The sequence below is a fragment of the Xyrauchen texanus genome, chromosome 31 (genome assembly GCF_025860055.1).
Source record: "Xyrauchen texanus isolate HMW12.3.18 chromosome 31, RBS_HiC_50CHRs, whole genome shotgun sequence".
NCBI lineage: Eukaryota > Metazoa > Chordata > Actinopteri > Cypriniformes > Catostomidae > Xyrauchen > Xyrauchen texanus.
This window is the reverse complement of record NC_068306.1, coordinates 15,735,834-15,807,922: the sequence shown is the minus strand read 5'-3', so window position 1 is coordinate 15,807,922 and position 72,089 is coordinate 15,735,834. Positions and strand designations below refer to the sequence as shown.

The 72,089-nt window shown below is 38.4% G+C and overlaps 4 protein-coding genes across 4 annotated transcripts in view; 1 reads left to right on the top strand and 3 right to left on the bottom strand.

Annotated features, from left to right (window-relative positions):
* Nucleotides 1–1,853, bottom strand: part of LOC127624573 (neurofilament light polypeptide-like) — a 3,240-nt gene extending 1,387 nt beyond the window's left edge. Inside the window, exons 1-2 of the mRNA XM_052099356.1 lie at nucleotides 756–1,853; nucleotides 473–597 (exon numbers count right to left, since the gene is read on the bottom strand). Coding sequence (XP_051955316.1) covers nucleotides 473–597; nucleotides 756–1,799 — 1,169 coding nt within the window. The 5' untranslated portion in view covers nucleotides 1,800–1,853. The remainder of the gene's footprint in view (nucleotides 1–472; nucleotides 598–755) is intronic.
* A 13,743-nt stretch (nucleotides 1,854–15,596) lies between these two features.
* On the bottom strand, nucleotides 15,597–35,010 carry crkl (v-crk avian sarcoma virus CT10 oncogene homolog-like). The gene is made up of 3 exons (XM_052099358.1): nucleotides 33,890–35,010; nucleotides 31,212–31,674; nucleotides 15,597–17,315 (listed from the first exon to the last, which is right to left on the bottom strand). The coding sequence occupies exons 1-3, from the start codon at nucleotides 34,198–34,200 to the stop codon at nucleotides 17,181–17,183; spliced, it is 909 nt and encodes a 302-aa protein (XP_051955318.1). The 5' UTR covers nucleotides 34,201–35,010; the 3' UTR covers nucleotides 15,597–17,180.
* Nucleotides 35,011–42,745: 7,735 nt separating this feature from the next.
* On the top strand, nucleotides 42,746–65,606 carry med15 (mediator complex subunit 15). Its single transcript, XM_052099354.1, is given in 19 exon segments — nucleotides 42,746–42,900; nucleotides 43,454–43,541; nucleotides 43,673–43,724; nucleotides 43,819–43,842; nucleotides 44,242–44,409; nucleotides 44,515–44,774; nucleotides 46,590–47,054; nucleotides 47,431–47,556; nucleotides 50,041–50,148; nucleotides 61,574–61,667; nucleotides 61,670–61,691; nucleotides 61,888–62,021; nucleotides 63,532–63,666; nucleotides 63,746–63,809; nucleotides 63,902–63,968; nucleotides 64,088–64,248; nucleotides 64,407–64,573; nucleotides 65,031–65,129; nucleotides 65,283–65,606. Coding segments are annotated over 19 exon segments (2,439 nt in total). The 5' UTR covers nucleotides 42,746–42,832; the 3' UTR covers nucleotides 65,420–65,606.
* Nucleotides 65,607–65,614: 8 nt separating this feature from the next.
* si:ch211-222n4.2 (uncharacterized protein LOC101885505 homolog) lies at nucleotides 65,615–71,718 on the bottom strand. Its single transcript, XM_052099820.1, is given in 9 exon segments — nucleotides 65,615–65,864; nucleotides 65,973–66,029; nucleotides 66,368–66,468; nucleotides 67,058–67,264; nucleotides 68,142–68,263; nucleotides 68,368–68,395; nucleotides 68,397–68,416; nucleotides 70,357–70,417; nucleotides 71,686–71,718. Coding segments are annotated over 9 exon segments (765 nt in total). The 3' UTR covers nucleotides 65,615–65,728.
* Nucleotides 71,719–72,089: the final 371 nt, after the last annotated feature.

The window sequence follows — 72,089 nt, the reverse complement described above, 5'->3', positions numbered from 1 at the left end:
CTGGGGCAAACATGCCACAAATGTTTTCCTCATTAGGTTTTACATGCAAATGAGCTTTGCACCAAATTCGTCATTGCTCCCACAGATTTCCCATACAAGTGTTTGCCAGTAGTGGCAAATTGCTTAAGATTTGCTGCAGGTTACCCATTCTAGCAATGAAGGCAATAGGGTTGCCACCACTACCGTATTAGCTGGGATGTCACATATTTTGGCCAAATTGAAGATGTCCCATGCGGGACGCCTATTATCCCATAATTAAGTGGCGAAACTGGGAACCGAAACAACCTGTTCTGAAGTGCTAAAAATGTAACTGTGAAGGGGAGTACCAGCATGGATATCTTTCCCTCTTCGAGCACTGACATTTTCTACTTTGTCTCTCATAAACAATTTCTGCCATTTTTTAAATGTTTGATATTGTTATTGATATATTTATTCAAATTATTCAGCATTTATAATACTGTTGTGTTAGTACCTGTATGCTGCTATCTCAATATCAAGGGCCATCTTGACATTAAGAAGATCCTGGTACTCTTTCAGATATCTTGCCATCTCACCCTTCGTGGCTCTAAGTTCATCCTCAAGTTCGCTGATTGAATCCTGCGGGGATGAATTAATGTTAAATAGTGCTAGATATGTCATAGAACTGTAACTTATTGCCACAATATGTTCCATCATTTCTGAGGACATAATATTCTAAGTATGGGGCAAAAGATTCATTCACCAAATCTCAGAATGTACAGTATAAACCTACTAACCTGCATGGCAGAAATCTCAGCACTCTGCCTGTCCTCCACATCTCTCAGCTGTTTCTCCAGAGACTCATTCAGGCCCTTGCAGGCATCAATCTCGAGGACGCATGCCTGAAGCTGACGACGATACTCTCCAGCTTCATCCTTCGAATACTTCACTGCATCAGTGTGGTGGGCTACACTCTCGGTCAGATTGCCCATCTTCCCGCGGAACCATTCTTCGGCTGACTGGATGTTCTTGGCTGCCAGCTTCTCATATTGGGCTCTGATGTCCCGAAGGGCACTGGACAGATCAGGTTTAGTGGCCTCTGCCTCAACAGCGATCTGGGCACCAAATTGAACCTGGGCCTGCAGCTCTGAGATCTCACCCTCATGGACCTTCTTCAGGAAAGCCAGCTCATTCAGCAATATATCAACCTTTTTCTCCAGCTCCACCTGGACCAGAGTGGTGTCATCTGCCGCCTTGCGGGCCTCAAGAAGCCTGCTTTCTGTGTCCTCGCGGGCAACCACCTCTTTCTCATAGCTGGCCTGCAGGGCCCGCAAAGTATCTTCCATGGTCTCCCTGTGGCTCAATGTAGCCTGCCTCTCCATACAGGCCTCCTCCACAGCAGCTCTCAGGGTACGGACTTCCTGCTCGTACAAAGTCCTCACACGGGAAGGCTCCATATGCCTTTGCCTCAGCAGGAGTAGCTCAGCCTCCAGAGCACGATTCTGCTGCTCTAGTTCATGGACGCGCTCGATGTAACCAGCAAAGCGGTCATTCAGATCTTGCAGCTGGGCTTTCTCCTGAGTTCGGACTGCTCGGGACTCATAGCTTACCTGGGCGGCATGGCTGAGGTCCATGTCCATTGCACGTCCTGAGCTGCTCAGCAGCAGAGAGGTAGAGGTCCGGCTGGGGGAGGCATAGTGGAGTCGAGCCGAGGAGAGAGAGGGTGGGTGGGCAGAGAACGTGGTGCGTGATCGCCCACGCTGAGGTACCCGGGGGCTGCTCTCCACATACCAACGCTTGTAGGATGAGGAAAAGTATGGGTCGAACCCGACGGCACTCATGGCTCCAAGGACAAATGCTCTGAGCCGTGGTACCACAGTAAGCTTGATCAGCCTGCTACCGACTGATCTGCTGCTCCCACTGCAGTCAGTTTAGCTTATATAGCCAGAAAGGAGCTCTGACGCAAGTGATTTTCTGAACTCTGCATACAATGCAGTATCAATAGTAGAGAGGGAGAGAAAGAGTAGATCTGTGTGCAATGTGCAAGTCAAGGAGTATAACACAATTGTGTAAAGATAGAAATAATGATACTTTTGATCATAATACAAAATGCCAATAATATATTATGCTTTGGTTCTCCCCATTATAATCTTTTTGACAGCCACAAAGGTCATCTGTGCATAAGAAGCTGCAGTTAAACAGAGGATCATTTGTATACATGCAGCTTACAGAATTTAGCATGTCAGTAAATAAGGTACCAATATTCTTACAGTATATCTAAAAATATACACATATAGTGGATAGTTTCCACTGCAGATATAGTGACGAGAGCTGGAGGAGCGAAAGGAGGGAGGTGGTGGGGTGCTTAGAAAAAGAAGTGAACAATGCTTGTAGCTCTAGTTTCTGTGCTTTACCTGGGGAAATACAATATTGCCTCTGCTGGATATGAGAGGTAGCAACAAAATGTATTACCATAGGTAACACTTTAGAGTACTGTTTCATACAACCCCTTACACCCTCAAGTCATTCTGGCAGGGTTTCCACTAAAATGGCATACACAAAAGAGCTTTTAACAAACAAAAAAATGGCATGCCATAAATTTTTTAGAAAACCTTTCACAATGTAAGAAAGTATATTTAGATCCCGCTAAGAGACTCTTATGCTACAATACCACAGACAAAACACACAAAATGCTAAAACATAAAACTTTGACTTTTCAGTTATTATTTAGTTTGACATTATATGCTTTAGACAGGAAGTATGGATGGTCAAAAAATGTATTTGAGTGTAAATGTAAAATAGGACAAAAAAATCCAAAGTTATAGAATACTGAGCAATGGTTTCCAAAGTGGCTTTTTATTTACCAACGTGTCCAAAAAATCTCTCCAACCCATAATTCATGTGTTTTATTGAACATTAAGACAGGACAACTGAGAACTATGAATGCCATAATCTAAAATAATATATATAATATAAAAACACTTAAAATTACATCAGCTAGGTCTTCGTATGAAACATTTCTCCTCACTTTAGCCCTTAATTCCATCACTCCAAAATTGTGCGTTAGCGCCCTCTTCTGCGCACTCAAGTGTGATCTGGTTCTATTTTTGACCCCCAAACTGAAAACAGACTCAGTGAAAACGATCTGACACATCTATAACGTGAAGAATCATGTTTCAATGAGATGCTCCCAGAAAACAGCGTTGCTAGATCGCCATTAACGCTAACCACGGTAGCTCTCAGGACACTCTTTTTGGGCTTTTCCACTGCATGGTACAGCTCGACTCGACTCTGCTCGCTTTTAAGTAGGCCTAATATATCTGGATTTTCAAATTGTATGACGTCGAGTTATGGCTTGTTTGATTCAGGATCACCTGCTTTAAGTTGCGATAGGTAATGTTTTATATGATGTGTATTTTTCATGAAATAATAAACCAAAATGTGATGGAAAGGCTATTTAACTTTTTTTTCACATGCTAATGCTCACTTTAGTTTGGTCTATGACTGAAACAAATTTGCTCATTATTTTCTACTAATCATGACCTTTCCAAAGATATATAACACTTGCTGTGTGATTGTGGCAGCGGGGGCGTGGTCAAGCGCCCGTCCGGGAGAGAAAAGCGGTAAGGGCGCTTGAGCTAAATTATGTCTAACACCTGTCTCTAATTTCAGTGAGCACGGGGAGAGCGGCATAAAAGGGCAGCCAGAGGGCCTCCAGGGAGAGAGGAGATGACAAGCTAACCCAGTGCGCTTGTGTTATATTGTGTAGTATTGTAACGTATTGAAAAGACAACGGGCATTTCTTGTTTCCTGTCCTACTTCCTGTGAGGGGTTCTACAGTGATCTTTTTTACTTTTAAAAAGAAGTTGTAAATAAAATATGTTGAAATAATTCATTTTTATTATTATTTATTTTGTTAGATCTTGTCCATACCAGACAGTGAAGACAATTCACACATTGATTGAAACCACTATTAGAGGTATTTACTAATAAATGCTGAGAAGGTTTACATCATCATACTGGAACGCCACTTGAATCCAAACAAGCAGGATTAACCCAAGTTGTATTGCTTACAAATGGAGTTAGTTAATAGGTAACTATGCAGGAAATAATGCAAGGCAAATGAGTAGTCAACATTGATTTGATTTGACAGCATTATTAATCCCTGTGGGGGAAATTAATTTGCTCAACTCATAATTAAGTTCAACTCATACATGTACAAACAACAAACAATATAGACATTGCATTCACAGATATAAACAAATGAATAAAAAAGCCATAAAATACCAATGAGACATGATTATCAGCTGAAGGTGCTTTAGATATATACCATATCTACAAGTGTTCATTGAAAAGTCTGACCACTGCTGGGACAAAAGACCTTCTAAGTCGTTCAGTAGAGCACTGATGCATCACTAGTCGCTCACTAAATGAGCTTCTAAGTCCATTAAACACACTATGATACAAATCCATTTTTAATTTAGCCCTTGTTCTGTTTTCTACAGTGACCTCAAGTGAGTGCTAGTTCACTGTTAGCTAATCAATAACAAACAAGTGTAACACAATTGTTATTTTTGTTTGGTTCTTGGGTAGTAAGTGTTATTTCCTAATTTCTTATGCCTCAAAAGTATAGAAAATAGCTATTATTCCCCACAAACTTTACTTTTGTGACCAGGACAGTGATATTTTGAAATGTACCTATTTCCAATGAGAAAACGGGTGAATTTGTGTCTTTTCCTTCACATAAAGTCAGAAAGGCTGCATGTAAAATGAGGATGAGTAAGTGATGACAGAATTTCTCATTAATGTGGCTTATACCCCATGACTCTTTACTGTTACGTCACACATGTAAACATTGATGGTGTGATGGCTGCAGATTTGAATGGTGTTCCATGTATATTTGTTACCAGTCAATGTACTAGAAGGGTATGAAAGATGGTTAGCTTCCCATCTGTGAGAGCTTGAATGACAATATTGCTCGTGCCCTACCTTTCAGGAATGAAATTATTGCACCTGAAATCAAGGCTGGCAAAAATGACATAAATGACACAGGGGCGGCTGTCGCTCAGGTTGTTGGTCACTAATCGCAGGGTTGGTGGTTCGATTCCTGGCCCACATGACTCCACATGCCAAAGTGTCCTTGGGCAAGCTGAACCCCAGGTTGCTCCCAATGACAGGCTAGCATCTTGCATGGCAACTCTGCTGTCATTGGTGTGTGCGTGTGAATGGGTGAATGAGACGCAGTGTAAAGTGCTTTGAATACCGCTAAGGTTAAAAAGGCGCTATATAAGTGCAGACCATTTACATTATTGCAGCCTACGGCCACAGTCTCTGTGGTATCGTTAAGCACTTAGAGGGTGAGTATCCCCTCTCCACATTAGTGCCCCTCAGTAAGAAAAATTATATATATACTGGATATATACATATATGAAACAAGAATAAACCAGCAAGGGTCTTAGCTACACACACACACACACACACACACACATATACACATACACACACACATACACACATATATATATATATATATATATATATATATATATATATACATCCCCAAGAGCTAGAGAGAGATACATTGCATGAATTGAAGTTCATAGAGGTCAATGAAAGTATGTGAATCACAGTCACCATTCACCTTCATTGCATCTTTTTCCCATACAATGACAGTGAATGGAGACTGAGGCTTATCATTCTGCCTTTCATCTCCTCTTCTGTTCCATGGAAGAAATACAGTGATACAGGTTTGTGAGGGTGAGTAAATGACACAATTTAAATTTTTGAGTGAACTATCCCTTTAAGAATCTGAACTTTGCAGTATGTATGATAAGCTGATAACCTTCTTCTTCAGGCATGTCAGATTTGGCCATCATGGAGCTGAACCTGCCCACAGGCATTACCATCATCTACGAGCTGGACAAGGACCTGAAGAATGATCAAAGATTTAATGATGAAAGATTTAAATATAGCAAATCCCAACGTGATTGTTTTTATTTGTCCTCTAAAGTCCGCTCTACTGTAGAATCCTCTAGCGTCAGCCACAGAGGTAAAATAAAATTATGCAATTATCAGCATAGATTTTGGCGATAACTGATAGTTCCAATTGCAACTATCTGCACAGGTTAATAGGTATAACCGATATATCGGTCTAGCTCTAAATGATGACAGAATTTTAATTTTTGGGTAAACTATCCCTTTAACTTGATCCCACACCCAGAGTGCTATGACAAGAGTGCACAATTGAATGCAGGCCAAACAACGCATCATTACATAACAAAGCACAGCTCACACTTGATCTGCAGCTCAACCCAGCCAAGACCGAACTCCTTGACTTTCCAGCCAACCCTGCTGTTGAACACAACATCACTGTGCAGCTGGGTTCAACTACAGTATCGCCTTCCAAAACATTCAGAAGTGGTAACCATCGATAACAAGCTAAATTTCACAGACCACATCTCAAAGACTGCAAGATCATGTAGATTTACACTCTACAATATCAGGAAAATAAGACTGTGACAGGGCGGAGAGAAAGGCCAGGTCATGATTATACACACCCGGTCCCTAGGCTAATTAAGCTTCAGAGGGGGATAAAAGCCGATTGCGGGCGGTGGTGCGGGAGAGAGAGATCGTTTATGGACATGTCCGGCATGTGTGAAAATATTATTTGTATCGTCAAGCCGGTTCTCGCCTCCTCCTTTCCATTGAACTACGTTACACTGGTGCCGAAATCCGGGAAGGAGGAGGGATGCCCGTCACGGTGTCCTCGACACTGCTGTCCACCCGGGGGAGAGCCGCTGCCTTCCGCCGGGGTAGGGAGTAGCCCGACCGCCCGGACGCAGCGAACGGCCGCTGTCCGCGAGGCGAGTGGGGACTGGACTCCCCGACCATCTGGAGTGGTAGGGCCGCTGCCAGGGGCGGAGGAGTGTCCCCAGGAGTCGCCGTGAACGTGGAGGGGCGTTCTTTCCGCCGGGGGTCGTGGGTCTGATTCCAGTCCGCCCGGGGAGGAGCAGCTGTCATTCGCCTGAGAGGGTGGAGAAGTGATCGAGGACCATGCGACGGTGTATCAGAGAACCAGCGAGTACGTTTTTTGTTTTTGCATCTCTCTCTCCTCTCTCTCTCTCACTGCCACTCTGCAGATTATACACACCCGGTCCCTTATCGGGCTAATTAAGCCTCTGAGAGTGATAAAGGCCGATTGTGGGCAGTGGTGCGGGAGAGAGAGATCGTTTACGGACATGTCCATCATGTGCGTGTTTGTCTTTTGCTTCAGTTTTATATTAAACTATTATTTATATTATCAAGCCGGTTCTCGCCTCCTCCTTTCCACTGAACTACGTTACAAAGCCCTTTCCTCTCTGAACATGCCACACAACAGCTTGTTCAGTCACTTGTCATAACTAGACTGGACTACTTTAACTCTCTCATTGCAGGCCTTCCTGCATGTGCAATTAGACCTCTGCAAATTATCCAGAATGCAGCAGCACGTCTGGTCTTTAATGAACCAAAGAGAGCGCATGTTACACCACTCTTTGTCTCTCTCCACTGGCTGCCGGTTGATGCACATATTAAATTCAAGGCTCTGGTGCTGGCATACAAAACAGTCACTGGGTCTGCTCCAACATACCTAAAATCATTTATGAAGATCTACACTCCTGCCAGAAGCCTGCGGTCGTCTAAGGAACGTTGCCTTGTTGTACCAACACAAAAAGGCACCAAAACACTTTCAAGGACTCTCAGTTTCATCATACCACATTGGAGCTGACTCACTCTCTGTCTTCAAAAAACTGCTAAAAACACATCTTTTCCAAGAGCAATTAACCAGTCACTAAAAAAAAAATAATAATAATTATTGTTGCATTTCAATCTGTTTTTAATGCTATTCTGATGCTAGTAAAACTTTGTAGTATGGCACATTTCATACAAATGTCTCCTTAAGATGATTCGCTTACGTTTTCCTCTTTTGTAAGTCGCTTTGGATAAAAGCGTCTGCCAAATGAATAAATGTAAATGTAAATATGTAAGCCCCTTTTGTTGGACTGCCCCAATCTGACACAGCAAATAAAAGTGACCATCATTTTGTGTACCTCCTTTTTCACTTGAGTCATTCCTCCCCCTCTTCTCTTCTCTCTGCATTAATTCAGGGATTTCAGCAGAACGGCGCATTGCTGTGTAAACTGACCCAAAGGGCACACCAAAGAGGTTGTTGAGTTCGGTCTGGCAGCTGTCCCGCACTGTGGTGCAGTGGTGGCTCATCTAGCCACAGCTCTCAATACAGCCTGCTGCACAGACAGCCCATAATGGCTATGGAAACCTGCCAGCACCACAATTAGCAGCAGCTCAGGTTTTCTTGCGACAAAAGGACTGGGGTGTGCATATGTGAGGATTTATGATTGGGAAAGGACAAAGTAGGAACCAGACATAACACCAAAACTGTTCAGACACTAATTCATTTTGTAGAAAGACTAATTTAAGCTTATTCATCTTAGGTCAGCCTTCAGCATTAACTGTGTAAAGTAACCAAGTGAGTGCATACATGAACACATACATTGATAACTACCAAAAAATTAGCTCATATAAAAATCTGATAATGCAAGAAAAACGTGTTTTCAAACGATTTTTAAATAAACAGGTTATTATCTGCTTTTGACATCAAATGTGGTTGGATAAACTGGTAGGAAAGCCAGTTGGGTGTTTACATGCAACATTTATTTGGGGTAATGGCAAAAATATGTGTGCGCCAAGCAGTTGTTGCTTGAAGTTTATAACCTTACAACAAAAAAAGGAAAATTGTTTATGGTGTTTAAATGACCACATACGTTGTCAATGTATTACCGTAAAAGAACATGCATGCACTCAAAAAATATTTCTGCCTATTTTTAAGACTTAAAATTGAATTGTGTAATGTATAACAAAATTACATTAATAAAACTTAAAATATTTAGTTGTTTTCATTTTAATTTATTAAAGATTTCTCAGTTCAATTGAAATGGGTAAATAATTATTTTTTTTGGAGAGTGTAAACATGCTTTTGGTCATTTATACAAATCAAAAATTTTACTTGCTAATAATATAATTTGAAACACCACATGAAGTGATTCTCAAACTACATGAAGATTATACTAGATTATGTAGATTATAAAATTATGTGGATTATTCATTTTTTGTTTTGTTTGAGACTGTGTATGAAAAGTCTGCAAGAACGATCTTTTCATTATTAAACTCTTCAGATTCCGTATAAGGGATAGTTCACCCAAAATTAAAACCCTGGTGTAAATAGCATCTGCACCCCAATAGTGTAGTGAATCCAGAGAATAAACAACAAACTAGACAAAAGGTGTAGCTGCAGTGGCGTGGGTACAAGACGGTGTGAACGTGTAAAGAAAATTCTGTCATTATTTACACACTTGCTCATCACAAATTTTGGTCCAAACCTCTTTAACTTAATTTCTTCTTTGGAACACAAAAAAGAGGCTGACTCAGTCACCATTAACTTTCATTGTATGGAAAAAGTAATGAAAGTGGATAGTGACTGAGGCTGTCAGTCTCTAACATTCTGTTACATTCTCCTTTTGTCATCCATGGAAGAAAGAATTATCACTTTAATTTGATTACAGCAGATTATGTATCAATATACAAATAAGATAAAATACCAATCTAGCATCATGATACCAAGTAATTAGCACTATAAAAATGCGAACAAGTAAAAAATGATAGTAACTGTACTATGTTGAGCAATGACGCTGCAATTAAATGATTTGATAATGGGTATCCAAGTGTGCTTTACAAAATCAACACTATACTGCCATCTGACGTTGTACATCAAGTATTGCACAATAATCTGGTCTGACATATAATGTAAAAAAAAAAAAAAAAACAGTTTGTCTAAATCTTGCATGTGAGATCTCATACATTAGTTTCGTTTAATGAAGGTAGCTATGTTCTTTAACCATTTCAGATAAATGTTTCCAACTGACACAGTCTATAAAATAAGTATGGATATTGGGTTATCTGTATATAGTATTATTCTTACACCACAATGCAGTTTCTGCATTCCTGCATTCCACCCCTGTTTCTGGAGGTCCCCCAAAAGAGCACATTTTGAATATCTCTCTTATCTGACACAACCATCGGGTCGTGGAGCCTCTAATGTCAAGCTGATGTGTTGAAGGAATAAAAAACAGGGAGTCAGTTCTTTCTGTTAAATGTTAATAAATGTTTTATGTTAAAACTTTATGTGAAGCCTTGATTTATGGAGACTAGATAGGACCAGTGATGAACTAGAGCCAAAATTAATGACTCCTAATTGGCATGCAATTGCAAAGTGCAGTTCACCCAAATGTCTCCTGTATCCACAATCTTTAATCATCTTGTCTGTGTGTATGGATAAAAGGCTTATGAAACTAGATTTGTGGTACCAAATAATGTTTTGTATTGATTTGTCCCGTGACCCTACTGGCCAGTGTAAATTCAGACAGTGTGCTTAGTGGCTATACTTGGTCTGTCTAAGCAGATGAACAAAGCCAAAAATACTTTTTAGGGCCACTGTATATGACTCAGCATAGTAGGGGCCTTTTTCTATTAAAGGAATAGATTATCCAAAAGTAAAAATTCTCTCATCATTTACTCATCCTCATGACATCCCAGATGTGTATGACTTTCTATCTTCTGCTGAACACAAACAAATATTTTAAGAAGCCTATCTCAGCTCTGCTGGTCCATTCAATGCAAGTAAATGGTGGCCAGAACTTTGAAGCTCCAAAAAGCATATAAATTCAGCATAAATGCAATCCATACTCCAGTGGTTAAATGCATGTCTTCAGAAGTGACAATATACATTTACATTTTCGCATTTGGCAGACGCTTTTATCCAAAGCAACTTACAGTGCACTTATTACTGGGACAATCCCCCCGGAGCAACCTGGAGTTAAGTGCCTTGTTCAAGGACACAATGGTGGTGGCTGTGGGGTTCGAACCAGTGACCTTCTGATTAACAGTTATAGGTGTGGGTGAGAAACATTTTACATCTCCCCTTTCATTTTCACTTCCACTTTATTCTTTTGTTTTTGGCGATTCACATTCTTCACGCATATTGCCACTTACTAAGCAGGGAGGAGAATTTATAGTAAAAAAGGACTTAAATATTATCTCTTTCTCACCAACACCTATATGTTCGCTTCTGAAGACATGGATTTAACCCCTGGAGTTGTATGGATTACTTGTATGCTGCCTTTATGTCTTTTTTGGAGCTTCAAAGTTCTGGCCACCATTCACTTGCATTGCATTACTGTGCCTATAGTCCTGTTCATTGTCAGAAATTTCTTGTACTGTCCCGTACTTTTTGCACATGTTTGCACGTGCACTTTATATGGGTATATATAGATATTTTATATAGGTATTTAATTTAGTTGTGTAGTCTCATGTGGTCCTGTGTTTGTCCTATGTTGTTTTTATGTAGCACCATGGTCCTGGAGGAACATTGTCTCGTTTCGCTGTGTACTGTACTAACTGTATATGGTTGAAACGACAATAAAAACCACTTGACTTGACTTGCATGGACCTACAGAGTTGAGATATTTTTCTAAAAATCTTCATTTGTGTACAGAGGAAGAAAGAAAGTCATTCACATCTGGGATGGCATGGGGGTGAGTAAAGGATGATTTTTATTTTTAGGACTAAAAAAAATAAAACTATCCCTTTAAATGGTTTCTTGGACAGAACTGATCTCACAGTGAAATCGGAAAGAGTACAAACTGTTCTTTCGTTAAAATCGGTACACATTGACCAAAATTTCGAAACACTGCCACCAGTGGCCAAAGTGGTAAGTGTTGTCGGGCATATGGGCCTGTGTGAGCTCCATTTATGTCCAGAAGAGGTCGCCAAAAGCTAATAATGAAGCAAGTTGTTTTCAGCTTTATAGGACGTTATAAAATGAAGAGAAAAGGATATATTTATAGATTCTATCCCCCAAACCTTACGTTAAACATTAGTGGTGTAAAAAAAGTAATGTTAGAGGGAAAAGTGAAACTTCCGAATCATGCTCATTGTTGAGTATTCAAAGTGGTTACTGCCTGGCTTTGAAACCTAGTCTCCCATGAAGCTGATTCAATGCAATGCCAATCGCGCCATGTGGAAAGGTAAACACATTGAAACCACTACGATCATGTCTGATAAGAATGCTGCATGTTAGCATGTCAGCATACAGTCGCCGATCCTATGGTATCGAAACTATTGGAAACATCATGCCGACTTCACATGTGATCATTCTTGGAGTAGGCCTAGTGTTCCTCCTGTGCAACAGTCAATTCTGCCCCAGAATTTCTCTATTCTTAAACGTTTGAGAAATGTACGTTCAAGACAAGAATTCTATCCTCAGGCACAGAATACATTCCAACTTTATTTCATGTTGACTTAAGAAGTAGGGAAATGTTTCTACATGCCATTCTGTTGATGGGTCGATTCTTGTGATATTTCAAATATGTTCAGATATCACAAACAGGACAGAAGATGTCTACTTACTGACTGTGATCCTAAAGTCTCCCTCTTGGGTTCCTCAGGCTTATTTGATTTCACTTTTATGAAATGCTGATGAAGAAACAATGATGTAACCAAATATTCAAGTTTTAAAGAATTTTTCAGGCTCAGTACAAGTTAAGGTCAGTCAACAGCATTTGTGGCATAATGTTGATTAGCACAAAAATAATTTAGACTTTTCCCTGCTTTTCTATAAACAAAGGCACTTACAATGGAAGTGAATGGGGCCAATCCATGAATGTAAAAAATACTCTGTGTTTAAAAGTATATTCACAATACGTAATAATAATAAGTTTAATAACATGGTTTTAGTTATAAAATACTTACGGTGTAAAGTTATATCCAAATTTACAACTTTGTTGCCATCACAACAAGGTGGGACGACCAACGATTTTTGCGGTAATAAACATTTAGCCACAGCTGCTAACACATTTCTACTATTTTGATTTACGAATAGATAAAGATAAATGCTATTTGTAGCCAACAGAGGACAAAGTCTAGCATGTGAGATCTCATTCAGTAGTTGTTTTTCATGAAGGTAGCTATGTTCTTTAACCATTTCAGATACATGTTTCCAATTGAGACAGTCTTTAAAATGAATATAACATAACAAGTCTTTAAATGAATGCATTGTAATAACACTGGGTGGAACATGAAAACTTTTTATAGGATATTGGGTTATCTGTATATCTACATGTTATTCTTACACCACAATGCAGTTTCTGCATTCCTGCATTCCACCCCTGTTCCTGGAGGTCCCCTAATAGAGCACATTTAGAATTTATCTCTTATCTAACATACCCATCGTGTCTTGGAGCCTCTACTGTCAAGCTGATTTGTTGAATGAGGTGTTTAATTAGGTTGAGGCATCCAAAACGTGTAAGCGAACTACTGTCAAGAAGAGAATACACATGCAAAAGATGTTTTATAAAGAATGCAGGATTGACCAGAGATTTAAACTCACTTTAAAGTTCAAGTAAAATATAATTCTCATTTTGGTTTCTTGTTAGGTAAGGCACAAAGGGTAGAGAGAGAAGTAGAGATGAGCGAGCTCTCTGGAGGTGAAATCAAGCCCCGGTTCTGACTCCATATTTGACCCAGATCACACAGAGACCTTGTGGGGAGTCACAATAACTCAACATGGCCTCATTTCCACAGCAGAAGGCAGCACTGCATGACCTGTAAATGTTTAATCGTCAGCTCTCCCAAATGGGGTGTGAAGATTCTGTAAGGACCCAAGATTGATTTAAACAGATACTAAGCCAACCTAACCTATAAGCACCACGCTGTTGATTTTCCCATAAACTGAAAGTGAGTGGAGACTGAGGCTTTCATCTTTATTGGTCAACATGTATAGGACAGTCCACCAGGTTTGGAACAACATGAGGGTGATAATCAAATTTACATAGATAATTTCAAGCTTTACTGTCATTGAAGTAGTTAAGATAATGGTACAGTGAGTATGACAAGCCCTACTTTGATTGTTCCAATAGAAATGCACTTAATTACAATATGTACAGATGTGCCAAAGGTTCATCTGACCAAAACTAATCGAAATACTAAATATAGACACATCAGTGCTTCTGCCTTCCTGCACACAGATAATATTTTGCACTGAAATCTGAGACGAGGTTATCATTGCTCACTGTCTGAATAGATTCAAAGAGAAATAGAGATGTTAGGCAATGTCAGTCTGAGTCACCATTCATTTTCATTGTAAGAAAAAGATGCTATCTCATTTTGGTTTCCACAGAAGAAAGAGTCATACAGGTGTCCAGTAAATTATTTAAATTTTAGGAAAACTATCACTTTAGGCGGATTTATATCTAAAATCTGTTGAGTATGTTTAAAACATTACATACTGTATTTCTAATGTGCTATTTTATCCATTTAGTCTCTACACTTATATTGAGGCCATCACTTTAAGAGCTGGCCAGTCACATAATATGGTAAGTTTCAATCTATGGCAGCAGAATCAGCCTTGGGACAGGCTGGAAATGGGCTAAAATGGGCCTGCATCGACCTCCGCTTCAGTTACCCAATGATGGATTCTAATAAATCTGGAATGTTGGTTTGCATTTTATACCTACAATTTAAAAAAGTAAAAATCTTATAATTGTCTTACTTTCAAACATTGCTATTATTTAATATTAACATACGTCAAATTCTTTTTTTTTTTTTGTATTTCCACCTCAATTAACAAATGTCCTACAATGAGATCTTTAGATGCAACATTGAAAGCAATCGCCACTACATTTCTCCAGCTCACTGTAATACAATATAAAAGGCAAGCAACAACTGCACAATTTGCCTTATTTTAGCCCCACCATTGCAGCGTATGTCAGGCTAAACGCCTATAGTGAGTTTGATGCTGTCGAGCTCATCTTTGATAAATGTATTGAGGAACATTGCTATGTAAAAACTACACAACATTCCCAACATTGTCATTAGTTGCTACACAATGCTCTCAAATAGTTATGGCAAACTGCCATGATGTATCCATGCCAAAAGACAAGGAAACAAGCACAGCCTTGATTCCCTGATTCTCCCTTCAAGACTTGCCAATACTTGTAAAAAAATATATATTTTTTTTACTTCGGTAAGAGGAACAACAAATCACTCTCCAAATCAGTGTAGAGGATAACCTATCCTGTACCAAAACACATTAAATCCATTTTGACATTCTGTATTAAGTGGTATAAAATACACATCAACATCACTTATCAAGGCCAGAGAGCCAAACTGATTAGCTGAATAAATAGCAATGCTTGACCTTCATAACGTTCTCTGGGTTATCATAGCACAGGTTTCTTTTTTTAAAACACTTCATTAAAATTCTTTAATTATCTCCTCTCTCCTGGGCATCGTCACAATCACAAATGGTGCTAATAAAAATTCAAGTGAGATGGAGAAACCAAGCCCCTGTTCCAGATACAGGACATTGTCTCTAAACAGGCTGTGACGTCACCACAATGTCTGCAGAAACAGGGACTTGAAATTGGCCTACTTTGTAACTGTAAGACAAAACATATGATATGGGAGACCAAAGTATCGAGAAAACCGCTGTCAGCATACATGTGAGGTTGGTCATAGACGCACACAGAGAAGTAGACATACATTTTATTTACTCGTTCTGTACATAATGGGTAATACCAGCACGGGTTTTAACCATGAGAAATATTATTAACACATGTAAATGGTGTAAGAAAATAAAAAGGCACAACTTTTCATTTTGAACCTATGAGATTGCATGAATATTGTGTAATGTGAAACAATAACACTGTAATACTGTTATAGCCTTTCCAAAAGAAATAATCTTATGCTTTTGAAACCTTAAGTCATTTGAATGATTCTAAAAGATAAGGGTGTCTATTGCTTTACATGAATGTTTAGCCTTAACTTGATGCTGGGGAAGGAAAACCAGACAACAGATGGACTAATTTCAAAAGGAAATAACAAACAGGAAAAGAAACATGACATGAAGCAGCTTTTGAACTAAGAGGCCGGGAGGTCATGCACAGAGGCCACAAGCAGGTATTTTTTATCCCTTTTTAGAAACATTACCTCTGGTCAAAGTTTTCACACCAGTTTATTCAACACACAGTAAATGCTTGATTCAACAGCTGTCAAAAAAAATACGATACTGGTTACAGATGGTCAAATCCTAAAAGATGTGGAGATACTAAATCATAACTGGGCAAAAACCATCAAAGTTGAATATCTTTATGGCCAAGAACTTGTGATGTGCAGTAACAGTCAAGAAGCAGATATCATTGACTTCACTGACACCAGAATTAAAGGCAATGATGAGTGTAGGGTCAGACACTGAATCCAGTTCTGAAGAGATGAGCTCATAATTGCACAGGCGAAATTTCCAGCTTGTCCAATGGCATTAAATAAATGTTTTCCCCAGACCGAATATCACATCACTAAGGTATCACAACTGGATGCTATGATGCTTCAAAGGCAAGCCCTTCACCATTAAAAGTTAAATCCCCCTCGAGTCTAGCCATAACCATCTAGCTACACTATTACTGCAATTTACAGATTTCAAGTTATTATGGCACAAACAAAAAAGGCTACAGTAGACTTGTCCCACATATTCTACTTGAGGAAAAAGAAAGTGTAACTGGTGAGTCTGTTTCTAAGTGGTGCAGTTGTCTCTAAGTAACTACCACAGCAATGAACTATCAGGACTGTTATTTGGATTGTTTAAATATAACAAAAACAAATAAATTCAATGTGGGAAAACATTTATATTGGACCAAACAAGTAAACAGTTGGCAATCAAGCCAGATGGGTTTAATCCACAGTTCATATTCCCTTTCTTCATACACAAACATATTTAGCTTGCAAAAGTCAATACTAACGGCATAAATCTGGGGCGGCAGTGGCAAGATAGGATAAAGTCACGACAGAGGCCTCATCTCACTTTGGCACAGGTAAAGATGGCCAATCGCATGGAGATATCAGGACATTAAGGGCAGACACAAAAAAACAAAAAATACCGATCCCTCAAGAATTAAGAACCGTTTGATTTCGAAGCTGTAAGCAGTCAGAAGACGCGCAAATGGTTTGCTTGAGAAATGGGCCACGGCTGAGCCCCAAGGCAGACAAGCGTAATACTGGTGGTGACTTGGTGGGGTAGCCAGGGTGTTGAAAGGGTGTTGGACAGAGCAAGGCCCCGGTCATTCATTCTCATCTGGGTTTTGGGGGTCCAATATTTTCACATGGGTGAAGGGGAATAAACCTTTCCGGCCGTTTACCTCCCCTTCCCACTGACCACTGATGTTCATCCTAGTCACTTTCACAATGTCGCCCACCTATGGAAAAACATGATAAATTAGATAAGGTCTGAATTCAAATAATGCACAGATCCATTAAAACTTTTTGGGCACACACATAAACTAGACATGATGTCATTCACTGTAGTATACCAGAAAAACACTACTGGCTTCTAACAATGCTTGTTCGAACAGTCTAGTTAAAAAAATGCCAAATGGAGATTTCATCTATCAGTTAAAATAAGGTAAAGTCAGTCCCACCAGAATTTCGCAGCACTTTTTCCTGATTATTGCGGCCAAAAATGACTGAATTTGCTGCGGCTTTGCTCAAAACTTGCAATACCATTTTCTGCATTTCTTGTTATTTTGCAAAGTGAAACCTCACAAATACTCATAGTATACTTGTGTAATGTGTCTCAATGACTGTACAAATGCAATTGTCTGTAACCATTTTAGAACATAACTGTACATGCAGCTAGCAAGCAAAAACAGAAAATACATTAGAGTTCAATGAAGACCCCTAATTATTTGTATTTAAACTTTTCTGCCTCAGCCAATACAAGTGAATTTGTTAAGGTTTAAATAGTATAACTAAATTAAAGCTGTAAACTTAAAACACATATGAGGTCTTCCACGATTATTACATAACTTGATCATGATCATTTGTTTGAACCATGATTATCTGAGAGAACTGCGATTGTTCAGCACTTGAAATTCTAATCACACCATACTATCCTAATGAGGGATTTTTAAATGATTATAGAAATGCCAATCATGAACAAGTTTCTTTTAAGTTGTTTCTCATTTTCCGGTGCAACAGTGCATTATGTTAGCACTCTAAATGAACCGAGGGCATCACCAACCTGCACTTCAGACCATTTAGAGCAGCTCCTGAAGAGTGTGTGATGAATAAACACTAGCTGTGATGTACAAAGTAAAATAATTATTTAATATCCTGAATTAAAAATCACAAATCGCAAAATGTACATAAAAACAAAAAATGATTTTGCACAGCCCTAAATGTGATTCCCACATTGTTAGGATTAATATTAAAGGAATATTCTATATAGAATATTCAATAGAAGCTCAATCAACAACATTTGTGGCATAATGTTGATTATCACAAAAATATATTTTGAATTGCCCCTCCGCATTTGTTTTTTTTTCTTTAAAAAAACAAATGCAAAAATCTGTGTTACAAAAAGGCACTTACAATGGAAGTGAATGGGGGCTAATTTTTTAATGTTAAAATACACACTTTATTTGTGTGATAAAATCACTTGCTAACCTTTGAGTAAATTTACAGTGGGTACGGAAAGTAGTCAGACCCCCTTAAATTTTTCACTCTTTGTTATATTGCAGCCATTTGCTAAAATCATGTAAGTTCATTTTTGTTCCTCATTATTGTACACACAGCACCCCATATTGACAGAAAAACACAGAATTGTTGACATTTTTGCACATTTATTAAAAAAGAAAAACTGAAATATCACATGGTCCTAAGTATTCAGACCCTTTGTTCAGTATTTAGTAGAAGCACCCTTTTGATCTAATACAGCCATGAGTCTTTTTGGGAAAGATGCAACAAGTCTTTCACATCTGGATTTGGGTATCTTCTGCCATTCCTTCTTGCAGATCCTCTCCAGTTCTGTCAGGTTGGATGGTAAACGTTGGTGGACAGCCATTTTCAGGTCTCTCCAGAGATGCTCAATTGGGTTTAAGTCAGGGCTCTGGCTGGGCCATTCAAGAACAGTCACGGAGTTGATGTGAAGCCACTCCTTCGTTATTTTAGCGGTGTGCTTAGGGTCATTGTCTTGTTGGAAGGTGAACCTTCGGCCCAGTCTGAGGTCCAGAGCACTCTGGAGAAGGTTTTCGTCCAGGATATCCCGGTACTTGGCCGCATTCATCTTTCCCTCGATTGCAACCAGTCGTCCTGTCCCTGCAGCTGAAAAACACTCCCACAGCATGATGCTGCCACCACCATGCTTCACTGTTGAGACTGTATTGGAGAGGTGATGAGCAGTGCCTGGTTTTCTCCACACATACCGCTTAGAATTAAGGCCAAAAAGTTCTATCTTGGTCTCATCAGACCAGAGAATCTTATTTATCACCATCTTGGAGTCCTCCATGTGGGCTTTCATGTGTCTTGTACTGAGGAGAGGCTTCCGTCGGGCCACTCTGCCATAAAGCCCCGACTGGTGGATGGCTGCAGTGATGGTTGACTTACTACAACTTTCTCCCTTCTCCCGACTGCATCTCTGGAGCTCAGCCACAGTGATCTTTGGGTTCTTCTTTACCTCTCTCACCAAGGCTCTTCTCCCCCGATAGCTCAGTTTGGCCGGACGGCCAGCTCTAGGAAGGGTTCTGGTCGTCCCAAACAACTTCCATTTAAGGATTATGGAGGCCACTGTGCTCTTATGAACCTTAAGGGCAGCAGAAGTTTTTTTGTAACCTTGGCCAGATCTGTGCCTTGCCACAATTCTGTCTCTGAGCTCTTCAGGCAGTTCCATTGACCTCATGATTCTCATTTGCTCTGACATGCACTGTGAGCTGTAAGGTCTTATATAGACAGGTGTGTGGCTTTCCTAATCAAGTCCAATCAGTATAATCAAACACAGCTGGACTCAATTGAAGGTGTAGAACCATCTCAAGGATGATCAGAAGAAATGGACAGCACCTGAGTTAAATATATGAGTGTCACAGCAAAGGGTCTGAATACTTAGGACCATGTGATATTTCAGTTTTTCTTTTTTAATAAATGTGCAAAAATGTCAACAATTCTGTGTTTTTCTGTCAATATGGGGTACTGTGTGTACAATAATGAGGAACAAAAATGAACTTACATGATTTTAGCAAATGGCTGCAATATAACAAAGAGTGAAAAATTTAAGGGGGTCTGAATACTTTCCGTACCCACTGTATAGCCAATTTAAAAACCCCATTGCCATGACTGTGTAATATCAACAAACCCTAAAATGACAGTACAAATGACAATTTAAAACAAATTTTCAGCTCAAATAATACATGAGTTTAACAATAGAAATTAAGAGTTTTTATAAAATTATAAGCTTCACATTTTTGCATTTAAGGCCTCCACATCGGCCTTAAAGGCCTTATTGAATATCGATTTTAAGAAAAGGAGGGACATGTTGAAATTAATTTCTGTGTTAAACAACACTATGCCACAAATTATGTTGATTAAGCTTAACCTGTATTCAAATATGCTACAAATGTAATAATTTACTTAGTCGTGAATTTCTCCTGTTTCTTGAAAGTCTGAGCGAGTTATAGAGATCAGTCTTTCACAACTTGAATTTTCTTCCTTACAGAACTGCTTTAGTTCAGCCAAACTGGAGGGGTTTTGAGCATAAACTGCCCATTTAAGGTCATGCCACAGCATCTCAATCGGGTTCAAGTCAGGACTTTGACTAGGCCACTCCAAAACTTTCACTTAGCTTTTTTGAGCCATTCAGACGTGGACCTAATCCTATACTTTGGATCACTGTCTTGCTGCATAATCCAGTTGCGCTTGAGCTTTAACTCATGGACTAACGACTGGAGTTATCCTTTAAGATTTTCTGGTAGAGATCAGAATTCATGTTCCCTTCAATTATTGTAAGTCACTCTGGCCCTGAAGCAGCAAAGCAACCCCACACCATCACACTACCACTACCATGCTTGAACGTAAGTATAATGTTCTTTTTGTGGAATTCAGTGTTTCATTTATTGATTTCCACAAAACTTAGGATAATTAAGGAAAATTTAGCAATGGTTTTCGACTCGCCACTCTTCCTGGATGAGTTGTCACTGTGCTCTTGGAGGAATTTTGGAAGGTTGACCACTTCTGGAAAGGTTCACTACTGTGCCAAGTGTTCTCCATTTGGAAATAATGGCTCACACTGTGGTCCTTTTGAGTCCCAGAGCCTATGAAACAGCTTTGTAACCCTTCCCAGACTGATGTATTTCAATCTGGAATTTCTTTCGATCTTGGCATAGTGTGCTACCGGGCGAGACTTTTTAGCCAACATCATGCTGTTGATTTGATTGAACATGGCTGGCATGTTCATAATCATGCCTGGGTGTGTCTAGTCCAGCTGAACCACATTATGAATGTAGATTCATAGGTTTGGGAATTTCGTAATTAAGGGGGCAAATAATTTACACAGGCCCAGTTGGTATTGGATAACTATTTTGCTTCAATAAATAACATTATCATTTATAAACTGTATATTGTGTTTACTTACACTCCCTTTGCTTTATGTTTGAATTTTTTATGAAAAAAAAAAAAATGCGTATGAGATATACACAAAACCAGAAATCAGGATGAGGTCAAATATTTCTTCACAGCACAGTATATTGATTTCAAACAGTAAACCTCTTTCAAACTACAGTGGTCGACAGATCAGCTGAATGTAATCAATTTCACTGAAACTGAGGTAAGATACAAACAACATTTTCATTTATTCTGAACAAAGTGTTCGTTCAGCGTTACTTGTTATACGAGGCCTCTTGACTGAGCGCACTTTCTCTTTCCCTCTACCACACACATTTTGTCTACTTGAGTACTCAGACTAATTACTCATTGAGTACTCGAGGCAGTGGGGCAGTGGTGGCTCAGTGGTTGAGGCTTAGGGTTACTGACCAGAAGGTCAGGGGTTCAAGCCCCAGAACCACCAAAATGCCACTGTTGGGCCCTTGAGCAAGGCCCTTAACTCCAGGTTGCTCCGGGGGGATTGTCCCTGTAATAAGTGCACTGTAAGTCGCTTTGGATAAAAGCGTCTGCCAAATGCATAAATGTAAATGTAAATGTAAATGTACTCGAGGGGCAATGACATGTACATAACTGTTTATATAATAATATGTATGACAAACTTCTTTGGCTGCTGCGCTGTCTTGTTATTTCAGTGTATCATTTATTCATTATTACAGGCTGTTATAAAATGTACAAAATATAGCATAATCAAAATATAATGCATATTTTTTCATTATATGAAGATTCGTTGTCCAATTGAAATGAAAGAATGTGCACAAAGCGCATCTGTCTGTTCTTCCTTAAGGTTATCATAGTATTTTTAGTAAGCATGCACCAGTTTTTTTTAGTGACTGTCTAAACCAACTCTTTTCAAATCAAGGTTGGCTTAGCAGGAGACGGCATAACCATGGCGTTTTTAAGTTGAAGTTTAGTTTTGAAGACGCTGCATTCTGTTCCATTTAGCTGCGCTCCGTCTAGCTGTTTGAAACACTTGCCTGCTGTTGTGCGCTGCTTCAACACGTAGAGTCTACAGCCACACACCTGGTGTGTGTCTTATGTGTTCTCCCTGGTGGGGAAAGCTGCGATGCTCTGTATTGTTGTTGCTATGATGATTCATGAAGCATTCCATTCAACTCGGGAGAGTACAAATTTCCACCTTTCAACTGGGGAAAGTGCAACGGAATGATACATAATGTTGGATTTCTAACTTGGAAACTTGTGCGGAAATCTTCAACTCCCATATCGTCGAGATGCAGGTGTGCGTTATGTCACGTAAACATTTCAGCACCCAGGGCAGGAAGGTTTACAGTGACATTCACTTTTATTAAATAATATCCAATATCAAATTTCTTACATTAAATGATAATAAAGCCTGTTTAGCACATGTTTTGCAGAGACAGGTGTTCAAAATACAGTTATTACACTCTCTATAATCTCTACAATCAATATAAAATAGGCAAATCCTGGGCATTTAAAGTGATTTAGAGATCCCAGTCTAACTTTTTAAGGATCCTCTAGTGGAAAGGATGTATCGGCACCCTAAAACAAGCAGATATTACAGCTTTCCCTACTTACATTACAACTTGTGGTCAGTTTTGCCACATCCCTAGGTGATTATTGTGCTGCACTGATAAGCGGATAAGCTGCACACCATAATCAGATGGATGCTCTGGCATTGTGATCCACAAATTATCTTCTCCCTCTAAACGAATATGATCTATAACGAGCAAATTAAACTTTAAACATGATTGTCACTAGAGGGCGAAATGCACCAGTCGTATCCGGATATCAAAGATGGTGAAACTGGGACGTTATCAGCCGTCAGTCATTGATGGTCTATGGCCATTTGGGCACACCAAAATGGCCGCTCGAACACTTCCATTGCCGTGACCTCCTGGTGGCAGTTTACCGTTGTGTCAGCGATCCGGTTTTATATATATATATATATTTATTAGGGCTGTCGATTTAACGCGTTAATTCAGTGCGATTCATTTTACAAGAAATAACGCAATAAAAGATTTTACAATCGCAATGCCCCCAGACCATAATAAGGAAGATTCCTGAGAATTGCAAGCTTGTAGTACCACCTGTTTACTCCAGATGGCAGTAAGTGAAATTTCAGCTGTATGAGCAAAGTGCAGTTTATACAGTGAAGAAACACAAACATGCGTTACGTTCTTGCATTCAAAACACTTGGAGCACGAATGCGAACTAAGGGATCTAAAGATGTGTTTTAAATATAGTTTAATACTCAATCTTAACTTTACACAGTGACCTAAACATTTTGTTTATGATGCAGCGCACCCGAGACACTACAAAAGCATGTCTGACGCAGGGTGTGGCTGGATTGAGATGGTGCAAAATTTGGAAATTACCCCATAGATATTTAATCACAAATAAAATCAAATAAATTTCCTTCAAACTTATTTATAAGTACTACCCTACTAATTATTTTCTTGTAGAGAGATTTAATTGTGATGTCGATATATTCTGTACATTTTGTGATCTGCAGACGGAAACATTTTTTCATTTATTTTGGAGTTGTCCCTACTCGACTTGATTTTGGTCTGATTTCTGCAAGATTGTTAGAGATCATATCATTCCCAGCTTTCAACTTTGTTTTAAAAAAATGTTGTTCGTTTTTTTTTTTAGCCATGACATGTCTCTTCATAAGGAATATTATTTGATTAATTTTCTGCTTTTATTGGCAAAGTTTAATATTCATAAATATAAGTATGGTGGTTATAAACCATTAGTTTTAATTGCAGAGGTTCAGCAATACCCAAGAACAATTTCCAATTTGAGTAACAAGAAAGGTGTATAATAAACAATTTTATATTTTTATTTATTTATTTTACTTTTTGTTGTTGTTTGTTTTAATATACCTCTTGGCTCTAGATGTAAAAGTTTTGTAAGCATTAATAATAAAAAAAAAATCCCTCATAATAAATCTCCAACTGATTGACAAATTCACTTGTGAAATGGCTATCTGTGAACTGTATGCTAATTATTGACTTATGTTCAATAATATAGTAGTAAACAAACATTGATAAGACAATACAAAAAGAATACAGAATACAATGATTAACTCTTCTGCTACAAGAATGTAATGCATTTTAATTATTTGAATATTTTTATTATAATATATAAATAATTTTTTTGAATATTTAAAAAATATTCAGTATAATCGGTAGAAATTTGGTAACCAGTATACAGTACGGATTATCGTCTGTATCTCGGTTACGCAAAATCGGCATCAAGTGGCAAGAAATGTACACCTCGTTCCATTTGCTCAACATGTACGCAGTACACATTCTGTCAGAGAATTGAACGAAGACGACAGAGCGGCTTCACGTGAGACTGAGATTACTGAAGAAACAGGGTTTTTCCAGGTAGACAATTTTTTACGACCACCCAATTGAAATTTCAGGCCACCAAAGCAAATTCAATGGCATTTTTTTCTCATGACCTAAATATGATTCTCATATCTCAGATACAGCTGTGTTTCAAGTGATTGGCTCTGAAGAATGAAAGTGCTCAATCCAGTTTCTCTCTATTGAGGCACAAATTTTAAAACTTGCGTGACCCATTTGAATTCTACCAAGTTTAGAATTTTTAACCTTAAAGTGCTATGGAGGAAATCATATATCTCAAACCACTAGAGAGCCAGGCATTCTAACCAACACTGACGAGGAAAACGGCTAAAACAATGTGTCATGCGCCAACAATTACGTCATCTGTCATGCAGATGTTTTAAACTAAACATCACCCAAAGTAAAATTCAGTTCGAATGATGTTAGATATTACAAAACAAACCAGCTTTTCTCTCAGATATTCAAATATTGTCAACAGAGATGACATAAATCATTAAGTGTGTTAAGTTTTGTTTGGGGTGGGGGTAATTTTGTACTTATGGATTAATTCCTTTGATGCACTTCTTTCAGAAGATGTCAAATTTAGCATTGTGGTAAGGTACGATTTATTGACACTTTACTAACTGCACGTTACGGTTCGACTGGCCTCTACTCGCTTTACTTTTCGGAGCTTGCTTTTCCACTGCTGTTTAGTGCCACCTCAACGTGGGTGGGACTATAGGCTGATCGGCATAGTTGCGCCACCTCTACTGCCGTGACATCATCATAAACGCAACAAAACAATAAACAATAACACGACCGATAGCGGTTACCTACTAGCTCATTGTGTTGCACAAAGCAGTTGTTGCATGGTGATTTTAAAGAAGTGTAAAAGTTAAATTGGCCTGGTTGTTTTAGAAGCAAGCTTTCAAGTAACTGATCAACTAAATAAAGTGAGGCTTTCAAGCAGAGTATAGAATTTAACATCCTCCATTGTGGACTCCAGCCGTGGCAGAGTCCAGGGCATTCTCCCTCCCATTGCTCGCCGGTCTAGATAGTGTCAATTTGGTCGAACCACTTCCACTTTTCCTTGATGGTAAAGTCACTTAAGTTTTTTTAACTTTTCCCTTCACTGTTTGTAGGTCCGATGGTAGCCGTGTCTCAGCTGTGCGGCCAACAACTGAGACACTTCATTAAATACTTTTTTTGTTTATCGGTAACGAGAGGAAAGTCTGCACCTCGTTTATTGTCCACTGCGTGGTTTTTGCAGGTTTTTTTTTGTATCACACTTAGTATCGGCTCCGCTCGCTTGGAACCTCGTCGGTACAAAAAAAAAGTACCAGGTACTATCCAGAGTGGAAAACCCCCAAAAAGCGAGCAAAGTCGAGTTGTACCATGCAGTGGAAAAGCCCCATATGTTTGTCAAGCTCCAAATAAAGAGAACATTTTATAAGAGGAAGTAGTTTTCATTGATAAAGCATTTAATTCAATGACTGTATTTTTCAAAAATAGGCATTACAATATGGATGTTTTATATATAATCCAATTTTTATTGATTTAAAAAAAAAAAAAAGTTACTATATTGTGATATATCGTTATTGTGATATAAAAAATGTATTACATTTTTTGTTAAGTTTAATTGATTAAAATTACCCTCCTTGGTTGATTTTGAGACTGATTTTCACTAGACTCTGCATTATAATGCAGATATGCATCCATTTTGTACTCATTCAGTTCATTTTGCTTTAGGCCATAACCTACTCTGAGTCATAATCCTGCTTTCCATAAACAAGCTGCACTCATATGTAAAACAAAGCAGACAATGAGAAAATCTGAAACAAGGCTGAATGAAAAACATAATCTGCATTTGATCCCATTCATAAGTTTCTCTGGTGTTTTTTCTTTCCTTGCTGATTCTACAGACATGTTCTCAGGTTGACTAAGGCATAGATTATGCTTCTTTTAACAAATGGACAAGATCTTACATGTAGAAACAGATGTAAGTGTGCTGGAACATGTCAGGTGGGATGATTTTAAGTGTGGATTTCCACTGTAAACCATGATCAAACAAATTCTGAATTCCACGCAGAATTAGGCTACTCTATGCTCAAGAGTGTCCTCCCAATTCTAAGTGATCTGAAAGGGACAGTAGCTGGAGGGGCAGGAGTCTCTGTGCTTATTATGATGTTGCAGTTATCATTAGGGTCTTAAAAACAGAGTAGCATTTAGTATATTTGAAACAATGTTTCAAATATACTACCACCATCAAGTGGCGGCCAATGCAAATCAATGGATTTCAGTTACCTTGAAGAGTAAACTACCACTTTTTGTAGTTAGTGTCCTTTATTCATCAGAAATCAGTTAATTAATTTACGAACGAATGCGGAGCATATCAAGCTTTTTTCACAAATTAATAAGTTGATAGGTCTGCTCAAAGGAAAGTCCCTGAGAAATGTCCCTAAGAAATGTAGAAAGGAGCAAAAAAGGACATGAGCTGACAAGTGTGTCATCGAGACAAATTATAGTCATTTTTCAATTCCGCACGATCAGCACCATCTGAACACTTTGGGAAAATGTAATGGTTAAAATAATGTGTATTATTTTAAATATATATTTCACTTCATTGGTAAAATACTGTGAACAACAGAAAAATTGCTCCATTAAAGGAATGGTAAACCCAAAACCCTCATCATTTCCTGACCCTCATGTCATCCAAGATGTGTATGAATTTCTTTCTTCTGCTAAACACAAAGATTTTTAGAAGAACATTTTAGCTCTGTTGGTCCTAACAAAATGAATGGGTACCAACATTTTGGCTTCAAAAGCACTTAAAGGCAGCATAAATGTCATGCATCCAACTCCAGTGGTTAACAGATCATTATTTAAGTCCTATTTTCTATCAAACTTCAATTTCACTTCTTTCTTTAGTGATTCACATTCTTAATGAATATCACAACCTACTGGCAGGGAGGAGAATTAATAGTAAAAAGAAGACTTAATTATTGATCTGTTTCTCATTCACACCTATCATATTGCTTCTGATTATATCAATTTAAATCACTGGAGTCTTATAGATTACATTTATGCTGCCTTAATGTGCTATTAGGAGCCAAATAATTTTGGTACCAATTCACTTACATTGAGGACCTACAGAGCTCAAATATTCTTCTAAAAATCTTTGTTTGTGTTCAGCAGGAGAAATACATTTATACACATGTAGGAAGGCATGAGGGTGAGTAAATGATAAAATAATTTAAATTTTTGGTGAATTATACTTTTAAGTGTCTATGGTAGCCTGCACTGCATCTTATATTTGTATAAATCAATGAACAGAATAGATGGCAACAGATTTGTCCTTGTATGCTGCTGACAGAATGCAAATAACTTTTAGTTAATTAGCAAACTGAATTAACTGAAAATATGGTTTGTAACTAGACACAAGGTTGACAATATCATTCCTGGTAAATAAATAAATAAACAAACATTGGAAATGGAAACTATACTCACAGAATAATTTATAAGGAACACCTGTGACGCTACATATTCATGTGGTTATCTAATCAGCCAATCATGTGCCAGCAGTGCAATGCATAAAATCATACAGATACAGGTCAGAAGCTTCAGTTAATATTCACATCAACCATCAGAATGGTGAAAAAAATGTGATTTCAACTGTGGCATGATTGTGTATTTCTGTAACTGTTGATCTCCTGGGATTTTCACGCACAACATTCTCTAAAGTTTACTCAAAATGGTGCCAAAAAACATCCAGTGAGCAGCAGTTCTGCGGACGGAAACACCTTGTTAATGAGAGAGGTCAACGGAGAATGGCCAGACCGAATAACATCTCAGAATGCACAACAGGTCGAATCTTGAAAGGGCTACAACAGCAGAAGACAATTTTGGGCACTTTATTATGACCATAGTGTTACTAATAAAGTGCTCAGTGAGTGCATATCTTGATATCATTCTCATTCATTCATTTGAGCACATCTATGTGCAAATGCATCATTCTTTTGAATGGAATCCATATTTTAATAGGTAGAAAATCAGACTTTAATAGACTGAAAATCAAGTCTAGATTAATCCCTGTTTAAAGGCCTTGAGATCATGTGTATTCATTTCAAACAGATCTTTTCACTGATTTCAAAACTTCTCCAATTACTTTTAAGAACTATTCAACAGTTTATTTTACATGAGCAACCATCACCAATAAGAACGCCATAATGGAATCTATGGAATTTTTGGGGGACATTATCTGCGCTGATGTTGTTGGAAAATCTGCAGAATTCGAATAAATTTGAATAGTAAACATACTGTAGCAAAATCTAAATGTGTTAAACTCAACTGTGAACTTAAGTTTTAATAACTGCTTCATACATTTTCAAATTAGCTCAAATGTTTAATACACAAGCACAGGTGGAACTGGATGTGTGGACATTTGTGAACGATGCGTGTACTAATTCTATGGAAATCAGCGATCAGAGATTTCTGAGAACCTAGATTTTGTACAGACCAGATTTTGTAAGCAAAGAGCGCACTACCCTCAGCTACTACTACAGTGAGGAAAATAAGTATTTGAACACCCTGCTATTTTGCAAGTTCTCCCACTTAGAAATCATGGAGGGGTCTGAAATTGTCATTGTAGGTGCATGTCCACTGTGAGAGACATAATCTAAAAAAAAAATCCAGAAATCACAATGTATGATTTTTTAACTATTTATTTGTATGATACAGCTGCAAATAAGTATTTGAACACCTGAGAAAATCAATGTTAATATTTGGTACAGTAGCCTTTGTTTGCAATTACAGAGGTCAAACGTTTCCTGTAGTTTTTCACCAGGTTTGCACACACTGCAGGAGGGATTTTGGCCCACTCCTCCACACAGATCTTCTCTAGATCAGTCAGGTTTCTGGGCTGTCGCTGAGAAACACGGAGTTTGAGCTCCCTCCAAAGATTCTCTATTGGGTTTAGGTCTGGAGACTGGCTAGGCCACGCCAGAACCTTGATATGCTTCTTACAGAGCCACTCCTTGGTTATCCTGGCTGTGTGCTTCGGGTCATTGTCATGTTGGAAGACCCAGCCTCGACCCATCTTCAATGCTCTAACTGAGGGAAGGAGGTTGTTCCCCAAAATCTCGCAATACATGGCCCCGGTCATCCTCTCCTTAACACAGTGCAGTCAGCCCTGTCCCATGTGCAGAAAAACACCCCCAAAGCATGATGCTACCACCCCCATGCTTCACAGTAGGGATGGTGTTCTTGGGATGGTACTCATCATTCTTCTTCCTCCAAACACGGTTAGTGGAATTATGACCAAAAAGTTCTATTTTGGTCTCATCTGACCACATGACTTTCTCCCATGACTCCTCTGGATCATCCAAATGGTCATTGGCAAACTTAAGACGGGCCTTGACATGTGCTGGTTTAAGCAGGGGAACCTTCTGTGCCATGCATGATTTCAAACCATGACGTCTTAGTGTATTACCAACAGTAACCTTGGAAACGGTGATCCCAGCTCTTTTCAGGTCATTGACCAGCTCCTCCCGTGTAGTTCTGGGCTGATTTCTCACCTTTCTTAGGATCATTGAGACCCCACGAGGTGAGATCTTGCATGGAGCCCCAGTCCGAGGGAGATTGACAGTCATGTTTAGCTTCTTCCATTTTCTAATGATTGCTCCAACAGTGGACCTTTTTTCACCAAGCTGCTTGGCAATTTCCCCATAGCCCTTTCCAGCCTTGTGGAGGTGTACAATTTTGTCTCTAGTGTCTTTGGACAGCTCTTTGGTCTTGGCCATGTTAGTAGTTGGATTCTTACTGATTGTATGGGGTGGACAGGTGTCTTTATGCAGCTAACGACCTCAAACAAGTGCATATAATTTAGGATAATAAATGGAGTGGAGGTGGACATTTTAAAGGCAGACTAACAGGTCTTTGAGGGTCAGAATTCTAGCTGATTGACAGGTGTTCAAATACTTATTTGCAGCTGTATCATACAAATAAATAGTTAAAAAATCATATATTGTGATTTCTGGATTTTTTTTTTAGATTATGTCTCTCACAGTGGACATGCACCTACGATGACAATTTCAGACCCCTCCATGATTTCCAAGTGGGAGAACTTGCAAAATAGCAGGGTGTTCAAATACTTATTTTCCTCACTGTATATCTAGTCTCACCCATCTAGTCTCTACCGAACAGTAGTTAAGAGATATTTTAAATTCTTTGTAGCCATTCTTCTTTATTAAGCACTGTCAAAAAAAACAATGGTCTTTATAACTTATACATGCAATATTTTTCAGTGTCAAAGCCACAAAAGAAAGAACCTACCTCTAGTGCCAAGGCAGTTTTGTCATATGCACAGGGCACTCGCTTCTGGATAGCCTTTGCAATGACAGGCCCATTCTGCATTGAAGGCAGGGGGTTGATGACAGCGCCTGGCGTGACAGGGGGAAGGGGAGATGGAGTCTGAGGCTGGGCATAGGCGTGTGAAGGCTCCGGGATGCCATAGCTATTCGAATTGCGTGAACCATGACCAGGCTGAGGTGAAGGCCTCATCAGCTTTTCTACGTAGGGAACAGGAATCATGCCTACTCGTCCTTCCTTGTTCTTGGCACTCCACCATTGCTCCTCAGGCTTGTCCAGAATAATCAGGATTTCGCCCTTCTTGAAAGGAAGGTCTTCTGCATCGCTACCAGTGAAGTCATAAAGAGTTCGAACATACTCCTGGTTCTCATCTCCGTGTCCCCCGGCTGGCTGAATGGGACCGGTGGTTAGAGGGGTACTGGGGTACCTATAGTTGAAGAAACCAGGCATAAGGATTTTAAACATTTGAGGCTTCAGAATCATATGCAACACAAATTAATGAGATTTAGATTTTTATCAGCAACAGCCTAAGGAGAAATGGTTGAATCCACTTTTTACTAGATAACTGCTATAATGTAATTTTCAATCCACTACTTAAAGGAACAGTTATCCCAATTTATTTACTCACCCTCATGCATCCCAGAAGTGTATGAATTTCTTTCTTCTGCTAAACACGTATGAAGATTTTTAGATTAATATCTCTGCACTGTTGGGGCATTCAATGCAAGTGAATGGTGACCAGAGCATTGAAACTCCAAAATGCACATAAAAGGCAGCATATAAAAGTAATCCATACAAATTCAGTGGTTAAATCCATCTCATCAGAAGTGATGTGTTAGGTGTGGGTGAGAAACAGTAGGGCTGTAACGATCCATCGATCCGGATAGATGCATCGTTCCAATGACCAACGATCCAATGCGTAAATATCGATATAGATATTTTTTTAACGATTTTTTTATTTGAATACTCTCATGTCAGCCACGTCTGTACGCATTTCAGTCAGGCAATGAAGCAAATTTATTACATTAATTTGACTGAGCACTAAATATGCTTTTCATGTGGGACACAGATGTGCGCAGGGTCTTTGAAGCCAAATTGTGCTCTGCTATCCATGCAGCGCGCGTACGCATCAAATGGGCTTCCCACGAAATGCGAGATCCATTGACAGGATTCGTGCAACACATCAACTAATCACTCCTTAAAATGTGACAAATCGTGACAAATGCAGAGCGGCTCACATGCGCGATCAATTCGGGCTTCCATCGATTTCATTGCACATGTGACCCATATTCATTTTACAAGAGAATTTGCTATTTTAAAGTACCATGGAGCAGTTCAACCATGTGAAACATCTTGACAACGCTGACATTCTGAACAGCACTAATGAGGGGAAAGCGAAACACCTGCTCAGCACCAGCATCAGTTATAAGACTTTACACATTACACATCAACACCCTTACTAAAATGTATCTCAGTTATCTGTAACAGAATTTTCCATTACAACTATGGAAGTTGTAGCCAAGAAAACCGCCAATAGCACAGATAGTAGGAAACAAGTCATGGGTATGCAAGTACTTTGAAATGGACTAAACGAAAAATTTGCTGTCATCAAACGAGTGACGTTCATTTTTTCATATTATTTATCTGTAAAGCATTTTTCAACATCTGACTTACCTTATTTTGTTGTGGATGTCCCTATGTGTAAACAGAGTGTTGAATAAAATTATCAAATTATATTTTTGTTGCATTTGAGGGAAAAATAATAATAAATATATATATATATATATATATATATATATATATATATATATATATATATATATATATAAAAATTGTGTAAAATAGGCACATAATATCAGAATATCGATCGTAGGCCCCTGAATTGAATCGGATCACATCGCAAACTTCAAAGTACAGGCAAATATCTGATCGATTCAACATTGTATCGTGATGAACACCCCTAAGAAAACAGATCAAGATTTAAGTCCTTTTTTACTATAGATTCTCCTCCATGCCCAGTAGGTGGCAATATGCACAAAGAAAGAAAATCATCAAAAACAAAAAAACTCTTAGGAGAGAAGAAAGCACTTAGGAGGGCTGGCGAAAGTGGACATTGTTTTAACTACTGGTGGCTCAGCGGTTAAGGCTCAGAGTTACTGAGTTTAAGCCCCAGCACTGCAAGGCCCTTAACCCTATCTGCTCCAGAGGCGCTGTTTCATGGCTGACCCTGCCCTCTGACCCCAGCTAAGTTGGGATATGCGAAAACAACTGCATTTAATTGGCTCGGGACAATGACAATAAAGTTTAATCTTTTACACTGCCTTTATGTGGGTTCCGATCTCTATTCACTTGCACTGAATGGACCAACAGAGCTGAGATATTTTTCTAAAAAATGTTGTTTGCGTTCTGCAGAAGTTTTACACATCTATGATGGCATAAGGGTGAGTAAATGATCAGTACATTATCATTTTGGGGTGAACTATTTCTTTAACGTGCACTTTCACAAGTACAGTTCACTTCCTGATATCGTTCATGGAAATGACTGAATATCTCTGTATTGCGCGACTAAATTAGAATAGGGGAAGTACACAAGAAGGTTGGATTGATGTGCCAATGCGAAGACGACAAAAAGAAGTGCTTACCTTGGTGCAGGCTCTATCAAGGTGGTCGTATCCAGATAATGTATTTTATAAAACTCCAAAAGGGCAGGTAGATTATCAAACTCTTGGTCGCCTATCTTGAATCTCTTGTTTGGCAAAGAATTGATGATATAGTGAGACAGTTTAGAGTTTTCGGACACTGACAGTACATAGTCACCGGGACAAGTGGACGAATCTCGCACCAAAAACATCCCGTGTCTCTGTCCCTGTAACCTATTCTGCGCCTCCTGTCTCGAGACCTGCCCGAAATACCAGCTGGCTCTGTCCAAGGAGTCGAATCGTGCAGACGACATGTTTGCTCGTCAATAAATACACCTGCACACCTCTGAAAACGAATAAGCGATCAACTAAAAAGGCAATTTTCGATTCTTATGTAAGCTAGTAGTGGTTTCGTGAGCTGCTGTCAAACCCAAGGCAAGCCAAATTGACAGTCCTACTGAACCGCAACCTGACGTTTGACCAGACAGGCTGCGACTGGCGTCAACCAACTTTGATGCATTGCTAAAATTTTCCAGCAACACAAGAATCGCGGCGGGCTCAGAACAGGTTAAAAACAACCGAATAAAGTTAGCAACGAACCCCCAAAACACGTAATTGGAATTGAAGTTCCCCTTTCCGCTCTCTCTTCCGTGAAAGCAGCAGAATATTATGAAACAATATAACCCATTAGCCAGCTAACGGTCTTCAGCCGCCGTCCGCTCAAGATGAGGGAAATATTGCCGTATTATGTTAGTAAATCGCTATGCATGACGGTTTTAGGCGACATTAGGTAGCTGCGTCCAAAAACGAGTCCTCGTTCGTGTATTAGACCAAAGTGCAGCCGAGTTGTGTCTCTTATTTCGACTCCCAGTAGACTTCAAAGCCTGTAACAAAAATGGCGGCCCGCAACACGTCTCACACGAAACGAATTCACAAGTAAAGTGAATTCTGAAAAGTTTCCCGCCTCATGCGCTGCTCCCTTTTAGGACGCACGACTTTACCACCCGACCGAAAATATATTTAGTTTGTTCCTTGTGTATTCTGTTCTTTCCCAGCGTTATCGAACACACCGTCCGAGAAATGGCGTCTGGAGGGCGGATCTGCGCGCGCTCCCGCCCGGTCTGTCTGATCACCCGTCACGAACGCGTTGAGCGGCTGTTACTTAAAGGAAGAATAAAAGTGTGTTGTAAGTGTGGCTTGCCGAGACGCGGCATTTCAAATCCTGTGCACCGAGATAATGACGCAAATAACTCAACTACCGATCGAAGGAATATGTTGGGCCAGTGTGCGCAATAACGTAAATTAATGTGAAAGTTTCAATGTGTTGTAGTTGTGGGCGCATTCCTCTCTCCGTGGATGAGTTGTTTTTCTTTTGTTTTTGGGATGGCAAAGTTCACTCACCTTATTTACATCTGGAGAGCTGTTTGTTGTTGACATAGGCTATTAAATTCCATAGCCTAAAGCGCTAACCCAAGTATGCATGAATGAGCACAAAAGTAAAGGCAGCATGATAGAGGACACTCAGGGCATAAAATCATACATTGTCATTCAGAAATGTAAAAACAAAAAGAAGGGCCTTTGCAAGTCATAATCCGTCCCTGAAATCAGTCTAAATCTAGGTTATGATTTTCACACTGAAATTTCACAAGACAACTGGCTGTCAAATACTTCTTGAGCTACACATAACACAAAAGCTACACAAATGTATTTTCTAATAAGATAAACTTTGTGTCACTACTTCAAAGTGGGAATTATGGCCTATGGATACAAAGTCTTTTTGCCTGAGTGCACACAGAGAGTAAATGTTCATGTTTTTCCCTAATGGATAAAAAGTAGGTCAGATGGCCTAGTCAAAAAAAACATTTGTGCACTGTTGACTGTCAGAACTGTCTAATCAAGCAAAGCCAAAAATGAAATTCCTTTGAAAATCAGAGGATATTGAATCATCAAAAGACAGACTCTGAAAATGTCACAAAGCTTTATTACATCATATCCTTTGCAAAGATTTGCTCATTGTTCATACAAAGAAAACCTGAATGCATCAACAGTACGATATTGCTATCATATAATCCATTCTGACCTCATCTATCCCCTTGCAATTGTATGCCACAAATGCTCACTTAAAGCAGCTGCAGTTTATCAATTAAGTGTTGGACCATAAGAATAAAAGTCATAATCTGACACACAACTGAGTGGTATAATTCATTAAGCCTGCATTTCATAATACACAAAGTTCACCAAAGTTACAAGGACAGACCCCTGGAGCAAGTGTGCTTTGGTCAAGTCACAATAGTAATAGAGGATCATCTCTTGTTCAATATAAACCAACAACCTTTCAGTTTCAAGATGAGGTCACAACACCAACCCCGTGCAAACAAAGGCCTGCCCTGGGTGAGGATCAACAAGATTATGAGTCAATAGCCTACCATGAACATCTAGCATTATTGAATATGGCTACCAAACCACATGAAAAAATAAAATTTATGGAAAATATAGTGAATAATAAAAATTATTTCAGTTTTGGCAGGAAGCCAACATTTACTCTGCATAACCAATGTGTGAAACAGACGGAAGGAAGTTTTTCTTAGACATGTCACTCATGGCTTCTCTGTATGTGCTGTTGCCCAATAACCACACCCCATCTGGTGCTACACTAGCACATGTCTGAAAATGAAAGTCATCATGCAAAGATAACTTGCTCTCTAAACGGAACTTGTATTGAATTTATGGTCGAATTGATTAACAAGTAAAGAATATGGAGAATAAATTATCTGGCACCAAAACCACAAGCAATAGGACACATTTCTGTCAATAGAGAAATTATGTTTATGATAGGCACCATTATATAAACTACCAAACTATATAGACCTCACCTTATTCAGAGTAGCACCATAGGCTACATCTATTTTGATGTTAAGAAAACAAATCTGTATGGACTTACATACAGTTTCTTCTATGATATGCATTGTATAAAAAGCTGTATAAAGGTCATAGATCCAATCAAACGTTCATAGCTAATGTTTTTAGACTACTCCAGAATCTTTTTTTTTTTTTTTTTTGGAATGATGTTTTTTCCATTGGTTCCTCAGCTGAACGATAAACACCATTTTAAACAACAGTACAACCCAATTAAGTTTTCATTTTTGTCAAAAATGAATTACTCTGAGTAAGGTTTAACTGAGCCCTGTTAAATAAATGTTCTGGGTTCAATACAAATTAAACTCAGCCAACAAAATTTGTAGCATAATGTTGTTTGACTGGTCAGCCCTTTGCTTAAAAAATGTTACAGTGAGGCACTTACCATGGAAGTGAATGGGGACAATTTTTGGAGGGTATAAATGCAGAAATGTGAAGCTAACAATTTTATAAAAGCACTTACATTAATTATTCTTTAAAAACGTGTGTATTATTTGAGCTGTAAAGTCATTTAAATCGTCGTTTGTACGGTCGTTGTTGGGTTTTTGGTTCACAGTGTTATGTCCTCATGGCACCAAAGTTGTAAAATTGGATTTACCTTAACACAAAAAAGGTAAGTGATTTTTTATCACACTAGAATCCTGTTAACAAGCATATGTTTATGTCTTGTGGCTATTTTGAAACATTGATTATTTTAGCGTTGACGGTATTGCCACTCCCTTTACGCATATTACGCAGCAATGGCACAAAACTTTAATTGAAAGTGCCTAACCCAGACTATTGCTTTTTAAAAGACAATGTGAAAGGACAAGTCTGCATGACACCGCAGAGACTTCCAGCATGTGGAGGCTCATGCTACTCTCCGTGATCCACAACTTACCACACACACCCCATTGAGACAGAGAACCACTAATAGTGACCACGAGGAGGTTATCCCATGTGACTCTACCCTCCCTAGCAACTGGGCCAATTTGGTTGCTTAGGAGACCTGTCTGGAGTCACTCAGCACACCCTGGATTAGAACTTGTGACTCCAGGGGTGGTAGACAGCATCAATACTTGCTGAGCTACCCAGGCCCCCACAGCCTGTCTTAAACAGGCAGTAGTATTTTAGCATTTGTTATACTTATCAATGTAAACTATGTAAATACTTGGAAATAATACAAATTATGCATAAAAACAAAACAAAAATACAATAAAACAAGCATGTAACAAAATGTGTATATATTTAAAGAGGCAATAATACATTATGAAATATTACAAATTTATCTAACACTTTAAATATTGAAGAATTTTAAAATAGGCTCTAACAGCATCTAAGCAAAAATAAGCTAGTCTTATTTTTCCCAACCACCAGAGGAAAGTTATTTTTTGTAATGTAGGGCAAAAATGCAGTTATAGCAAATAATAGTAAATAGTTTGTGTCTCTTAAGAAGTTACCCTGGGCTTTTCAGATATGCCAAATGTTTCTGAGTTTGGCCATGACAACGTCCTCTCCTTGCTCTATAGAAATGTATGACATTACAATTCAACACAGAAAATGCAATATGATTTTTTTAAAATCAATTATCATATTTTTTTCACCAAACACTACATTGATGTTTTTAAAGAGTAAGATCACATAATAATAACAAACCATGAGATATGTATAAAAACCACAAGATCTATATAATGACAGAGCAAGCTGCATATGTAAATCACACAAATAAATCACACTTCAAATATATCTTTAAAAATGATATGTCAGTATTTTAAAAGCTTTTTTATTGTGGTGGACATGAATGGAATGGAATGATGATTGAGAGATATTCCTCAAAAGCATGTTGTATCATATTTCATACAAAAATTTTCAACAAGATTTGTCTATAAAATAATGTAATTTTAAGTGAGCACATAAATTCAATAAATACTAATTTTGATATATCAGCAAAAATAGAATTGTTATTGTTCATTTTACTTTGTCAAAATCAGCAAAGATTTCACATCAAAAAGACGACCTTTCAAGTCTCCCACAGCTGTCCTCCAGAAGTGGAAGCGAAGGGCTCCTACTCCCCATTCACTGCCAGTGCTCATGGCCATGGAGGTCGTTCCCCAATCCCTGCCAGCTCTCTGAATCTTCGGCTACCTCCACCCTCTGAGTCTTCGGTGACTCAATGGAAGCATTGTCAATAAAGCTCATTCTGATTATGATGTATATACACCGATCAGCCACAACATTAAAACCACCTGCTTAATATCATGCAGGTCCCCCTCATGCCCCCAAAATGGCTCTGACCCATCGAGGTACAAGACCTCTGAAGGTGTCCAGTGGTATCTGGCACCAAGATGTTAGCAGCAAATTCTTTAAGTCCTGTAAGTTACGAGGTGGGTCCTCCATGGATCGGACTTGTTGGTCCAGCACATCCCATAGATGCTCAATCGGATTGAGATCTGGGAAATTTGGATGTCAAGTCTACACCTTGAAGTCTTTGTCGTATTTCTTAAATCATTCTTGAACTATTTTTGTAGTGTGGCAGGGCGCATTATCCTTATGAAAGAGGCCATTGCCATCAGGGAATACCTTTGCCATGAAGGGATGTACGTGGTCTGCAACAATCTTTAAGTAGTTGGTACATGTCAAAGTATCATCCACATGAATGCCAGGACCCAAGCTTTTCCAGCAGAACATTGCCTAGATCATCACAATGCTTCTGTCTGCCTGCCTTGCTCCCATTGTGCATCCTCTGATTTACATAAAGTTTTTCCCTTTCCTTGTCTTTGCAATAGTTTCTCCCATATTTAACCTAACTGCTGTTAACAGACATTCATGCTCTGCATGTTTCCAATGTGGATGTGTCTCCCCTAATGCATTGAGAACTGTCCGCCTTTACATTTCAAACTTCGGCACAAAAGCTGCCTCTGCAGCTGAATGTATTTACACAGCTATTGCAATCACAATAAATATGTAAAAATATGTATAAATAGTAAAAAAAAAGTATGATTTTTCCTGTATAATTAACTGTAAAAAGTTATATTATGTTTAACAAGAGAGTACATGTACTTTTTACAAAGTTACACTACATAAGTACTTTTTTGTTGGTGTGAGATCATTAAAAGTACAGAACTGGCAGTAATAAAATCATCTTATGTAAATGAATGTTTTTGAACAGGAGCTATTTTCTTTGGTTGCAAGGGTGATCATTCATTTTAGAGACATTTGAGAGTAGCCTGCTCACTATGTTTTCAATGTAACATTTTAATATTAGAACTACCTAAGTCTACTATTTAAAGATTATGAAATCAAAGTTTGGAGTTTTGTGAATTTTGGGTTTGTGGTCTTATGCCTTTTAGTGCATTCCTAAAAGTGGACAAAATTCAGTTTAAACAGATATATGCATTTAAAATTTACATTTGTTATCTTCTGAGAGAACATCCGCCCAATTTCCTGCTTTAATAGGAAATACGTCAACAAAGGAAAGAAAATCAAGCAATTTCACAGGGTCATTAAAGTATCAAAATTCTAAATAAAATAAGTCCATTAGCTGTTAGCCTTTTGTACAAAATGTTCAGTCACAACAACAGGTCCCTGAAGCATGTCACAACACTGTAAAAAAATTCAGTTTCAATTTCAGTTTTGTCAGACAAGCTCATTTTAAAACAGTGAGCACATACAATATTAAGTTTGGTGGTGAAGGTAGAACATGCATGCTCAGTTTGATCACTGATCCTCCAACACCCCCCATTTGAAACACTGAGCACCTCTGTGAAATGTAAGTTTAAATTTCACTGTTGTAAGTCTATAAAGCCAGGCTCTACCTGTAGCATGTACTGGCAATGACAGACAGATGAGGATTAGGGTGAGAACCAAAGCGCCGTTTATTTATACACATGAAATCCGAAAACCGTAAAAACATGGACTAGCCCGCCAGCCCGCCCGCCAGCAAACAATGTTATATTAACAATACCTGACAAAGGACCCTAGCAAACATGAGGGATTAAATACATGGACAAGGGTAACAAGACAACTAATGAACAGACAGAACTATAAACAAGATAACAAGCCTAATAAACTTAAACCAGTGACAAACTAGAACTGATAATGAGTAACAAGACAATAAAACCAATGAAAGCTAAATACATGAATGTGGAGGGAAACAGGAAATCACATGACCAGGAATCACGTGACTACGTGATTCAAAGCGTGCCAACTTATGAGGACATGTATAAAATAATATTGAATATTATGAACAGTTATGCTTAAAAAAATTATTGTTCTAAGGTCATGGATCTTAAGATCCATCTTGAATTGTTAAGTTGGTAAAACTGATTTGCCTGGTTTAAGTTTCCTCAACTTTTTTTTTTTTTTACAGTCAATGTTGCATATGATCATTCCTTCTTGGGGTTAAACTTAAAGCTTTTGGTTTCAAAATCAGATCACTACACCAATCCCATGACAACATGGGGCTGCCCTCATCAGCATTATTGACCTATGGCCATCAAACCACATGAAAAAAGAATGACAGAAAATACAGTGAATGAAATACAATATTGTTTGGGCTGGAAGCCAGCATTTATTCTGCATAACTAATTTGTGAAGAAGGCGTGTAGTATGATTTTCTTTAAACAATCATGGCTTCTATGCTTCTGTTTTTTATCTTTTAACACCTCAGCTGGGCCTACGCAAGCACATGTCTGAAAGAAAGAAAAAAAATCTGAATATTACAATGACTCTGAATTAAAAAATGGTACCCATGTTATATTCATGCACAGATTGAAGAACAAGTCAAGAATGTGGAGAAGCTATAATCTGACACCAAAACACTTATTTTCTGTAGAGAGAAATTAGATGATGTGCACCAATACCTAAACTATCAAACAAAGATGTTTTGTCAGCGGAATGTTCAAAACCTATTTAAACAACATACAGATTTTATTCTTGTCAAATATGTAATGTGGCACTACCAGTGTTGGGTGTAATCTAATTACAAAGTACAGTAACTAATTACTGTATTTTTAAATGAATTACTTTTTAATACAAAATATAGTGTAGTGCAGGGGTTTTCAAACTTTTTGATGCCAAGGAGCCCAAAATATGATGATGCCCTTGCGAGTGACACCCTGTGAGAGAAAATTAGTTAACATGATTCTATAAATATGTTATTTGCAAAAAAATATTAATAATAATAACAGGCTTTTATAGTGCCATTGCACTAAAGTAAAATGTATTTGTCAAATTTAATATGGAAAATATATTTTTTTTTTAATAATTTGAAAGGTTGTCGTTTTTTTCTGTTATAGCAATTGTAAGATGTTTAAACCCAAAGAGAAAAACTTTCAATTCAATTAAAATGTATAGCACTTTTCACATTAAAAAACTTTTTTTTTTTTTATTTTTTTTAAAGCAGCTTTAAAGAGAATTATGAAGTACAACCCATATTTAGTTGTTTTTTCATAATGCATGAAAGTGCATGCAGATTTGTTTTTATTTCTTATGGTTTAAAACTATGGCTGTCAATAAAATAAAATAATCATAATTAATCACATGGTTTCAGAATAAAACTGTAATATTTTATCACTTTTTCCCTTAATTTTTACCCACACCCACTAGCACCCCTATGGCCCCCTGGGGGTCGTAAAAGTAATAAAAGTAGGCAAATATGATTACAGTTTTTGAGTAGCAATGGCTTTTTTGAGTGACACCCTACACTGGGCGCTACTCTGAATAAGGTTCATTGATCCCTGTTAACATTTGGTTCAGTATAGTTTCTAACTTGAAAAATAAAATAATCTATATATCTGTTTAATCACCTTTATACTAAAAATCGGAAAATATTTGTGGCAATACTATTATTCAAAATTTGGTAATGTAAGTTTCGTTTTTCAGGAGTGAAGATAGTGTAAAGCGCATAGAACAGGGATCAAGACTCGCAGCGCCCTCTGTTCAGCAGCAATTCTAGGTGTTTATATCTATGGTCTTTCCTACTGTCGCTATTTCGCTCTACAGATTTGAAATTTGAAACGGCTTGTTCAACGTTATTCAGCATTATCAGCAATGGATGTCCCAGGTCCTGAAAGCGACTGGAGAAGTACAGCCTTTCGACAGAAAGTAGTGGCTCAAATGTAAGTATTTTCCAAAAATATGATTTGTTTGTGCTGTGATTCTGGTCGCGCGTAGTGGAAGTGTATGCTAGCTCGTAGCTGCTAACTAGCAGACGCTCAGGGTTGTTGTTACCAATAGATTGTCTTAAAAGTGCCGAAATGTTCAGTGATATGTTTTAAGTGTATGCATGCAGCCCAAGATATATGATATTTCATAAACATAATCATTGAATTGTGTTTATCTAGTGAAATTATAATTCATGGCTTGTGCTATTTAGATATGCTGCTCGCTAAAATGAAGTTAGCCACAAATGAACAGGCCAAATTTGTGCTGGGAAGCAAACTATTGATATAAAACCTTTTTTGTGTTTTGAAATGAAAAGTACACTGAAGAAAATAGACGATTTTTTTTTCGCATTTTTAGTTCATTATGCGCATGTTTTCAGCATCTTTCAGATACATAAGATAGCCTACTGTGATTGATTGACAGTGTCAGTAAACAATAACCAACACTTTTCTGCCTCAATTGTAATAACAATATTAATCAGTCTTGCACTTCTGCTTTGTATCACAGAGAGGATGCTATGAGGAAAGCAGGAACTGCTCACACAAAGTCCAGCACTGACATGGAGAACCATGTTTTTGTAAAGGCAAAGACCCGAGTAAGTGTTGGTTTTAAATCACACTGATTATTTACACTCCAAATCTATTTAGTTGGTGTTGGTGTGTGATCATTATATGCATTGAGAGCAATGGAAAACCTTTTCTTACATAAATGACTGTTTTTGAACAGGAGGAGTATTTGTCTTTGGTTGCCAGGCTGATAATTCATTTTAGAGACATTCGTAAGTAGCCTGTTAACAATATTTTCATGTAACATTATAATATTAGCACTACAATATGGGGACTGTGCATTGAACTTTTGTTTTTCCATTGCAGATAAAAAGGCACAAGGGGGTCCAGGTAATTTAATCCACACTCACAGATGGTAAAATAGTAGAACAACTACTTAATTCTACTATTTGAAGACTATTTAAAAATTGGCTTTTAGTCCTATTTCTGCTAGCTGTGAGGCCATCTGTTTTGTAGTGTATTCCTAAAGTTGACAAAAATTACATTTTAAACCATATATACAATTTTCCAAATTTTTCTTCTGGGTAATATTGATAATGTATGCATATTGAACTCATGGTAAGATGTGCAATAAAACACTCTCTAGAATTTTCCTTCAACTTCTCATTTTAATAGGAAATACGTCAACACAGAAAGATATCTGCCCTCGTCAATCAATTTAATGTGACCTTTAAGTATCTCAACATATTTTTGCTGAAATGTAATGTAATGTCATGTTTTTGTTTTTAGACCCCATGAATGCCCTGCAGAATTTAACAGGAGTTGGTGGAGGTGGTCCTGGTGTCATTGGCATTGGACCGCGCCCACCTGGTGCACCTATGGGTGGTATGGGATCCATGGGGCAAATGCAGATGGGTCAACTTTCCATGCAGGGGGTAGCAGGAGGCCAGCAGGCTGGTAAGTCCCTTATCTGTTAGCTGATGTTAAAAGTTTATGCAGATCTTGGAAAGTTGATAAAACGAGCATCTGTCTTAATTGCTAATGTAATATTGTCACCATAAGGAGCTGCTGGGCAGATGCAAATGATGCAACAGCAGCAATCCATCCAATTTCAGCAGTTCCCAACACAGCAGCAGTCATCCATGCAGACTCAGCAACAAACAACTATGCAGCAGAATTCCATACAGCAGCAGTTCAATCAACAGGTCCAACAGATGAAGCTCCAGCAGCAACTCCAACAGCAGCACCATCAGAATCAACAACTGCAGCATCAGAATCAGCAACAGCAGCAGACCCAGAATCAGCAGCAACAACAGAATCAGGTAAAGATAATGGAATGCTTGACTTGCGCAGATAATCATCAGCTATATACTGAATAAGCCATTACTTATAAGTCATATACTGATGTCATTCCAAACCTGCATGTCATTCTTACATCTGTGGAACAAAAATTAAAAGTATCTCAGCTCTGTTGGGGCAAGTGAATGTTGGCCAGAACTTAGAAGCTCAAAATGCACATAAAGGTAGCATAAAAGTAATCCATACAGCTCCAGTGGTTAAATCCATGTCAACATAAGTGGCTAGATAGATGTGTGTGAGACACAGATCAATATTTAAGTCTTTTTTTTTTTACTAGAAATGTCCACTTCCCTTCTAGTGTTGTCACAGTACCAACATTTCAGTAGTCGGTACCAATACCATTGAAATTTCATGGTACTTGATACCATTTTCGGTACCAAAGCAAAAAAAGGTTACTAAACAACACTAACAAGAGTTTTAACAAAGTTAACAAAACATTAGCAGCAGAACTTATGCACAGAAATATGCCATTGAGCAACACTTTAATTTAAATATAGTATTTTTGAACACTTATATAAGATTTGCTTCAACTTTTGCAACTTTTACTTTAAGTTTTTACCAAGTACTAAAAAAACTAAATAAACAAGCATACAATAGAATGAATAAAAAACAATTTCCAAACTAATGTGCAAAGTGCTCCCGTATTAATAAAGCTGCTTATTGGCATTTTTCTTCACGATAACAAATGCACAGTGACATATATTATGATTAAATAAGTCGCGAGCCATCGCGTTCTAATCTAGCTGCATTAAGAGCTCCAGCTCCGCTTATTCCAAAATGAAACTGCTTCTGAATGTACTTTTTTATTTATTTATTTTTTTTTTTATATATAATTCCCTAATACTTTGGGATCTAAATAAGAAGAAGCTGTGAAAGTTTAGCGTGCATCTGGACTGTGATCTGTAATTATTCCTCTCCTCCGTCAGGCGTGAACTACAGTGCTGCTCTTGCGCGTCATTAGTTTGATATGATTTCATTTTACGTTAAATTAGATGAAATAGTCAATTTTTATTTTATTTTCGACGTTGTCGATAATGTCGACTAATCGTTTCAGCCCTAATGCAAATTATAATATGCTTTTAAACTAACCTGCTTTGGTTGCTTGAATTAATCCGGGTGTCTGTCTTTTTCCACTTTTCTTTTCGACAAGATTCATTTGAGACTCCGCAGCAGCTTTGCTTGTCGCCATCTTTTGCTTGTTGTGAGAGATCAAAAGTTCCCGACTCTACATGGGTAGACCCGGTACTCGGTACGCCGGTACCTTCAGAAATTCTGGTATCGTAAACATTTTTTTTGGTACCGGAGTACCGGTATTTTTGACAACACTATTCCCTTCCACATTTTTCTTCTTTTGTTTTTGGTGATTCACTTTCTTTGTGCATATCTCAACCTACTGGGCAGGGAGGAGAATTTATGGCAAAAATTTAAGAATATACTGTTGCACTTGTGTACATTGTAGTGTGACAATAAAGTGATTTGATTTGATTTTGAAAAAAGGACTTGAATATTGATCTGTTTCTCACCCACACACAGAATGTTGACACTGGTCTTTTCTAGACATTGACAGCATACAGATTTCTTAAGCCATCCGATAACACTCTATGCTCAAATATATGTTACTGATATGCTTAGTTATTTACTGATAAGCTTTTCCTCTGCCTAACCAACCCTTTGCTTTAAGAAATGAAAGAAAAAAACAGAGAGAAAAAAATTCAAGAAAAGAAAATGGTTGTTTCTTTTATTTTGCACACTCATTGTTTTGATGGCTTTCTTTTCAGTTGCACCAAAACAGAATCCAGCAACAGCAGTTAGCACAACTCCAGCAGCAACTGCAACAACAACAACAACAACAACAACAGCAGCAGCAACAACAGCAGCAGCAGCAACAACAACAACAACAACAGCAGCAGCAGCAGCAACTGCAGCAACAACAGGCTCAGGCTCATGCTCAAGCTCAGGCACAAGCTCAGGCTCAAGCCCAAGCTCAAGCCCAAGCCCAAGCTCAAGCCCAGTCTCTTCAACAAATGCAGCAGCAACAGCAGCTTCAAGCCCAGGTTCAGGCTCAAGTCCAAGCCCAGGCACAAGGTCAAGCTCAGGCTCTAGCCCAGGCACAGGCTCAAGGAGTGGCAGGTCAGATGCCCCCTCACTCACAGCAGCAAGTCTTGGCCCAACTGGCTCAAGGACCGCATCAACAAATTAACTCACTGAGCCAACAGCAGCAACAACAGCTGAAGGCGATGCAGGTGAAGATCTGCTTCCTGAACACTGAAATATATAACAACTAATGTGTGGAATTTAACATGTTAACTAATTAAATATGACTAATGTGTTCATTTTATTAATGTTAATGCAGTCATTCGTGTTGACATTTTATGTTCTGTGTGATTTCTAAAAACATGATCAGAACCTTGAAATCTGATTGAAATTGAAGAATCACTGACTAATCCTGAAACTGACAGTGCCAATACACAAAAATGTATGTCATTAAATATTTTAGTTTAAATATATGAGTGATTTAGCAATGACTATATCTTTTCTAGATGTTATTTTGTAGCATTGTCTCATGAAAACATGCTTTCAGTGTCTTCATGTTTGCTTGTGTTTGTTTGTGAATTCAAGCAAGTGAGAGTTTTGCAACAGCAGCAGCAGCAACAGCAGCAGCAACAGCAGCAGCAGCAGCAACAACAACAACAACAAGTTCATCAGGTCCATCAGGGAGCCCAGCTTTCAGCAGTCTCAGGCCAGGTAAGCACCTTGCGAGCTGTGGTGAGGATTGAGAAAAGCGACCGGACGTGAAGTGAGTGCATGCTACCAAAATCAACACTTGACAAGATGTGATTTTCTTTTGGATGTCAGAACTGTTGATTCTTTGACTGGATGTGGACCTTAGTGTAATGCACAATGCCCAAATAACAACAAATGAATTATACATCAATATTCTTTTCACACCTTGTTTTGTAAATTGAGGTTTAGATGTGTGCCAAATTTTAGGCCTTGTTCTAAACAACTGAGGGTTTCAAACAAATGTTCTAACCTACAGACATCTTGACCAGTGTTGGAGTTATGTGGAAACGTCTTTGAGACTGTAGTAGAGGTCTTCACGTGTCCACTTGGATCCGAAAACCCGAGGTCCCACCCCAGACCCGTGCAAGTTTGGGTCCAAAACTTTGACGAGTGCCTCGGACTCGGGTCGGGACTTATATTAGTGGTCTCGGGTTATTTTAAATAAATGTGCTTTTACCGAATGGACCCGGGAAGACCCGAATTCTTTTAAAATATGCCAACTTTCCATTATTAATTTTGGGCGTTTAACAATATTATGTAAAACAAATACATATTAAATAATTGTATGACAACGTTATTATCTCACTTTTTCTCTGTTCCATGACAACCCGTGCTTCTATGTGTGAATTACCAAACCCTCCTAGATACTTGTGCGTGCAGGCTGTGCAGACGTTGCTACCTTTTACATTCGGGTCCAGTCAGTTTCTGAAAAATTGCCATCGAGTCGGACTCTGGTCTAATTTATCATCTGTCTCGGATTGGGTTTTTATTTGGGGGTTCAGGTAAGAAGTAATTCAGGTCGATTCGTCTCTGGTACAAATCTTAGGACCCGAGAATACCTCTAGACTTTAGCTTGCTATATAGGGAGGAGAATATCTTTGGGGTGGATTCTTTTGACTTGGTCCAGCAAGTAATCACTCAGCAACCAGAACACTTTAACAACCACCTAGCAACACCTTAGCATCTAGAACACCTTAGAAACCACCCCTAAAACCCAAGGATTGTAGAGATGTAGATTGTATTGCATTCCTTGTGCACATCTCACAGGGTTTACTTAAAGTAGATGTTTAACAGATTTTAATAAATTTAAGGCATAATTTACCCAAAAATGAAAATTATCTCATCATTTATTCACCCTCATGCCATCCCAGATTTGTAATGTTTCTTCTGTAGAACACAAACAAAGATTTTTAGAAGAATATTTCAGCTCTGTAGGTCCAAATTTTTGAAATGAAAATACAAATACATTTGGAAGGCTAGTTTTGTAGCACTTTCCATCAGCAGGTATATATTTAGTGTTTTTTTTTTTTGTTGTAAAGATGAGCACAGATTAGATGTTCTATTAGAGCCTTAGTGTCCAAATCTCTCCCTAAACGATGACCCTCGCATCTGTGAGCATTCAACAGATAACATGTTGCTTCATGTTGCTTCCATTCACTTTGTCCCATACATGTGGCCCTAGAAGTTTATACTGTACCCAGAGATGGGATGGTGTAAACCAGAGAAATCTGTTCTGTTGCAGAGCTGTAAAATTCAATTGAGCAACTAGTTTAAGTTTGAGTAGCGGTAGTTTTAATATAATTTGCATTATGCGTGTTTTGCAGCTAACAGCGTAACTGCATGCTTGCTGTTTTTATCCCACAAGCCCTTTCTGTATGCACCTAACAGAAATGTGTACGTTTAGGTTAGTTTCATTAGTTAAAATAATTGCTAACATATTTATTTATTGATACTTTTTTTTTTTTTTTGAGCATTTAGATGTTTTCCTGAAAACATTTGGAGGGAGGAATTTATAGTTGCATTGCATCCACCCGTGATCTCGCCCATCAAAGTGGGCATTGTGATGCATTAGTACATTAGCAGATGACAAACCACAGACATACTTGAGAGTGGAAAGGCTTGTTGGAGACGCAAAAATACCCTGTGCATCTCTCCTTGCCTTGCATGGTTCTGGTACATGAAAAGAGAGCATGAAATCCATTGGCCTATGTCTTTGTGTACCTTGTCTTGACAAGCAGTGTTGTTCAAGTGATATTGCACCCAAAAATGAAAATTCTGTCATCATTCACTCATCCTCATGTTGTTCCAAACCTGAATGAGGCAGAAATCATGTTAACATAAGGAAGAAAGAAAGTGTAACTACAACAAGAGGTTGAGTATATGACAGAATATTCATTTTTGGGTGAACTATCCCTTTAAGTGCTCTTGGAATGACAGAAGAGGCTTACTATACAGCTGTGCCAGCACGTCATTTTGTTTTTTTTTTAGACAGCTCTGTTTTGCATAATTGAATGTGAACGAATGTGTTGTGCATCTGTGCTCGCAAGACCTGTTGAATCTATTTCTGTGTGCATTCTCGCATGTGCTTCCTCTCATGTCCGCTGATGCACTGCATTTATTGTTTTGCTTGTGACATGTCTGTTGTCCCCTCTGTCCTCCTCAAAGATGATGCCCCGTCCTGGGATACAAATTCCACCCCGGTTGCCCCGTGCCACCCCGAACTCTGCCATTCCTCCAAACCCAGTTGCCATGGGAGGACAGCAAATGCCACAGGTATTTACCACAGGGCTGAGTGCCCTTGGTGCCAACGTCGGTGGCTTTACACTAGCGCTCTCCCACACGAAGGCTGTTCATAATCCACCCTCAGATTTACACTCATCTGCCTCCCTTTATCCCACCCCAGACAGTTTCACAATGAGAAATATTATGACAGAATTCACTCATAAGCACATAGGCATTGTACATTTTTAGACGTTTAGCATTTGTTCTGATTTAAAAAGTGTGTGGCACAGGTAAGTGGACTGTGTTTTGTTCTCTTAAATAGACTAGTATTGATGCATTAGTTGCTCTCTGAAAGCAGCTGCCTCAATGCCCAGTCAATGTCAGTGACTTAAAGGAATGGTTCAACTTCAAAAATTAAAATTCAATCATTATTTACTCACCCATATCTTGTTCTAAACCAATATGACTTTATTTTTTGGTACACAAAGGGAGAAATTTCCAAGAAAAAATTTGTGCTCAGTGATGTCATAAAATGACATGGCAGTTTATGGTGGCTTCAAAAAGAACAAAAAAGTATAATTCAGAAGTCTAATAAATTATTCAGTGTGACTCATGACTTGTTCTGAAGGCATTCAGTAAGGTTTGGTGAGAAAAAAAATTGCAATCTAATTTTTTATTTAATGAAAATCTCAACCGAACATTGCTCCCCTGTGCACGTTCATTAAGAGTGCATGAGAGTAGAATCTCTCACAGCCCCTGCTTGCGAGATGGGCCGTTCAAGCAAAAACTAGTTTTGTTGATCTAAAACGGGTCTGCCACAGCGAGTGTCAACACAAAAGAAGATATTTAAAGGAATGTCCTAATCCGTCTTCATGGTAACTTGCATTGTTTAGCTGTAAGAATAATGCAAGTTCTTGTATGAACGCATGCCACTGTGAATAAGCTTCTCTCATGCACTCATGAACACGCAACTGATGTCAAGATTTTCACTGAAAAACAACTTTAATTTAAAAATATAGCTGTAAGCAGCAATGACAGGCCCAAGCACAACTGGTCCATTTTCACCTTGTGGCTTTCGGAAAACAACGGAAGGTGGACATGCGTTTGGTATTTGACATAATTCCAAAAAAAAATTAAGCAATTTGGGTAAATATAAGAGGAATATTTTAAAGTCTGTTGTAAGAGCCACACTTCCTGCTGCCAGTTGGTGGCGCTATAACCGTGACCCAAAATAGTCAAATCCACATGATCAAGACTAAACATACATCTCAATTTTGATAAATTACTTATTGCAAACAGAGGATATGATACTTTCTGTTTCCCCTTTTTCACCATTAATCTAATGCCTTGCTGTGGCAACACCATTCGATTTATCAAAATCTGTTTGCAATTTAGCATCTTCAATGTCTTGCCATAATTTTGTCTTAATGTAGTGACAGTCTCATGAATCCTCTAGGAGGAGTATTTAAAAGTTTATATTAAAATAATCCAATATTACAAAAAGCAATATTAAAATAATCCAAAATGGTCCCCCCCCCCACACCCGGCGTTAACTTTTGCCCAGAACTAATGGTCAATGGCTCTGATTTGTGTAGCAAAATTCTGAAAATGTCTGAAAAATGCCATTTTTAAGCATGCCGAGTGCCTCAAAAACACCCAAATATCCACCTTTTTCCTGACTTCTCCTTCTTCCTCTCGGATGCTCCACACTTCCGCTTAGTTGTTGTTATCAGCTAGACTAACATTACTGGTGATGGCGAGCAGCTAAGGGTCTGGATAATTATGCACTGTTATAGGGTGTTATAAAAACTACAGGTGGTTTAAAAGCTACTGGAAAATGTATGTAACGACGATAAGCCCCCCAAAAGCTGCCAATGCTGAAACATTCCGAGTCGAACCAGTTGTAATAATCAGAGGATGCATTAAACAAATTCTCTGTCACTTGCCTTTTAAAAAAAAAAAAAAAAAAAACTGGACAGTAGGGCTGCACAATTAATCAAACAACTAATCGCGATTACGGCTGCCACGATTATGTAATTGTGAAAACTGACGGTTACAGCATTCAATTTAAGTCTGCTGCTGTTGCGTCAATGGTTTCTATTTACAACATGTTTTTGCAGCGGTTGAGTATTACAACCAATCACTAACATGTCCGTTGAGCAATGAAATGGAATGGCCAATCAGAGCCGTTTAGATTAGTCCTCCATCATATCTGTAATGACAACTGATCCTAATGCGCAAGTTTTAAACCATCGGAATGCCCAGATGCTTGCTTTATGTTCTAGCTCTGTACATGTGCCACACGAAAATTTATACTGAAGAAACATCACCTGACACTTTAAAAGAAGCTGTAGAACAAGAGCGAAAAGCACCTTGTTTGGATAAATATTTTGGATACATTGCATATTGCATCTCTCGCTTTGAACGTAGATGTTAAATACACTGTCAATGACCAGCACAACAAAACTAAAATGGTCCTGTTCTAATCAAGGCACAGACATGGTGTGAATAATTAATTTATTATGCTGATTATACAGCTTTGTTTTTAATGAGAGCATTCGCGATAGTTCAGAACATTGTGCGAAGCATCAATGATCTCTTGTTAAAAATTATCTAACGATGATCTTGCAAGAACAAGATCACAATTGAAGATCGGGAACAGTATGAATGGTCCCCGGTCTCGCCTCCAAAGGGCTTACTGAAAGCAATAAGTAACTTGGTCGATTTAAATAGGCTGTTAATCAGTTTGAATATGCCATATTATTTACTGTACGTGTCGTGGACTAATAATTTAAGCAGTAATTTAGCATGAATTCAATTTATTCTATACCATCAATTTACAATAATTTTTAAACATTACAATAACAAACACTATTACAATATAAAATACAATACAATACAATATAATGCTTAAAAGAAACTAGAACGCAGCTCATATCCACCATTGAAATCTGCTACTCTGAAAAACCACACGGTTGCTTTGTGACATCACAGTAATTACATTTTTTAATCGTCATTAATAATCACGGTTTACAATATCAAGAGAAATAATCGACAATTATGATTTATTTCTATAATCTTGCAGCCCTACTGGATGGATAATTCCAAATACTGTCTTTCATTTTGGAAGATAACAAAGATGAAAAATATTTTGTTTTATTAATCATCTTTACGAGGTTAGGTTTATCTCATGTCACACTGTGAGCATATGTTAATGAGGGAGAGACCAAATTGTTCTCGGCAGAGTGCATGAGAAGGCAGCACTTTTTTTACAGAAATAAAGATTTTTAAATGGAGCCTTTTATGACTATGCGTCCTCCTTTCAAAGTTGTTTCCTCTTTTTTTTTTCTAACCTTAAAAAGCAACCAGTCGAGATTTCTAGATTCCCTAAATGTCAGCGATTTGCCTGCTTTCATATTGAACTGCTCAACAAAAAACATAATTAAATCTAGTGCATCATAAGTAAATTCTCTCTCTTTCTCACACACACACACACACACACACACACACACACACACACACACACACACACACACACACACACACACACAGGGCGTGTGAAGAGAGTGCTATATCCTAGTAACTTTACCATGTAAATGTGTGTGATTGTGTACTTAACTATGTCAATGACATGAATCCCGTAGGAGGAGTATTCAAAAGTTTTCAATCCAAAATGGCTGACTTCCTGTTGGGTGGAGCTATTGACTAATTTTGAATGTTGTTCGGCATGATGAGAACAATATATGTAGCAAGTTTGGTTACTGTAGAAGAAACTGACCCCACCACTTTTGTCAAAAGGTGGCACTACACAGCTCCACAGCGACGCCCATATGTTAACTTTTGTCTAGGCCTAATGGCTGAACAACTCTTGTGTGAAAAATATCATGAAAATTCAAGCATGCAAAGTACCTCAGAAACATGTGAATATACATAAAACGGAATAATGACATTTAATGAGTTGCCATGGCAATACTATTTAAAATATCAGGAATCCCTTTAGAATTTTAAATCTGCACGAAATTATAATTTTTAAAAAAAAAAAAATTCAAGCAATTCAGGTAAACATAAGACTGATATTTCAAAGTCTGTTTAAAGTGCCATACTTCCTTCCTCCAGTTGGTGGTGTTATGACCATGACCCACAATAGCCACATCAATGTGATCAGCCCGTAAAGCCAAACATACGATTATATTTTCATGTAAATCACACAATGCACACAGAAGTTATGACGCACTTCCTTTTTCCCATTATTTTTGTTATCACGTCACCATGGCAACACCGGTTGACTTATCAAAAATAAATGCGCAATTTAGCATCGTCAATGTCTTGGCATGATATCGCCCACGTTTGGTAACATGAATTCCTTAGGAGTTGTAGTGGCGTCTCGTTGCTTCTAATTCTTCTGCCACCTTTTGAAGTCAGTCTTAATACAACCAGTATTTGAAACACGAACAAATCAAAAGGTCTTCTTTTTAAATGTTTACTTATTTAACATAAAATTACACAGACATGGTATGCACGGTCAAAAAACTGTGTTGCTTCCAACATCTCTAACTTCAAAACTAAAAAGTACATCCGATAATACGCTATGACGTATTGGAAGCTCAAACACTGAAATGTTATCATACCTAAACATTACTAAATTATGCATTTTAAGCCAATACATTTCCAATGAATTTTCAAGAAATAGTTTCCATTTTTTACCACTTAACTGTTTTTAAATTAAACTATTACTTCAGATGAACTAATTCCTATTTGGCTCTTACATTACCCGGCCCCTAATTGGTTAGGCAAGAGGACTAAGCAATTATAACTTAAACACTGAGAGCCAAACAGTTTCTAAATGTCCATAAACTATCAACTTGTTTCTTCTCTTTTCACACTTCTGACATTGCCTCTTCCAACAAGCACAGTTTGTTTACAGGTCTTTCCAGAGTGTTAGTCTTGGTCTTTATCTTCACTCTTCGTCCTGTTCCATTGGAGTCCAGCAACGTTTCAACTACTTTTCCCATGAGCCAGGAGTTCCGTGGTGAAGATCTGTCCACTAGTAGCACAACATCTCCCGTCATGAAGTTTCTTCTTGGAAGAATTGGAAGGTATTCACGTGTCCATTTAGTCCAAAATAAATCCACAAGATATTGGAATTGCTTCCATCTCTTTCTTGTGTACATGTCATCTTTGCTGAAAATCCCTGGAGGCATGTTGGGTTGAGATTTCAACAGCAATAAGTGATTGGGTGTTAGAGGTTCTACGTCGTTCACATCATCTGAAACCATTGTAAGAGGCCTGCCGTTGATGACACATTCAACCTCGTTCAACCTTATTGTCGGAAGACAATCATCGCTCACTGCCTGCTCTTTCAAAAGGGAGTTAAGGATTCTTCGCAGAGTCCTAATTTGTCTTTCCCAAACCCCGCCTTGGTGCGAAGCGGCCGGGCTGTTGAATATCCACTTTATTCCATTTGGCTGCAAGGCTTTTTTAATCTTGTCATTATCCAGCTGTTGAATGGCTTCTCTCAACTCTCTTTCAGCGGCCACAAAATTTGTGCCGTTGTCAGAACGCATGATGGTGACTTGACCTCTCCTACACATAAAGCGACGAATTGCATTAATGCAGGAGTCTGTGTCGAGGCTATCCGCAACTTTGATGTGCACCACTCTGAGTGTGAGGCAAGTGAAGAGTGTGAGGCTTGGTTGCTTCTCGGATCAACGAGATTCTGTTCGCAACAAAGGTTTTAAAACGAGCAGTTTCACTGTCAATATATCTTGAGCACTGTAGTGCTGTCTGTCCAGAAAATAGATTGTTGCAGTGGAACTTGATGTAACATCTTGTCTATTTTAACAGCGACAACTGCTGCAGTCAACTACAGTGAATGCACAACGCTTCTCACCTTGGCTATTCTCTAGCAGCAGATAAGACACAGTGCCGTATGCAGACTCTGAAGCGTCTGCAAAATGATGTAACTGTGCTGCTGCAGTGCATCCAAAATCTGTAGGCTTCAAACACCTGCTCACATGGAAGGTAGAGAGATGACTGACATCTTTGATCCATCTTTTCCAATCTTCAGCGTGTTATCCGCCAATGTTCCCATCCGTATTTTTCTTTACAAAGGCAAGATGACTGAAGCCAGAAAGCCAAGTGGGTTGTAGATGGAATTCACGACTGATAAAATGCCTCTTCTGGTCATCGGCTTTTCTTGCAGCTTCATACTGTAGGTGAAAGTATCAGTTTCTGTGTCCCACTGTAAACACGAGGGTCCTTTCGACCGGCAAAGTTTTAGATCCAGGTCTTTCACTTCACTGGCTCTATGCACTTCAGGGATTGACATTAACATCTTCCTGCTATTGCTCATCCACTTTGTTAAAGTGAAGCCTCCGCTGGCACACAGGGTCCGAAGATCTCTAGCTAAGGTCACCGCGTCTTCTTCTTTAGCTACTCTCTTCAGACAGTCATCCACGTAGAAGTTGCACAGGACTGTCTGGACAGCTTCTGGAGATGCATCAGCCTTGTGATGTTCAGCAGTTCTTTTCAGTGCATATGCGGCAACACTTGGTGAGGAAGTGGCTCCGAAGAGGTGCACGATCATTCGGAATTCCTCCATAGGCTCGTTCAACTTGCCGTTGGGCCACCAAAGAAAACGGAGTAGGTCTGCGTCGCGTTCCGGTACCTTGACCTGATAAAAGAATGACTTGATGTCCGCCATCATAGCTACTGGCTCCTCACGAAATCTTAAAAGGACACCAACTAACGTGTTGGTCAAGTCAGGTCCTAGGAGCAGCTCACTATTCAGAGACCTATCCTGAAACGAAGCTGTGCAGTCGAAGACCACCCCCTTCTTCGGGTGATACACCCCGTGATGTGGTATGTAAAACAGCCTGTTGCTGTCCTGGTTCAGCTGTTGGAATGGAACTTGGACAGCGTAACCTTTGCCAATTATGGTCTCCATAAAGCCCTTGTACTCTTCAAAGAATTCAGGATTCTTCTTGAACTTTCTGAGCAAACAGGCTATGCGCTGTTCTGCCACACAAGGGTTATTAGGCATTTGGAGCTTCTCATTGCTGATTGGCAGTCCAATGCTGTAATGCCCGTTCTCAAACATTGTCGTTTTCTGCACAAACTGCAAAAACTGTTTGTCTTCATGAGACATCTCCTCTCGGTCATCATAGTTACGCTCTGGAAAATCAGTGTTATACTGTTGAACCAGCAGCTTCTCAATCTCCATCACAGAGATTCTGTTTACTGAAAACGTAGGCGTTTCATTCATTGCATCATCCAGTTCCTTTCTTACAGGCCCATTGACAACCCAGCCAATGGCAGTCTTAACGGCATAAGGGCTTCCATCCTCAGTACCTTAGGTAGCTCAGTGGGAAGGAAAGTTTTAAGCTTTAAAGCTTTAGTTTCCCTTTAATGTTCAGTTTCTTTTGCAGGTCTTTTGTGCAGAACGTTACTGTGATTCCCGGGTCCAGAAAGGCGTATGTTTCAACACACTTGTCACTCTTTTTCGACTTGATCTTCACCGGTACTATTGACAGCACACATTTCGCTTCTCCGGCCCTGTGAGGCTACAGGACTCTTGCAGAATAGAAACTTGAGCACACGATACTTCACTTCCATGACGACCATCTTTTTTTCAGGTGAGACAGAACCTTCTTCTTTTATTATGTGCAGAATGTCTGGATGCTTTAAAGCACATTCTTTACACTCAATTCTTCTTTTGCAGAATTTGCTAAGATGATCTAGAACTAAGCATCCAAAACATAAGCCCTTCAGTTTTCAGAAATCCACATGCTCTTTATGTGGTTGATATTTGATTGCTACATGAGGCAAGGGTGTGAGGTTGCTAGCAGTACAAACACGGCTTCTCAAAGGCACTCACAGTTTTACTTGAGTTCGCTGGTTTAACATGTGTTTCTTGAGGTCCTTTGGTTTCGGTGGAAACATTGATCGCGAAACTGCTTCCACGGACCTCTTTCCTTCCATGATGCTTATCATTATGGTCATTATGGTAGCTTAGACACCACTGTTTGTAAGTTGGTTGGGTTCTCCATCTCCTCTAAGAATTCGATGTCTTCCATAGTATTGCGACATCCAATCAAAAACATTGCATAGGTGTTCAATGCTTTCCCAACATCAGACTTCACTTGAGGCCATTTGAGTGCTTTGTACTCAATGTACGCACTAGCAATCTGTAATTCATCCCCATAGTGCTTATGAAGTAATCGCTTCGCCTCGCAGTAACCTTTGTTAGGTGTCATATGAGCATAGCTGCAAACAAGCTCTTGAGGTTCACCGGCCGTAAATTGTTCCAAGAAGTACAATTTATCTTGATCATTGCTGGTTTTCTGCTCTATTGCGTGCTCAAACGCCCTCATGAAAGATTTGTATTGTAGTGCATCACCCTTGAACACAGGAATGTCTTTTGTTGGTAGATGAGATAGCTGCTGTTGTTTTACAAGTAACTCAGTAATTACATTCTGTTTTTGCATAACCGCTAGTATGTCATCACCTCTGTTAGCTTGAGCATTAGGCACATAATTGGAGACTGATTGAGACTGTTGTTGTATTCGGGAGTGCCGCGTTTGTGGTTGAACATGAACGTTCGTATTAGCTTGTTGTGGGAGCATAATGCTAATTCTTTCCTTCACAGGTCCACCTCGTGGCTTTTGTGCTGTTGCGTAGCTACTCAAATCATCTTCAGATCTCTCATATTCTTTAAGCACCCTTAATTTTGCTTTGCTCTCAGCTAACGCAGTTTCCAACTCTAACTCTTCCTTTTCAGCTTTGATTCTAGCTGCTTCAAACTCAAGCTGTTGCATATTCTTTAGCACTGCAGCACGTTTGAGCAGGGCTGCATGTTCCGCTTCCTTTCTAGCTCTTGTTGACTATACTCGTGAGAGCTGAGGTGCGACTTACTTGTGATCCACGTTGACAGATCCTACCTGTGAAACGCTGTCATTTGGTTTAACAGTTTCTTGCAAATAATCAACCTCATTATTTTCTTCTTGCAGTACATTTTCCACTGTCAGTATGGGTTCATGCTTAGTTGCAATCCACTTTTTAGTCATTTTCATAAATCCTCTAATTGTTGCCATTTTAAGTTCGACCCAGTTCTCTTGATCAAATGTTTTTTCATCTTCAGTCAAAAGATTTGCAACTTCATTGTTGAGATGGTTAAACTCATTTTGTGACATTGCAAAATCATTTTCCATCATATTTTTCACCATTTGTAAATTGAGCATCACTCATCATTGTCTCCAACTCTTTTCTTTTGCTTGTCAGAGTTCCTAATTTTCGTCTCCTCAGTGCAATGCACCTCTGCAATCTCTCCTCTAATGCCTTCTCTGTCAGCTTATGTGCCCTTCCCTGTTCCATTTTATCCTTGATACATCTATGTTCACCTTCCTCAGCCATGTTACAAATTGCAGAGTTAATTCTTTAGTTGTAAGCATGCAAACGGATCAAGCACTTTCTTCAAAGGATTTTTTCTTAATAAACCAAGTGCAAAACAACTTCTTAAAGCTCGCCACACCTCCACATTGACTGAATCAAGCTAGCTATCAGCATACGTTTTTTGCAGGGAGAAGTTCACCGTTTGAAGTTTCTAACACAGAGCCATTACAGGTTTAACCTACTTTCGTTTTCTTCCAAACTCAATCATTATATTTGTGCATCCGTATCACGTCTTTCCTTGATAATCCACATAGTTAAAAGGTAGTTTTCGATTAAAACCTCGAAAGCCTTGGAGGATCACCTGTTTTCCGTGACCGCTTCTTTTAAGCGAGTTTTTTGACTAATGTAGTGGCGTCTCGTTGTTTCTAATTCTTCTGCCACCTTTTGAAGTCCCCTCTCTTCTAGGTTACACTACAGAGCCCCCTCTACATGCCCATGTATGAACTTTTGCCAAGCCCTAATGGCCGACGATTCAAACATTTAATGCGTTTTTGAGCATGTTATATGCCCAAAAAGCCCCTGAAACCTTGAAAAAAAAATATAAATAATAATCCTTAGAAGAACTATAGGGTCTCTTCACATTCAGTGCTTGGGCCCTAATAATACTAAGAATCCTTAGAACAATAATATGACCTCCTCACTTTCAGTGCTTGGGCCCTAATTAAAACCTACAATATGACATCAGAAGACTTAAAGTGGGGTACTGTCAATGGCAATTGCATTGAAAAGATGGACCGGTATGTTAAATAAAGCAACTCCTTTTGGGTTCTGTTCAAGAAAGAAAATCTGGCAGGTTTGGAATGACATAACGGTAAGTAAATTATGACAAGAATTTAAATTTCTGGGTGAAATGTTCTTTTAAATGGATAGTTCACACAAACATTAAAATTCTCTTATCATTTACTCATCCTCGTGTTATACCAGATGTGTGTGACTTAATTTCTTTTGCAGAAAACAAGATTTTTAAGAAAATCTCAGTTCTGTAGGTCATTACAATGCAAGTGAATGGTGGCCAGAATTTTCGAAGCTCTTAAAAGCACATAATGCAGCATAAAAGTAATCCATATAACTCCAATAGTTTCATCCATGTTTTCTGAATTTATCAAATCAGTTTTGGGTGAGATCTGACTAAACTATAACTCCTTTTTCACTATAAATCTAAGCAGTCTCCTTGGGATCATGATTTCAAGCTTTATTACACATTCTAGCACCATTTAGTGCTGTGTGCATGCACAAACACTAGGATGTGTAATAGAGCTTGAAATCACTATTTTGCCTAGAGATTGCAATGGAAAGATATCAAATGTAAAATGGTTTATATTTTGGATTGTTCTCACCCAAAACCAATTGGATTGCCTAAGAAGACGTTGATTAAACCACTAGAGTGATATGGATTACTTTTATGCTACCTTTGTGCTTTTTGAAACTTCACAGTTTTGGTCAACATTCACTTGCATTGTATGGACCCACAGAGCTGTAAAAGAAAGAAAGTCATACACATCTGGGATGACATGAGGGTGAGTAAATAATGAGAATTTTCTTCTCAACAGTGTAAAATGCAATGTAACATCATGTCTAATGATCTCAAACAATTTCAAGTGAGATTTAGACAACCAAATAAATATTTAGAAACTATAATGCTTATTTTTGTCCATAGAGGCATGAGTTGAAATTTTTTTTATAAAATGGGACATGCCTTAATAAACTGACCAGATGAAGGCATGTTGTAGTAGTAGTAGAGGAATTAGTAGATGTGTTGTGATGTAAACATTGGACATAAAACTGTCACAGCCTGCGAAGGCATCATTTTTCAACTTTTGAAGGCAGCCACTAAATACAAAGCAACCATCAGCTGGTTTTATAGTGCCATCTACTGTTGTGGTACAGTCAAAACAAACTGATCTTGACTAAATGTCTTTTATCTCAGGACAACTGGCTTCATTAATACAATGCCAACTCTCCTCCACTGATGTGCGTTTTTTTTTTAACCCATTTAGATTTTCCCTCTCTCCTGGTTTTTTCAAAGGGTTCGCAAATGATATCATCACCCTCTCCAGTTCAGGTGCAGACACCCCAGTCAATGCCTCCTCCCCCACAGCCTCAGCCCTCCCCCCAGCCCCCTCCTCTCAACCGAACTCTGTCAGGTAAAAAAACTTGCAAAAGCCTTTGTTAATCCTTATTTATTATTTGTCTTATGTTACATCTATAAACAATCAAAATAAATATGCATATGGGCTGATCTGAATCCAAAGGTAGGCTATAATACGATCTGCTATACTTCAGTTTTTCTACTTAATTGCAGGAGGTGAATTTAACAAATTTTTTGTTTTGTTTCTGTAGTTCTGGTCCAACTCCTTCCCCAGGAGGTTTCCAACCCAGTCCCTCTCCACAGCCTTCCCAGAGTCCCGCTTCTTCCCGCACCCCTCAGAGTTACCCCCTCCAGGTACCCTCACCTGGACCTCTCAACACACCAGGTACAGAGCAGTTTTTTATAATTTGTATTTTTTTTTGAGAGCACTGAAAGTGACCTGAAACAAGGGGGCTAGGAGATAAAACAAATTACCTAAGCCATTTTCAGCTTTATTATCATGATACTTAAATAATTTTTAGTTTACCAAAACATGAATTCTGCATTTTATTCATTTTTTGTTTTAACCCTTTGTTTCCTTTTGTGGAACAGAAAATGAGATGTTAGACCATTCACTTTGATTGCATATTTTTTCCATGCAATGGAAGTGAATGGTGACTTGTATCTAACATTTCCTTTTGTGTTCCACGGAAAAAGGAAAGTCATACGTGTTTGGAAGAACATGACCGTAAGTAAATGATGACAGAATTTTTTTTTTTATGAACTCTCTTTAGGAGTAGCTTCTTTACTAATCTTTACTATGTTTTTAAGAAATAATATTCAAATCATCAAACAATATTTTACCTTTAAAGGGGTCATTAATTTTTTTTATATATATGTCATTGTATTATCTTCCCTGAGATACACTTATTATGTTAGTAAATAAATATATATATATATATATATATATATATATATATATATATATATAAAACAATGTTTTTTTAAAGCATCACGAGATACATGACAACAGCCAAAGATGTCTGTCTAGTGCATGTTTATGTACAGAAATAATGCAAAATAGTCCAGATGGGCACAAAGGGTCCTGTCTATGTCCCTGTTTGTGTTTAGGAATAATTAGAAGGCCACACTAGGCCTGTCTGTCCTGCTCCCACTCTCTATATTTTTACGAACTGAGCACCAAGTGGGGCCAAGGCAGGCGATCATGAATTGATGAGCCCCCTAGTGACGTAGGGAAGAAGATGAGGTAGGAAACGAGGCATTTTGCATCTTGATTTAAATAAATAATTTTATTGCATTGGAGATTAAAGGTGCTGTGCGATATTTAGCGTTCCGAAGCTTCCATGTGTCTGAGCTGTTGAATTAGCCACGCCCCCTCATTCTAAAACCCTGCTGTCCAAATATAATTTTGAGACCAAACCCGAACAAAAAAGCAGCATTGTTTGTTCTTGTGACTGTCAAATTCAACAGTGGCACATTAGTGCCCTCAGCTGACAAACATTATGAATCATAGCCTATGAGAACGAGCAAAATTATTGACGGGTGAAAAGCATCAATGTCTGCTGTCTGCGGACACATTTTTGTTTGCTGTTTACAAAGTCTACAGCTGTTACAGAGACTGGTGAGAGATCTCAGGACACTTATTTCATTAAAACCTTTTAAAAAAATCAAAGTTTTGAGTTCTGTTATTTAAAGTATGTTTTTATAGTACATGTACATAAACCACTTATGTCAAAATATCATGAAAGATTTGATTCCTCATGACATGACCCCTTGAATGGATGTCAGTTATTGAGGATCAGCAGAGATTATTGAATTATACAGAAGGAATTACATTTGTAATAACTGTATCAGAAGTAATACATCTGTAACACACAAGTGTTTTTGGACTACAGGCAATCCAAGCTCTGTGATGAGCCCAGCAGGAGCCTCGCAGTCTGAGGACCAGCTATACATGGACAAACTAAAGCAGCTGTCGAAATATATTGAGCCACTGCGCAGGATGATTAACAAAATTGACAAAAATGAAGGTACTTCATATTATTTTCCCTCTTGGTGCTGATTTACTTGCTTAAACTTGATCGTAGTACTTATGTATTGTTTTTACAGATAGGAAGAAGGATCTGAGCAAAATGAAGAGTTTGCTTAATATTCTGACTGACCCAAACACAAGGTAGGCGAAAAGGCAGGTTTAATATGGTGTCTGGTCTCTTCATTTTCAGCTTGTCTTTAATTTTGCATTACCACTTTTTGTTCCCCCACTAGGTGTCCTCTTAAGACTCTACAGAAGTGTGAAATAGCATTGGAGAAACTGAAGAATGACATGGCCGTGGTGAGCTACTAGTGTTGCATGCTTTAAGCTTGGGAGTCAAAATTGTGTTATATTTTGTAATTTTGATGCAGTAAAATTTAAACAAAATCTTAAATAACACCTGACTGTTTGGTTTCCAGCCCACTCCTCCACCGCCTCCAGTGCAGTGTACCAAAAAGCAGTACCTGTGCCAACCGCTGCTGGATGCCGTCATGGCAAACATTCGCTCCCCGGTTTTCAACCATTCACTTTACCGCACATTTGCTCCTGCCATGACAGCAATTCATGGACCACCAATCACGTAAGTCCAACGGCAAAGATTCACTTTTTCTCATTCAACCCGAAAATGGATAACGTGAATTAAGCAATACATTTTGGATCCTTAATAAATTGCCTCTATGTTATGAAGTGATCTAACTTTAACATATTAAAAATGAGATATTATTATTATTATTACAGCGGCCCCTCAATTCCTTCCCTTAAACGAAAGTTTGAGGATGACAACCGTCAGACCATCCCCAACATACTTCAAGGGGAGGTGGCTCGGCTTAATTCCCAATTCCTGGTAAATCTGGACCCATCCTTCTGCAGCAACAATGGAACTGTACATCTAATATGCAAACTAGGTGAGTTCAGAAACTGTGGCAACTCTTTTCCTAGGTTGCAGCTCTGCGAACTTCTCAAGCATCTTCATGAAATCGAATGCTTTTTAAACGGTAATGAGGAAGTTCCTATGTATGCTAAGCACTTGTTGGCTGCTTTCATTTAAACTTATTCATAAAAGGAAAAGAAAATAGCTTTTTGCCTCTATTTATATGAAAGTAGAGTGTAGACAGGACAGTAGGGGTAAGAAAGAGGTAATGGAGCAGGACATAACCCAGGCCTGATTCAAACTTGGGTTCCCTTGAGCCAACAGTTTTACATGTTCTCCTGAGCAATGTGTGAAGCACAGTGCTCCACAGCTGTGATGTATCTGAAGGTTTTTAAGATAAGAAAGTTTGTTTATAGATGTACATTATATATTTTATATACATGTGTGTGCGTATAAACCCACTATTCACATTTGGTATCATCACCATCTAGATGATAAAAATCTTCCCAGTGTTCCACCTCTTCAACTGAGCATTCCAGCAGACTACCCTGATCAGAGCCCCCACTGGGAAGATGATGGCCAGCAGTATGGTGAGTCTAAGCCTATTCCCCCATTATAGGTCAGCATGTATTCTTAGGCTGTATTTTAAAATGCAAACCCTCTCGAGGACCAATTTGAATGAAAATCCATAGATTACAAAATGTGCATGTTCTCAATTTTTAGCGTCCTCTCTGTTTTTTCAGAGGCCAACCAGTTCTTGCAGACTGTGCATAAGAACATGACCTCTAAGCTTCTTCAGCTTCCAGATAAGCACTCAGTGACGTCTCTGCTGAACACCTGGGCTCAAAGCGTCAGGCAGGCTTGCCTTTCAGCTGCTTAAGAGATACGTTTCCTGATCATCACCAGCAGCCCAATATAATCCATGCACCTCCTTGGCACAATGGCAATATATGAATGATTTGTTCTTTGTGTTTCTTTTGTCTTTTTTATTTACCATTTTGTTTAGTCCAATACACTTAAGCCTTAAAGTTTGTGCATTGCTTTATCAATAAAGTCATCTTGAATGCTGATCCATTCTAAATTGTTTCACAAAGTGGCACACAATTCATTTTGAAAACGGACAGATAATATTCTTTCATCCTTTGATTATAACAGTCTATATATGTACAAATTTATACAAACTGGGCCTTCAGTGCAAAGTCCACTTTAGACGTCTTCTCTGCAAAGCCTGAGTTCTCCTGTGTCTCTCTGCTATGTTGTTGTTCAGGCTCTGTTTGAGGGCAGGGAGAATCACCTTTTCGGCTTTACGTGCCTGTGACATAGGTCTGTTCCAACAATAACAGAGGAAAGGTTGGTGTCTCCATAACTGACATGTTGCATGTAGGTAAAAAAAATAATACATATATATCGGCCATTCAAAAGCAAATACTTACAATCCTCTAGGCAGTGTTTGGAGGGAAAGCTCAGGAAATGTCTCTGAATCCTGAGTTCTGGCCAAAAAAATAAAAGGTTAACCATTTAAGACTTTTTGACTTTAAAGTCAAATTAAATGAAGCCAAAGGACCTTTAAATAATTTGCCTTGAGACAATATTTTCATGACAAATTGAAAATTGACGTTGTAATGTGGGGAAAAAAGGTATTTGTACATAATGATAGTATTTGTTTAATAATTGCATAATAATAATTGTCCTAAGTACAGGCTTTATTTTCTTTATGCAAATTATAATATATTCTGGGGTGAAATTTGACTGGAATATTATCAGGCATCGTGAGAATCACCAATCTGAGGAGATGGAAATGTAGCAAAAAAGAAAGAAAATAAATTACCTTTTACCATAAGTGAGGTATGCCTTGCTCAAAATGTAGTTCTCTGCAGTGATTTTCTTGTTGAGAACAATGTCTTGGAGAACAGCTTTCACCCGAAAGATCTGAGATGTAAATAAAAAAAACACTCACTGAGCACTTTATTAGGTATACATATACACCTACTTAATCATTGTCAATCATTATCGATTATAAAATTATCCAATCGTGTGGCAGCTGTGCAATGCATAAAATCACGCAGAGTCAGAAGCTGGGGAAAGAAATGTGATCTCAGTGATTTTGACTGTGGCATGATTATTGATGCCAGACAAGTTGGTTTGAGTATTTCTGTAACTGCTGATCTCCTGGGATTTTCACACACAACAGTCTCTGAGTTTACTCCGAATGGTGCCAAAAACAAAAAACACCCAGTGAGTGGCAGTTCTGCAGACAGAAAGCCTTGTTGATGAGAGAGGTCAACAGAATGGCCAGACTGGTTCAAGCTAACAAAGGCTACGGTAACTCGGAAAACTCCTCTGTACAATTGTAGTGAGCAAAACAGCATCTCCGAGTACATAACACATCGAAGTATAAGGCGGATGGACTGTACTTGTGCACTTTAAGAACAGTGTTCCTAATAAAGTTCTTAGTGAGTGTACACTGTAATAGCATTCTTGTATATTAGATATTTAGAAATGTACCGTGTGATCTCACCTCCTGGGACTGCAGGCCATTAGCATTGTACAGCTGACGTATGATGATCTCACACTCCTGCAGGGTAGGAGGTCGTGGGGGCAGAGAGGGGCTGCACTGGATCATTAGAGGCTCTAGAGAAGTGATGAACCCTGATTTGGCTTCTGAAGGAACATCCATCCTGTCTGCTGTGGGCATCCCAGAAGAATTTGATCTGGTTTCTTTACACTTTATATGACTGTTGGGGGATATTAAGAGAATGTTACATTTTTAGCTGCCAAAATACTAATATATACTGTATATTTATTCACCGATCAGCCACAACATTACAAACACCTGCCTAATATTGTGTAGGTCCCCATCGTGCCGCCAAAACAGACATTTATTGTTTTTGGCACCATTCTGAATACATTCAAGAGACTGTTGTGCATGAAAATCCCACGACATCAGCAGTTACATTAATACTCAAACCAGCCTGTCAGGCACCAACAATAATCTGTGCGATTATCTAATCAGCCAATCGTGTGGCTATAGTGCATAAAATCATGCAGATATGGGTCAGGAGCTTCGGTTACTGTTCACATCAACTATAAGAATGGGGAATTTTTTTTATCTCAATGATTTGAACCATGGCATGATTGTTGGTACCAGACAGGATGGTTTAAGTATTTTTGTAACTGCTGATCTCCTTGGATTTTCACTGATGGTTGTTGTGAACATTAACTGAAGCCCCTGACCCATATCTGCATGATTTTATACATTACACTGCTGCCACATGATTGGCTGATTAGATAATCACATGAATAAGTAGATGTACAGGTGTACCTGATAAAGTGGCCATATATATATACAGAGGTTTGTTTCACTATGAGGACATCTCATAGACTTCCATTGATTTCTTTGCAGGCTAATGCTACTTTCTATCCTCTACCCCTGTGCATATCAGTTAAAGCTAAACATATTTTTTTTACTAGTGAGGACCACCTAAAATGTCCTCACTAGTGGATTTTCGACAAGTTTCTCTATATTAGTGAGGACATTTTAAATTTGGCACTCACAAATATACTGAAACCTGAACACACACACACGCACAGTATATTTGTACCTACCTGAGTTCTGTGCTTTGTAGTAGACATGTTTTCTCCAGTGTTTGCTCCAGGTAATTCCTTCTATCTGTCTGGAACATGTGGCTCTCTGTTTTACACCTCTGGATTCTATGGCTGGACACTGCATGGTCACATGGTTATGCTGTGAGTAAACTTTTACTTGAATGACATGACTATAATTAGTTTTGATGAAGAAAAGATGAACTAGAACAGAATTATGACAACCTTTACTGATTGACTTTGGAGGCTCCATTGATCAGTTTGAACTGCAACTCTGTAATCAATTTATAAAAAAAAAAAATCATGGATCATGATGTTTTTTAATTCATGAGGGGAGATTGGGGTTAGTTGTCACTTTTTAACCCCCGTGAATATTTCTCAGGGTTGATTTTTGAAAGTCAATTTCTGAATAGACATATGTCTTGACTACAAAAAAGCTTTTGAAGATGGTTATTGCCTAGGAAAAAAGATAGGCTACCATTCATTTAACACACATGAATTGTTGTCACAATAGGAACCTGCTGTTCATTGGCACTGGTTTGTTTGAAATATGGAAAACTATCTAAAGTTTTAGAAATAATTATCTTCCTCTACACTTGATTTAAAATGACAATATTTTAAAATTGTATTTGTTAACAATAGTTAAAGGAATAGTTCACACAAAAATTTACATTTTCTCACCCTTGTGCTGTCCCAGAAGTGTGAGCTTGTTTTCTTCAGATCACAAATTAACATTTTTAGAAGAATTTCTCCGCTCTTTTGTTCCATACAATGCAAGTGAATGGGTGCCAAAATTTTGAAGCTCCAAAAATCACACAAGTCAGCATAAAAGTATTCCATTTGACTCCAGTGGTTGAATCAATGTCTCCAGAAGCTTTTTGATAGGTGTGGGTGAGGAAAAAGGTAAATATTTCAGTCAATGTTTTACTATGACTGAGCAGGGAGGAGAGTTTAATCTCCACTTTAATGTTCACTTTCACATTCTTCTTCTTGTGTTTTTGTCGATTCACATTCGTCATGAATACTGGGCAGGAAGGATAATTTATAGCAAAAATTTACTTACATATTGATCTGATTCTCACCCACACCTATCATATCAATTCTGAAGATATTGATTTAACTACTGGAGTCATATGGATATCTTTTATTCTGCCTTTGTGATTTTTTTTTAAGAATAAAAATGTTGGCACCCATTCACTTGCATTGTATGGAGCTACATAGAAGAAATATTCTTCTAAAAATCTTAATTTGAGTTCAGCAAAAGAAAGGAAGCCACATCTGGGATGTCATGAAGGTGAGTAAATGATTAGATAATTTTCATTTTTGGGTGAACTGTTCCTTTAACAACATAAGTTAACATGAACTAACAATGAACAATAATTTTACAGCATTTATTAATCTTGTTTAATGTTCATTTCACCATATATTAACCATTTTTATTTATATATGTATTTTATTTTTCATCAAAAGTTGTATTACCAACCCAACAGCTATTACACAATTATGATGAACTAGCGTCTATTCTATTTTTTAAATGCAGCCCCTGTGTCACTTTTCCCTAATTTATATATTATATATATATATATATATATATATATATATATATATATATATATATATATATATATATATGTGTGTGTGTGTGTGTGTGTTTGTAATCTCATACATTTCTTTCACAGGGTCGTTTATAAGTAATTAATTTACACTTTACAATAATTTCCATAGTCACAAACAAAACACCAAAACGTTTGTCTGCTGTAAATTGATATGCCACCGACAGAGGGTGCATACGCCAGTCTTTCATTTTCCTCAATCAGCAACTCTCGGCCACCACCAGGCAACCAGCGTATCACCTGTTACACCAGTCAACATTTGTCCAATCCTCATTAACATAATATTATTGCAAGCAGAGAGTTTAATTGCAGCATAGGAATTATAGGAACATTTCAGGACCTTAACATGTTTTCAATTAAAATACATAAATTATAAATAGATTTGGAAGTAATGTCTGAAGCTTAAATCATAGGAAAATAATACAATAACTAAGGAAACCATATCACACAACTGATAATTAATGCAATTTTTTGTCCCACCACTGAAATTATTGTTCATTATAAGACACAAATAAGAACTAAATGGACGGTGTATTTTAAATATCAGAATATATATATATATATATATATATGTGTGTGTGTGTGTGTGTGATCAATTTACCTTTATTTTCGCGTTTTAAACGCTCTATTTCTTCATGTAACTTCTCCAGCTTTTCTCCGTGCTGCTTTTATCAGTCCTCTGCAGCAAGACGACTTGCATATACATTTCGCTGTGAAACATGTTCCCTTCCAAGACTTCACACTAAATGTTCGTTACGTCATGCATCTGTTCACTCAAGCTGATGACCTTTCACTACTACGTTTGCGTCATAAAACCTGTTTAGATCATTATCCTATTTCCGCCAAAACAGACTTTCGTTTATCAGCATTTCTATGCATTCTGTCATCACAGAACGTAGAGTGTACACCTTCCCACAGCTACGTTTATCCTAAAGAGGTTGCTATGCTAACAGCTGCATACTTCCTTGACATTAGAGCTGATTTAAAGGAATTCTCTCATTTACTCATCCTCATGCTATACCAGATGTGTGATTTTTCCTTCTTCTGTAGAACACAAATTAAGATTTTTAAAAGAATATCACAGCTCTGTTATCCACATGACTAGTGGTTTAATCAATATCTTCTAAAGCTAACTAATCGACTGTAGATGAGCACAGACATATATACAGTGCATCTGGAAAGTATTCACAGCACTTCACTTTTTCCACATTTTGTTAAGTTACAGCTTTATTCCAAAATTGAATAAATTCATTATTTTCCTTAATTCTACAAATAATTCCCCATAATGACAACGTGAAAGAAGTTTGTTTGAAATCTTTGCAAATTTATAAAAAAAAAAAAAGTACATAAATATTCACAGCCTTTGCTCAATACTTTGTTGGAGCACCTTTGGCACCAATTACAGCCTCAAGTCTTTTTGTGTGTGATGCTACAAGCTTGGCACACCTATTTTTGGGCAGTTTCTCCAATTCTTCTTTGCAGGACCTCTCAAGCTCTATCAGGTTGGTTGGGGAGCGTCGGTGCACAGCCATTTTCAGATCTCTCCAGAGATGTTCAATCGGGTTCAAGTCTTGGACATTCACAGAGTTGTCGCTTAGCCACTCCTTTGTTATCTCGGCAGTGTACTTGGGGTCGTTGTCCTGTTGGAAGATGAACCTTCGCCCCAGTCTGAGGTCCTGAGCGCTCTGGAGCAGGTTTTCATCAAGGATGTCTCTGTACATTGCTGCATTCATATTTCCCTTGATCCGGACTACTCTCCCAGTACCTGCCTCTGAAAAACATCCCCACAGCATGATGCTGCCACCACCATGCTTCACTGTAGGGATGGTATTGACCAGGTGATGAGGTTTCCTCCAGACACGATGCTTGCCATTCAGGACAAAGAGTTCAATCTTGGTTTCATCAGACCAGAGAATTATGTGCCTTTTACTGAGTAGTGGCCTCCGTCTGGCCACTTTACCATGTAGGCCTGATTGGTGAAGTGCTGCAGAGATGGTTGTTCTTCTGGAAGGTTCTCCTCTCTCCACAGAGAAATGCTGGAGCTCTGTCAGAGTGACCATTGGGTTCTTGGTCACCTCTCTGACCAAGGGCCTTCTCCCCCGATTGCTCAGTTTGGCCTGGCAACTTTGAGGAAAATAATGAATTTAATCAATTTTGGAATAAGGCTGTAACATAAAATGTGGAAAAAGTGGAGCGCTGTGAATACTTTCTGGATGCACTGTGCATATATATATATATATATATATATCCCTTTTCTCCCCAATTTGGAATGCCCAGTTCCCACTACTTAGTAGGTCCTTGTGGTGGCACAGTTGCCCCCACTTCTGAGACAGT

Excerpts from the sequence above, each read along its gene's own strand:
- crkl (XM_052099358.1), bottom strand. The coding sequence starts at position 34,200 with ATGTCGTCTGCACGATTCGACTCCTTGGACAGAGCCAGCTGGTATTTC. Across the intron at positions 31,675-33,889 it reads TTGATAGAGCCTGCACCAAG|GTACCCCAGTACCCCTCTAA; the intron begins GTAAGCACTTCT and ends CTTCAACTATAG. Across the intron at positions 17,316-31,211 it reads AAACTGCCTTGGCACTAGAG|GTGGGCGACATTGTGAAAGT; the intron begins GTAGGTTCTTTC and ends GTTTTTCCATAG.